At 46.5% G+C, this 71,648-nt stretch overlaps 5 protein-coding genes across 5 annotated transcripts; 4 read left to right on the top strand and 1 right to left on the bottom strand.

Annotated features, from left to right (window-relative positions):
* Positions 1-16,058: 16,058 nt before the first annotated feature.
* LOC102448270 (olfactory receptor 52D1-like) lies at positions 16,059-17,003 on the bottom strand. Its single transcript, XM_006130957.3, has one exon. It carries the CDS (start codon positions 17,001-17,003, stop codon positions 16,059-16,061), a length of 945 nt encoding a protein of 314 aa, XP_006131019.3.
* Positions 17,004-31,087: 14,084 nt separating this feature from the next.
* LOC142829567 (olfactory receptor 52N4-like) lies at positions 31,088-32,026 on the top strand. The gene has a single exon (XM_075929811.1). The coding sequence runs from the start codon at positions 31,088-31,090 to the stop codon at positions 32,024-32,026; it is 939 nt and encodes a 312-aa protein (XP_075785926.1).
* Positions 32,027-42,101: 10,075 nt separating this feature from the next.
* LOC102447771 (olfactory receptor 52D1-like) lies at positions 42,102-42,992 on the top strand. Its single transcript, XM_006130955.2, has one exon. The coding sequence runs from the start codon at positions 42,102-42,104 to the stop codon at positions 42,990-42,992; it is 891 nt and encodes a 296-aa protein (XP_006131017.2).
* A 9,379-nt stretch (positions 42,993-52,371) lies between these two features.
* On the top strand, positions 52,372-53,310 carry LOC112547081 (olfactory receptor 52D1-like). Its single transcript, XM_025188600.2, has one exon. The coding sequence runs from the start codon at positions 52,372-52,374 to the stop codon at positions 53,308-53,310; it is 939 nt and encodes a 312-aa protein (XP_025044385.2).
* Positions 53,311-61,645: 8,335 nt separating this feature from the next.
* LOC102447523 (olfactory receptor 52D1-like) lies at positions 61,646-62,584 on the top strand. The gene has a single exon (XM_006130954.2). It carries the CDS (start codon positions 61,646-61,648, stop codon positions 62,582-62,584), a length of 939 nt encoding a protein of 312 aa, XP_006131016.2.
* Positions 62,585-71,648: the final 9,064 nt, after the last annotated feature.

Below are 71,648 nucleotides of genomic sequence, written 5' to 3'. Positions count from 1 at the left end.
GTCTCTCCTGCTACCTGGGGAAAAAACTACTTTGACCCAAAACAAAGGAAGAGAGAGAGAGAAAAAAAAAGCCTCACTCAGTTTGTAATTCCTTATGTGCACCTCATTGGCTGAATGCCCAAAGCTCATAGACTCATAGACTCATAGACTTTAAGGTCAGAAGAGACCATTATGATCATCTAGTCTGACCCCCTGCACAGTGCAGGCCACAAAATCTCACCCACCCCTCCTATAATAATCCTCTCACCTATATCTCAGATATTGAAGCCTTCAAATACTTTGAAGACCCCAAGATGCAGAGAATCCTCTAGCTGTGATCTGTACCCCATGCTACAGAGGAAGGCGAAAAACCTCCAGGGCCTCTGCCAATCTACCATGGAGGAAAATTCCTTCCCGACCCCAAATATGGTGATCAGCTAAACCCTGAGCATGTGGGCAAGACTCACCAGCCAGACACCCAGAAAGTTCTCTATAATAACTCCTATCATCCCTCCATTGACCTATTTCCCACTGATAATGAATGGTCAATTAGTTACCAAGATCATGTTATCTCATCAAACCATCCCCTTCATAAACCCAGCTAGTTTAATCTTGAAACCAGATAGATCTTTTGCCCCCACTACTTCCCTTGGAAGGCCGTTCCAGAACTTCACTCCTCTAATGGTTAGAAACCTTCGTCTAATCTCAAGTCTAAACTTCCTACTAGCCAGCTTATATCCATTTGTTCTTGTGTCCACATTGGTATTAAACTGAAATAATTCCTCTCCCTCCCTGGTATTTATCCCTCTAATATATTTAAAAAGTGCAATCATGTCCCCCCTCAGCCTTCTTTTGGTTAAAGTAAACAAGCCAAGCTCCTTAAGTCTCCTTTCATAAGACAGGTTTTCCATTCCTCGGATCATCCTAGTGGCCCTTCTTTGTACCTGTTCCAGTTTGAATTCATCCTTCTTAAACATGGGAGACCAGAACTGCACACAGTATTCCAAATGGGGTCTCACCAATGCCTTGTATAATGGCACTAACACCTCCTTATCCCTACTGGAAATACCTCGCCTAATACATCCCAAGATCATATTAGCCTTTTTCACGGCCATGTCACAATGGCGGCTCATAGTCATTCTATAATCAACCAGGACTCCGAGGTCCTTCTCCTCCTCCGTTACTTCCAACTGATGTGTCCCCAGCTTATAACTAAAATTCTTGTTATTAATCCCTAAATGCATAACCTTACACTTCTCACTATTAAATTTCATCCTATTGCTATCACTCCAATTTACAAGATCATCCAGATCTTCCTGTATGATATCCCGATCCTTTTCTGAATTGGCAATAGCTCCCAACTTTGTGTCATCTGCAAATTTTATTAGGACACTTCCACTTTTGGTGCCAAGATCAGCAACAAAAAGATTAAATAAAATTGGCCCCAAAACTGATCCCTGAGGAACTCCGCTAGTAACCTTCCTCCAACCTGACAGTTCACCTTTCAGTATGACCCGCTGTAGCCTCCCCTTTAACCAGTTGCTTATCCACCTCTCAACTTTCATATTAATCCCTATCTTTTCCAATTTAACCAATAATTCCCCATGTGGTACTGTATCAAATGCCTTACTAAAGTCGAGGTAGATTAGATCCACTGCTTTTCCTTTATCTAAAAAATCTGTTACTTTCTCAAAAAAGGAGATCAGGTTGGTTTGGCACGATCTACCTTTTGTAAAACCATGTTGTAATTTGTCCCAATTGCCATTAGCCTCAATGTCTCTAACTACTTTCTCCTTCAAAATTTTTTCCAGGATCTTACATACTACAGATGTCAAACTAACAGGCCTATAGTTACCCGGGTCGCTTTTTTTCCCTTTCTTAAAAATCGGAACTATATTAGCAATTCTCCAGTCAAATGGTACAACCCCTGAGTTTAGAGATTTATTAAAAATTTTTGCTAATGGACTTGCAAGTTCATGTGCCAGTTCCTTTAATATTCTTGGATGAAGACCATCTGCGCCCCCCGATTTACTCCCATTAAGCTGCTCAAGTTTGGCTTTCACCTCGGATATGGTAATATCTACCTCCTTATCCTCAGTCTCATTTGTTAACTTACCATTATCCCTAAGATCTTCATTAGCCTCATTAAAGACTGAAGCAAAGTATTTGTTCAAATATTGGGCCATTCCTAGATTATCCTTAACCTCCACTCCATCCTTAGTAATTAGTGGTCCTACTTCTTCTTTTTTTGTTTTTTTCCTATTTATATGGCTATAAAACCTTTTACTATTGGTTTTAATTCCCTTTGCAAGGTCCAACTCTACCTGACTTTTAGCCTGTCTCACTTTATCCCTACATGCTCTAACCTCAATAAGGTAGCTTTCTTTACTGATCCCTCCCATTTTCCACTCCTTATATGCTTTCTGCTTTTTCTTAATCACCTCTCTGAGATGCTTGCTCATCCAGCTTGGTCTAACACACCTGCCTATAATTTTTTTCCCTTTTCTAGGGATACAGGCTTCTGACAGCTTCTGCAACTTTAACTTAAAATAATTCCAGGCCTCCTACACTTTAAGATCCATAATTTCTTTAGTCCAATCAACTTCCCTAACAAATTTCCTTAATTTACTAAAGTTAGCCCTTTTGAAATCAAAAACCCTAGTCTCAGATTTATTTTTCTTTATCCTTCCATTTAATTTAAACTGAATTAGCTCATGATCACTCGAGCCAAGGTTGTCTCCTACAACCATTTCATCTATGAGGTCCTCGCTACTCACCAAAACCAAATCTAAAATAGCACCCCCCCTTGTTGGTTCAGCAACTACTTGATGAAGGAATTCATCAGCTATCACATCTAGGAAAATCTGAGCCCTATTACTATTACTATTACTAGCACTTGTTCTCCAGTCAATATCTGGAAAGTTGAAATCTCCCATGATTACACAGTTTCCATGAGTATTTACTTCATTAAAAACATTAAAGAGGTCTATATCCATATCCAAATTGGATCCTGGTGGTCTATAACACACCCCAAGCACTATCCCAGGGGAGGATCTGATAGTTTTCTTCCCCAATGTGATTTTTGCCCAAACGGACTCTGTCTTCTCCATTCCATCACTTTTTATTTCTTTACAATCTACCTCATCTTTGATATACAATGCAACTCCACCACCTTTACCCTTATTTCTGTCTTTCCTAAACAGCACATACCCTTCAATACCTGTACTCCAGTCATGCCTAGTATTCCACCATGTTTCTGTTATTCCTATAATATCTGGTTTCACTTCCTGGACCAATAGCTCTAGTTCCTCCTTTTTGTTACCTAGGCTCCTCGCATTGGTGTACAAACATCTTAATTTTTGCTGTTTGGCCTCATTCACATTCTTTACCCAATTTGGCACAGATGTTATACCTCCAATATGACCTATTAGACTCCAGAGTTGCTTAACCCTTTCCTCACTCTCCAGGTAAGTCAGACTCTTCTTTGCAGCTCCTATTCATGCCATTACCAATCTAGAAAGGGGACTGAGAAATGAGATGTCAACAGAGATAACCAGACTGTTTAGATCAGATTAAAGTCCAAATAAGATCTCACGGGGAGCTAAGTAAGCTAGGCGAATGGGCAATATGATGGCAGTTGAATTTGATTTCAATAACTGCCACATTTCTGTCTATTGGAGAAAAAAGGTTGTATTCTTTAAACACCTACAAGTTTCTAAATTAACTTCCCGGATTCAGGGCAGGGACCTGGGCATCTGATCACACTGCTCTGTAAAATGCTGCTCACAGTGCAAACAGGAACAGAATCTGAGCAGTGTTGGGCCCCAGGAGGAATGAGATGGGGAAAAAAACAATGCCATGAGATGAGTCAGTACATGTTCCACTCTCCTCTGGACTCTTCTGTGCAGCACTGGGCATGTTTCTCACGGAACTAGAGGGCTGCAGGCAGTGGGGTGTAGTGGGTAGGGACACCAGCTAATGGGAGTCTCCAGATAAAGGGGAGAAAGTGTATCCCCCATTTCACTCCACATTACTTGCCCTCACCTCACCCCAAACCTGGGGCCCACTCACTCTCCCTGTCCTCGCCCATCCTATGTTACCTTGTGACGGTTTTCCTGCTAACCCTTTTCATGCCTGAATATCAATGAAGTTTGCAGTTGACACAAATGATGCATCTACACAGCACCCTTAGCTCCAAATAACTGATGCAATTTGATCTATGCACATTTTGAGTAGCTTATCTCGAGTTAATTTCAAAACAGCGCTATTACAAATTGACCCTTAATCTTCATGGAACAATGTTGACAGGGATATCAGAATATTGCACCCGTTATATTTCGAAATAACGGGCGTACTGTCAAGATGCAGAATACGCTCTTTTGGGATACCAGAAGTATGTGTCATAGCACCACAGCATAGACGTACCCCAAGAGAATAATAATGCTTTAATCTAGGGGTGAGGAAGCTTTTTTTGGGTCATTGGCTGCTGACCCACAGAAAAATTATTCAGGGGCCACATACAAGTGAGAAGCAAAAAAGGAATATCCAATCCCCCTCACTGAGGAGAAAGACATTTCCCTCACACACCAAAGCCTAGGAGGGCCTGGGCTAGCATATTTTGTCTGCCCCAGCCCCATGGTGGGGTGGCAGGCTCCCAATGCTGTGGTGGAGCCCTGAGCCTACGGGGCTGGATCCAGGCAATCCAGAGGTTGCCCACCCTACTTTAAGCCCATGTAATCACTGCGATCAGGAATATGCAATCCTCACCACCGATGACTAACGCAGAAGCCTAGCAAATGCTGCCTCATCATTCTCGGTTTAACAGCAGTGTCATAGAATCAGAGAGCAGGAAGAGATCTCATGAGGTCATCAAGTCCAGCCCCCTGCCCAAAGCAGGACCAATCCCAACTAAATCAACCCAGCCAGGGCTTTGTCAAGCCGAGACTTAAACACCTGTAGGGTTGGAGATTTCACCACCTCCCCTAGGGAACCCATCCCAGTGCTTCCCCACCCTCCTAGTGAAATATTTTTTCCTAATATCCAACCTGGATCTCCCCCACTGCTCCTTGTTCTACCATCTGTCACCAGTGAGAACAGCCTTTCTCCATCTTCTTTGGAACCTTCCATCAGGAAGTTGAAGGCTGCTCTCAAATCCCCCCTCACTCTTCTCTTCTGCAGACTAAATAGACCCAAATCCCTCTGCCTCTCCTCATAAGTCCTGTGTTCTCCACAATGTCCATGTCAGTGTGTCCATCCCCTACGTTCCCCCACAGTCTCTAGCATTGCCAGCTTCTCCATGTACACTCTTCTTTCTGCCCCAAACCTCCCGGTGCTCTCTTCTTGTCCATGAAGATCTCCCACCCTGACCACTTCCAGCCCTGCCACATAGTGTTGCCCCTCACCCAGCACCAAAACCGGGAGCTAGACCATACTGTGGGAACTCATAGAAATATCTCCTCAGACTCAGTTAAACCCAGTGGCTGGCTTCACCCAGGAAAAGGGGGAGATCAGTCTGAATTTGGGGGGAAGGGAACCCACCCTCTAAGGCCAATGGATGACTCCAGCTGAAGTCACTGCAGGCTCATGTTTTGTTTAAATCAGACCATGTATTTAGGTCCCTGCATGTGAATTTAGGGTATTCTGTAGGCACCCAAAATTTCACCCCCAGTGTCTGTGGCATTCTTAGGCTGAGTATAAAAGTTGGGGATTCCAAAATACATGGGCCCTAGCGTTGGGAAGCCAGTATCAATCTGGAGTGACACACCGGAGGCCGAATGGGAGAGCAGATGGAGGTTAGTGTGTGAACAATTCTTCTTGTGACCCCTCTGGGAACACGGCTACTCAATGCAGGGGCTTTGGTCAAGGGCGGATGAGAGTGCCGCGGGGCCCAGGGCAGCGCCGCAGGGCCCCGGGCAGCAAAATTTCACAGGGCCCCCCCCTTTGACATAGCGCATGCGCCGTGGTGCTAAGGCGCATGCGCAGGGCCTCGGGAAGTGCGGGGCCCGGGGCAGCCGCCCCACTCGCCCTGCCCTAAATCTGCCGCTGGCTTTGGTTACTCTATCTAATAGTTCAGTGAAGTTCCCAAATTAGAAACTTCATTGAACAAGATGATAAACCACAATGCATGAAAAAGGAAGCTACTGAGACACAGAGAAGGACAAACTAAGAAACGAGGATCTGGTTTTAATGACAAAAATTTGTCTACGCTATTTCCAATACATTTGTAGATCCAGTTTTAACTGATAGGGCCTTGTGCTTCTAAAAATACTAAATAGTTCAAGTCACTGTTCTGGTGAATTCCTGCCCAGATGATCTTAGACTTTAACCCTGGAACCTGTCCTTAGCCTTAGCACTAAGCATTAATGCAGAAAGCAGCAACTTACCACAACCTTGCTCAGCAGTGAGAGGAAGTCTCCTTCCTGCAGCAGTAAGGCAGAGATAAAAGATTCAGCGTGTGACTCTCAAAAGTCTGACAGTCGGCAAGCTGAACAGTCACCTTTATGATTCTCTGATCTGTCCCTGCTGGCTCTCAGGTTAGCCGGGATTCACAGACAGTTCCCACAGCTCTGTGAGCGGTGGGATGAGCAGAAATTAGACCCTGGAGAGACACAGCTTGAGAACCTCCCCGGGAAATGAATTCATTTGATAATAATTGGGTCTCACATTGTGAGAGCAAATTGGATGACAGTTTTCAATTACCTAAAAAGGTGTTAAAAGTAGGAGAGAGAAACTTGTTCTCCTTCACGTATACTGATAGGACAAGAAGCAACGTGCTTCAATTGAAGCAATGGATTTTTAGGTTGGACTTGAGTAAAAACTTCCTGTCAGGTGGTTTAGCATTGGAGTGAATTGCCTAGTAAGGTTGTGGAATTGCTATTATTTGAAATGTCTAAGGGCAGGACAGACAAATATCTGTCAGGGATGATTGTGCTTGTTCCTGTTGTGAGGGCACAGGACTGGACTGGTAGACCTCTTGAGGACCCTTCCAATTCTAAGGGACCTCAATTCCAGTTCAGTTCTATGATCCTAGGGATCTTAAAATGTTCATTCAGCCTGGCTTTCTTTGCTGCGTGTACTGTCCTGCCATCTCCACTATGTGTGGCGATGCTTCCACAAGATTCAAGTTCAGTTGACCCTAGCGGTATATCACTGCACATGGTCCAGGCCATTGTAGTATCAAGTCCATTGGCTTCCGAAAAGTCACTCGGATGTGGATGCATGCAAGATGAAGGGCATAGAAATGGCTTCCTTCTCCCAGGATTCTGGCACCAAAATTATTTGCCAATGTCTCATAGACTCATAGACTCATAGACTTTAAGGTCAGAAGGGACCATTATGATCATCTAGTCTGACCCCCTGCACAGTGCAGGCCACAGAATCTCGCCCACCCCTCTTAGAATAATCCTCTCACCTATGTCTCAGATATTGAAGCCTTCCAATATTTTGAAGGCCCCAACATGCAGAGAGTCCTTCAGCTGTGATCTGTGCCCAATGCTACAGAGGAAGGCGAAAAACCTCCAGGGCCTCTGCCAATCTACCCTGGAGGAAAATTCCTTCCTGACCCCAAATATGGCGATCAGCTAAACCCTGAGCATGTGGGCAAGACTCACCAGCCAGACACCCAGAAAGTTCCCTATAGCAACTCCTATCATCCCTCCATTGACCTATTTCCAACTGGAAATGAATGGTCAATTAGTTACCAAGATCATGTTATTTCATCCAACCATCCCCTTATCATAGAATCAGAACTGGAAGAGACCTCAGAAGGTAGTCAAGTCCAGCCCTCCGCTCTAGGCAGGACCAATCCCATCTAAATCAACCCGGCCAGGGCTTTGTCAAGCCGAGACTTAAACACCTCTAGGGATGGAGACTCCACTACTTCCCTAGGTAACCCATTCCAATGCTTCACTACCCTCCTAGTAAAATAGTTTTTCCTAATATCCAATCTGGACCTCTCCCACCACAACTTGAGACCATTGCTCCTTGTTCTGCCATCTGTCACTACTGAGAACAGCCTCTCTCCATCCTCTTTGGAACCTCCCTTCAGGAAGTTGAAGGCTGCTATCAAGTTCCCCCTCACTCTTCGCTTCTGCAGACTAAACAGACCCAAGTCCCTCAGCCTCTCCTCGTAGGTCATATGCTCCAGACCCCTAATCATTTTGGTTGCCCTCCGCTGGACCCTCTCCAATGCGTCCGCATCCTTTTTGTAGTGGGGGGCCCAGAACTGGACACAGTACTCCAGATGTGGCCTCACCAAAGCCAAATAAAGGGGAATAATGCCATCTCTGGATCTGCTGGCAATGCTCCTCTTAATGCATCCTAATATGCCATTAGCCTTCTTGGCTACAAGGGCACACTGTTGACTCATATCTAGCTTCTCATCCACTGTAACCCCCAGGTCCTTTTCTGCAGAACTACTACTTAACTGGTTGGTCCCCAGCCTGTAACTATGCTTGGGATTCTTCCGTCCAAAGTGCAGGACTCTACACTTGTCTTTGTTGAATCTCATGAGATTTCTAGTGGCCCAATCCTCCAATTTGTCTAAGTCACTCTGGACCCTATCTCTGCCCTTAAGCGTATCTACCTCTCCCCCTAGCTTAGTGTCATCTGCAAACTTGCTGAGGGTGCAATCTATCCCCTCATCCAGGTCATTAATAAAGATATTGAACAAAACCGGTCCTAGAACCGAACCTTGGGGCACTCCACTAGAAACCGACCGCCATCCTGACATTGAACCGTTGATCACTACCCGCTGGGCCCGGCCTTCTAGCCATCTTTCTATCCATCTTACCGTCCATTTATCCAATCCGCATTCCCTTAACTTGCTGGCAAGAATATTGTGGGAGACCGTATCAAAAGCCTTGCTAAAGTCAAGGTATATAACATCCACTGACTTTCCCATGTCCACTGAGCCAGTTACCTCATCATAGAAGCTAATCAGATTGGTCAAGCACGACTTGCCCTTTGTGAATCCTGCTGACTATTCCTGATCACTTTCCTCTCATTCAAGTGTCTCAAAATGGATTCCTTTAGGAATCCCTTCCATGATTTTTCCAGGAACCGAGGTAAGACTGACCGGCCTATAGTTCCCTGGATCGTCCTTCTTCCCTTTTTTGAAGATGGGCACTACATTTGCCTTTTTCCAATCATCCGGGATTTCGCCCGATCTCCACGACTTTTCAAAGATAATGGCCAAAGGCTCCTCAATGACATTTGCCAACTCCTTCAGTATCCTTGGGTGCATTAAGTCTGGACCCATGGATTTGTGTACGTTTAGTTTTTCTAAATAGTTCCTAACCTGTTCTTTACCCACCAAGGGCTGTCCATCTTCTTCCCATCTTGCGTCGCTTAGCACAGAAGTCCAGGAGCCGACCTTGTCCGTGAATACAGAGGCAAAGAAAGCATTGAGTACTTCAGCTTTCCCCACATCCTCTGTCACTAGGTTACCTCCTTCATGTCCCTAAAGTGCAGATCTATTTGGAAGCTCAAACTGTTCCACAGCATCAGGTTGTCCTATCCTGTACCACAACTAGTCTGATGGGATTTCTACACTCTCTATGTGATTCCATCACCACTCCCAGGACCTGCATGACCTGGAATTCACTCACGCGGCATCTCTCATTGTACAAGGGAACAGCCAGGGAGTTTCCCTAATCTGTTTCCATAGGGCCATTTCAGCAAGGTTTTGTTTTAGGTAGCTGTGTCCTGCTGAGGTGATAACATAGTAGTAAAGGAATCCAACCACTGGTTCATCTGGGTCTTTTCTTCAGCCTACAGTCCCTCCTGTGTGTTTGCATTACAGGTGCCTAGGCAGCTAATTTGGGCAGCACAGGGTGTGTGTGTAATGGGTTGTCACCCCCATGGTGCAGACTAGGCCCCATGGGAATTGCTGGGCCCCTCCAACCAAGCTAAGCTGGCTCTTTTCAGCACCATTGGGTTTTTGAGTCAAACTCTCTCAAAGTCCTGTTATTACCCATCACAAGAGCAGGCACACATACCAAAGGCCTTGCCCAAGCGACCTGAGTGTAACCAGGAAACGTCAAAAAAATTGCCTGCTCCCAGGGCTGCCCCGCCCCACTTGGAGTCTAAGGGCATGTCTACACTACAGAGTTAGTTCGAACTAACGGACGTTAGTTCGAACTAACTTTCATAGGCGCTACACTAGCGCTCCGCTACTTCGAACTTAATTCGAACTAGCGGAGCGCTTAGTTCGAACTAGGTAATCCTCATTTTACGAGGATTAAGCCTAGTTCGAACTAGCTAGTTGGAATTAAGGGGTGTATAGCCCCTTAATTCGAACTAGTGGGAGGCTAGCCCTCCCCAGGTTTCCCTGGTGGCCACTCTGGCCAACATCAGGGAAACTCTATTGGCCCCCTCCTGGCCCCGGACCTCTTAAAGGGGCACGGGCTGGCTACGGTGCCCGTGCCAGGTGCAAGCCTGCCAGCACCCAGCCAGCAGACCCTGCACCTGGCACGGCTCGAGCCACCCACCCGATGCCCCCCAGCCCACCCCCTCTTCCCGGGACCAGGCTGGCGGCTCCCGGGAGCTTGCCCGGGACCGCAAGAGGCGGGCACCCTCCTGGGGTAGTGTGGACATCGTGGACCTCGTCCACGACCTCCGCACTAGGCACAGGAAAGTGGCCGGCTAGGGCAGGAGAGCTGCCAGCCTGGCCACCCAGGAGCAGGTGTGCATGAAAATCAAGGGGGTCCACTGAGACCCCCGTCCCTGAGCCCTGAGCTTACAATGGCCGTCCTGGGTCAGACCAAAGGTCCATCTAGCCCAGTAGCCTGTCTGCCGACAGTGGCCAACCCTAGGGACCTTGGAGGGGATGGACCGAAGACAGTGACCAAACCATTTGTCTCATGCCATCCCTCTCCAGCCTTCCACAAACCTTGAGCAGGGACACCACTACTACCCCCTGGCTAATAGCACTTCATGGACCCAACCTCCATGACTTGATCTCACGTCCCTTTAAACTCTGTTCCAGTTCTAGCCTTCACAGCCTCCTGCAGCAAGGAGTTCCACAGGTTGACTCTTTGCTTTGTGAAGAACAACTTTCTGTTACTAGTTTGAAGCCTGCTACCCATTCCTTTCCTTTGGTGTCCTCTAGTCCTTCTTTATGGGAACCAATGAAGAACTTTTTTTGTATGCACCCTCTCCACCCAACTCCTGCTTTTAGAGACCTCTATCCTGTCCCCCCTCTGTCTCCTCTTTTCTAAGCTGAAAAGTCCCAGTCTCTTTAGCCTCTCTTCATATGGGACCTGTTCCCAACCCCTGATCATTGTAGTTGCCCTCCCCTCTCCCAGCCTCTCTCTTCCCCTCTCCCACCTCCTTTTCCCAGTCTCCCCCAGTTTTCTTCAATAAAGACAGATTCCATTTTTGAACACAATTGTCCTTTATTTTGTACATCAAGAAAAGGGGCTAGGGAAGGGTAAGTGGAAGGAGGTGAGGGAGGAATGGGGCAAGAGCCCCCGATGGGGAGGACTGGGCTGGCTCTGCGGGCTTCTGGGGGTGGAAGCTCTCCTGCAGCCCCCCAGTTGCCCCCTCTCCCCAGATGGCAGCCTGCGGCAAGTGCAGCCGGTCTGATGGCCGAGTGCTGTGATGTGCCCAGTGTGGGCACTCCGGGCACTCCAAGCGAGGACTGGTTTGCAAGCGGGGCACCCCTGAGAACTGTCTGTCCGGCGTGGGGGTCGGGTCCCTTTAAGCGCAGCCCTCGGCTAGCCTGAGACAGCATCTCCACACTCTAAGGCCTCCTCTGATGCCCTGCCGGCACTGCTTCCAGACATCCTTAAGCCCGGTTCAGGGTCCACTTAATGTGGACATGCTCGTTCGAATTAGCAAAACGCTAATTCAAACTAGTTTTTAGTTCTAGACGCGTTAGTTCACATTAGCTTAGTTCGAATTAACTAATTCGAACTAAGTTAGTTCGAATTAGCGCTGTAGTGTAGACATACCCTAAACTAAGGATGTTAAATATCGATTAATTCACTTGTGAAGTCATCGATGGAATTTCCATTGACTACTCGACTAGTCAATTGGCACTTCCGCGTTCCTCCTTTGAAATGTACAAGAGGCCCAGTGAGGGCTCTTGTGCATTTCAAAGTTGGAACTTCGTGTGCAGCCCAAGGTTTTGTCCATTTCAAAGTGGAAGCACTTGCATGGAGCCCTGAGTCAGTGGGACTTCTCGCTGTCCCCGGGCTGCACGCGACGTGCCTGCTTTGAAATGTACAAGATTCCCCAGTGGGGGCTCTTATTTATTTCAAAGTGTAAGCGCCCACATGGAGCCGGGAGTCAGTGGGAGACTCAGAGTTTGGGCTCCATGTGGCGTTGCTGCTTTGAAATGCCATGCGGAACCCAGGGTGTGCTGGGGACCGACCCCGTGCTCTGTGTGACATTTCCCCAGAACCTGGGATCAGCTGGGGATTCCCCAGCTGATCCTGGGCTCTGTGCAGCATTTCAAAGAGGCAGCACCACATGGAGTCCAGGATCAGCTGGGGACTCTCCAGCTGACTCCAGGTTCTGTGGAATGCTGCACAGAGTCCAGGGTCAACTAGGGAGTCTCCAGCTGACCCTGGGCTCCATGTGGTGCTTCCCCTTTGAAGTGACACTGCAGTGTTTCAAAGTGGCAGCGCCGCATGGAGCCTGTACTCCATGTGCTGCTGCCACTTTGAAGTACTCTCTCTTCCCCCCACTTTGCTGTTCCTATCTGATAGAGGCAGCAAGGGGGGAGGGAAGCGACTAGTTGACTCGACTATTCGATAAGCATTTGCTCATCGGATAGTTGACTAGTTCTTAACATTCTTAGTCTAAACCCAAAATGATATTGTCTTGCACTGATCATGAATCTGTGAAATGTGAGTCTGTTAACAGAGGTCACCCTCCTCTCGATGAGGGAAGCCTACAGCATCAGCCTGTGTTATCCAAGTTCAGGTTTTTCCCAAGAGACTTCAGTCAAAGACAAATCAACTGAGATAAAGCAAAAAAGGAGCTTAAATAAAAATGGTGGATTTCAAATTATCTAGAACAGCAAGCCAATCAAAGCAGATTACCCTATTCAATAAGCAGAACCACAGGCTGAACCTAAAATTATCTGTAGATTGGACATGAATTAGTAGATTCTCAGTCTGGATGGTGACTCAAGCAGTACATGAGGTTCCCACCCAGAGGCTACAAATCCCCTTAGTCTGGGACCCATTGTCAGCTAACGGTCAGGGCAGTGTATGTGTGTGTGTGTGTTTCCGAGAAAAGGTTTAACATCCATTTCTTTACTGCTAGGACTGGGGTCCCGTCGCAGAGGGTAGCTAGTAGGCCAACAGACGCCCCTGTTTATAGGAAGAGCTTATTACACCTCAGATTTTAGCTGCTAGAACACAGGGGTTCCTTCGCAGCGGGCAGCCTAGGGAAGGCTGAGAAGTGCCCCAGTGGACCTGTCACTTGGGAGTGACACAGATCCAAATGCCCAAGCTCTTTCTATACCTGTCCCTTATGACCGGCTGAAGTTCTTTTAAATTGTGCTTGGTTCTGTTAGAGCAACTGAAGGAGTCAGGATAAAATCTTAAACAGTTACAGGTTTATTAAAAGACTTATAAAAGCATATGGTTACAATGGCTATTGCTCTCTTTATTAACTGTTAGCAAATACAGATTTTAAAAATGGTTACAAAGAAAATAAAGATAGAAAATAGAAATAATAGTACCAAGTGACAGCTTAATCTTTAAAGAGCTCTAAGTCTATGTGTACACTTCAGACAAAGGACCACATCCAGGTACAATTTTTACCCTTTTCTGTGCCTCCAGCATGTCAGGCCAGGGCCGGTATCTCAATTCCTAGGAAAGACGAATATGAGGTGGGCATCCCCTCTGGAACCTCGGGAGATCAAACACCTAACCTGACCAGCAGATAGATGGTAGATTGACACTCAGAGTAAATGTGCTGCTAGACCCATCTTTATACCCCTGGGGGTCCGTATCCTCTTTCTTATCTTAAGATGCCAAATTGTACTGGTCTGTTTTGTGGCGCCAGTTCTTACAAGCAAGTTTCAAGTTAATTTACACTTGCAAGAGAGATAACTAAATTGTGCATACTAGACTTTTTTTACTGGGCGAGAGATTCCTCCCCCCGCGGATGGCTGTGTGTTCGTATCAATATGGGTTAAGTCAAGGGCACTCCTTGGCAGCCTCTTGGTCAGCAATTAGCATATCTCTGTTTACAGCCATTCACGGTCACACAGCCTGGGCCTTCTGCTCTGTGAGCCCTGTATGCTCCAGGCAAGCAAAAATAGATGTGACAGAGAGGTTCCTGTCTGGCTACACCCACACATTCCCAATTTCAGTCTTTGTTCCTCAAGTATTTCCAGGAGCTCTCCTGTGTGGTGGGAAAAGGCACTAGAGAGCATCATACCCCACCTTAGACATGGCAGGATTGCTTTGCTCCAAAAACAGTTCCCAGTCCAGTTTGTGGAAAAATACAGATACCCAAAATGGAGTTCAGTGTCATGTGGTCTGGTCACATGACCCTGCTGCATCATAGCAGCCATTATCCATAGGAGGCCTGGAGCATTCTCAAGAAGGCCAAAAAGCTGGGAGATAAGTTTCTCCTAAGGCTGGGAGGGACACCGTAGGTTAGTGAGCAGGCCTCATGACTGGCCCTTGTTCATCTCAGTGGGCCACAAGATTATCATAACCAGGACAGTCTCCTGAGATAGGGAAGTTTTTCCAACAGCGCTTCTGTACCTAGAGTTTGTGGGGTGTGCCAAATGAATCATAGAAGTGGTTGATTGGATTCCAGGGGAGTGCTTGGCTATCACAAGGTTTACACGAAATGAAAGAACTGAGCAATCTGCTGAGCATAAAGTGAAGTTAGATACTTGGTAAGAAACAATGTCTTGGGGTGTTATCACCTGGAAGAGGAATTTCATAAACTCATTTGATGAGTTGGCTCAATCCTGGGTGCTAGGACTATGCTTAGTAGTGAGTAAACCTGCGTAGGTCTCTTATTTCCATAGAACTTGCTTCAGAGCATGGTTTTGCACCATCCCTGCCAATCTTGGTTAATAGGATTGAAACCGTTTGGGGGATTGCGGTTTTAATTTCTGTTTCACTAGCTTCCTCATTCTTAAAAAGTCTCAGGGAGGTCACTGTGTTAGCCTGTAACTTTAAAAAAATGGGTAGTCCTGTAGCACCTTAGAGACTATTAAAAATATCATGATTAAAAATATCAGAGGGGTAGCCGTGTTAGTCTGAATCTGCAAAAGCGGCGAGGAGTCCTGTGGCACCTTATAGTCTAACCGAAGTGTTGGAGCATAAGCTTTCGTGGGCAAAGACCCACTTCGTCAGATGCATGTAGTGGAAATTTCCAGAGGCAGGTATAAATATGCAGGCCAGGATCAGGTTGGAGATGATGAGGTGGATCCAATCAGGAAGGATGAGGCCCACTTCTAGTAGCCGAACTAGATCAACTCAAAATATATTTGAAATAACAGGCTTGCTATTCCGATGTCCCGGTAAACCTCTTTCCACGAGGATTAAGGGAGTTGGCAGAATAGTGGTCTATTTCAAAATTTGGTGCTGTGTAGACAGCGCCAAATTTTGAAATAAACTATCTCAAAATAAGCTACTCAATTTGCAGAACTCGAATTGCGTAGCTTATTTTGAGTTACATGACACGCATAGACATACCCTGACAGAGAACATTTAATCTTCACTGGCTTTATCAGAAGAAGTCTTCTGCGGCTGGCCATACATACCTGCAGTGACCACAACAGTGCACCAACAGTGCAGTTTGTTGGTGGAACTCTTTACGAACTTTGTGTCATTTTATCTAAACTCACCAGATCACTATACATATGATAACTCACCTGTATGAGGGTGCACTGATGGGTGGCAGTCAAAGAGATCAGCTGATACTCAAAAGGGGGAATTTGGAGGTGGATGGTGATGGAATGATAAGCTACTACGTGTTAGTAGCTTTTCCGGCTCTGAACTGCCACAATGCTGAGCTCAGACTGAGAGCCCTTGTTTAACAAGGTGATATCCCTTCCCCTCTCGACATGCAGGATTAAAGTTAGTGTCTGCATGCAATCACCTTCTACCGGTATATTTCCCAACTTTGTCACGAAACTCTTTGTTTTTGACCCCATAAACGATGGGGTTAAGCAAGGGAGGGAAGAGGAAATAGAGGTTGGCCAAAATTATGTGAACATGAGGAGCGATACTGAACCGATGTATTATACTGGAGATATAGGCCGGAGGATAAGACGTCAGCATCACAGAGACATGGGCTGTGCAGGTTTTGAGGGCTTTCTGGTGGGCTTTTCTGGAAGACATGAGAACGGCCCTGATAATCAAACTGTAAGAGAGAGCAATGAATATTAGATCAGACCCACTGACTATGAATGTCATCAGCAAGCCATACAGGCTGTTGACTGTGATGTCCCCACATGACAACTTTGCTACAGACATGTGGTCACAGTACGTGTTGCGGATAATGCGGTTGGCACAGAATGGCAGCCTCCACAGGAGCAAGGGAAGAGGCACATTAAAGAGAACAGCTCTCATCACAACCAGTAGGCCTAGCTTAGCTATCCGTGCATTGCTGAGGATGGTGGCGTATCTCAGAGGGTTACATATGGCAACGTAACGATCGAAGGACATTGCTACAAGGACGGCTGTGTGCATCATACAACCCGCATGAAAGAAAAACATCTGGGCGAGGCAGCCACCCATTGTGATGCCTTTCCAATTGAACCACAATATGCACAATGTCTTTGGAACGACGGAGGTAGTTGTTCCGATTTCTGTGAGTGTCAGCATGCAGAGCAGCAGGTACATTGGCTTGTGTAGGGTCTGCTCTTTGCCTACAACAAAGAGAAGAGCAAAGTTTCCCAACAAGCCAATAATATACATCATGAATATGGGGATGGAAATCCAGATGTGAGCAGCTTCCAGGCCAGGGATTCCAATTAGGATGAATGTTAATGGTTCAGAGGTGGTGAGGTTGAAAGCTGCCATGACATTTGAATGCATCAATCCTGCTCAGAAATCTCAGTTGCCTGTGAAGGGTGCGAAGCACAAAGATGGGGTTACACATGTTATAATAAATAGTATGGTCACTATATTATAGTAATTACCAATCTAGAAACGGGGGTAAGCAGTGAGGTGGCACCAGATTGCATAAGTTATAGTCAAATCCAGAGAAGTCCTCACAGGGACTTTTCATTAATAACTTTTATCAATGTTAAAGCCCTAATGAACCAAAAAAAATTTTTTTACCACTGCCACTCTTTTACCATTATCATTGTTATCTTTTTTTTATTTTAGAATTTTTGTGTGTTTGTGTATTAGCTCTGGGTTTTTTTTTACAGAAGCATCTATGTAAATTTTGTTTGTGTGGGTGCAGAATGAGGAATGTGTGTTAGAAGATAAGTGTGAAGGCCGTCGCTGGACCAGATGTTCTAAGGAGGAGATATAGACTGACATAAACCCTCTGGAAAATTGCTGTATACCCCTAGGGAGACACGGATGAAGGACAGATTGATGTCCCTAAAAGATAAGGCAAGCACCTATCAATTGGGACAAGAGAGCTGTGATACGAGAAGAACAACTAAAGAAAACAAGCACCCATTGAACGGTGATGGATTACAGCACGACAGTGCAAAACACTACTGATCCCAATGAAGGAAAATGGCTATAAAAAAGGGGCTGTGTGCCACAGTTTTGGGATCCTGTCCTGTCAAGACTGGAGCATCGGTCCAGACTAATAGAGCTCTTCCTCAAAAAATAAGGTTTACGCAGCTTTTCAATGGGGGCGGGGGGCAGTTTCTCAGAAAAAGCCGTGTTTAAACTACTTTCACTTTCAAAAGCTCTGCTTTCGAAAATGCAATCGGAAGAAGATATTCCAATTCCTGTGGAATTTGCATATCCTCTTTTGACCATTCCGTGTAGTCTATATGAGCCCGGTGTGTAAGTCTATGTAGGCATACGCTAGCCGCTTTACTCTTGCTTTTTTAATAAATGTGGCGTATCACTTTTTCCCCTAGAAAGATCCCAGGTGCTTCTTATAAGCATAACACAAGGGTTACGCAACTTATAATCAATAGTACGGTAACTATTTCATAATAATTACCTAACTGGAGAGGGAGGCAACCAGTTACGTCTGTGAGGTTGAGATTTCAGCAACCCTCCTCTCAGTCCTCAGTTCATCCCTAATTGTGGATTTAGGTAAAACTGAAAAAGGAGCAAGATTTCTGTTAAGATGCTCAGACCATCTGAATGAGACTTCCAGGCACTATGGTGTTCTCAAACCATCTCGGAAAGTGTGTGTGTGGGGGGGGGGGGGGGATTTTCAAAACGTATGAGCCAACACACTCAAGGCAGAATATGAGAGCAGTCTGTAGCAAGTGTGTGACCAGTCCTTGTTGTGAACTCTCTGAGAAAACAGACACTCAATAATTGGCATAGCAAATTGTGTAGCTTATTTAGAAGTTATTTTGAAATAAAGTGCTCTTCTTAGAATCATAGAACACTAGGATTGGAAGGGACCTCGAGAGGTCATCGAGTCCAGACCCCTGCCCTCATGGCAGGAACAATACTATCTAGACCATCCCTGATAGACATTTATCTAACCTACTCTTAAATATCTCCCATGCTGGAGATTCCACAACCTCCTTGGGCAATTTATACCAGTGTTTCACTACCCTGACAGATGGGAACTTTTTCATAATATCCAACCCAAACCTCCCTTGCTGCACTTTAAGCCCCTTGCTTCTTGTTCTATCCTCAGAGGCCAAGATGAACAAGTTTTCTCCCTCCTCCTTATGACACCTTTTTAGATACCTAAAAGCGGCTATCATGTCCCCCCTCAACCTTCTCTTTTCTAAACTAAACAAACCCAGTTCTTTCAGCCTTCCTTCATAGGTCATGTTCTCTAGACCTTTCATCATTCTTGTTGCCCTTCTTTGGACTCTCTCCAGTATCTCCACATCCTTCTCGAAATGCGGTGCCCAGAACTGGACACAATACTCCAACTGAGGCCTAACCAGCGCAGTCGAGCGGAAGAATGACTTCTCATGACTTGCTCACAACACACCTGTTAATGCATCCCAGAATCATGTTTGCTTTTTTTGCAACAGCATCCCACTGCTGACTCATATTCAGCTTGTGGTCCACTATGACCCCTAGATCCCTTTCTGCCGTACTCCTTCCTAGGTAGTCGCTTCCCATTCTCTGTGTGTGAAACTGATTGTTCTTTCCTAAATGGAACATTTTGCATCCTGTTTACCTGAGACCATTTCTCCAATTTGTCCAGATCATTTTGTATTATGACCCTATCCTCCAGATTAGTCGTAACCCCTCCCAGCTTGGAATCATCTGCAAACTTAATAAGCGTACTTTCTATGCCAATATCTAAATTGTTGGTGAAGATATTGAACAGAGCCGGTCCCAAAAAGAGACCCTTTTGGAACCCCACTTGTTATACCTTTCCAGCAGGACTGAGAACCATTAATAACTACTTTATGAGTACAGTTATTCAGCCAGTTATGCACACACCTTATAGTAGACCCATCTAAGTTGTATTTGCCTAGTTTATTGATAAGAATAGCATGCGAGACTGTATCAAATGTCTTACTAAAATCTAGGTATATTTTCTGACAAGTCTCTTAGCACTCACGGAAGGGGGGGGGGATAGCTCAGTGGTTTGAGCATCGGCTTGCTAAACCCAGGATTTTGAGTTCAGTACTTGAGGGGGCCACCTAGGGATCAGGGGCAAATCTGTCAGGGGTGGTACTTGGTCTTGCTGCGATGGCAGAGGATTGGACTCAACTCAATGACATCCCAAGGTCCCTTCCAGTTCTGTGAGATAGATAGGGGGGCTTCAGGGATGCCAAAATAGCACACCTGTTATTTCCAAATATATTTGGAAATAACAGGCACATTTAAAATGCAGGACTATGTAGCACTTTAAAGACTAACAAGATGGTTTATTAGATGATGAGCTTTCGTGGGCCAGACCCACTTCCTCAGTTTTGCTCTTCTGGGATACTTTTTGTATCCCGGAATAGCACCACTCACTAGAAATAGTCTAATGGTGCAGTAAAATCCCTGAATTCAAAACCATCACCGAATGACCATGCTGTACAAAAAAGGAAACTACTGGGACAGAGAGAAGGACACAGGAAGAAACAAGGAATTGATTTGAATGACAAAACGTTGTCTACTCTATTTCCAATACATTTGTCATTCCAGTTTTACCTGCTAAATCTCTGGGTCTCTCTCGCAATACTAAGCAGCTCACACCACTGTGCTGGTGAATTCCTGCCCTGATGGTTCTAGATTTGAACCCTGGAGCCCTTCCTCAGCCCTGAGCACTAACGTTAACATAGAAAGAGACAACTCACCACAATCCTGCTTAGCAGAGAGGAAATCTCCTTCCTGCAGCAGTGAGGCAGAGAGAAGAGACTCAGCGTGTGAATCTCACAGGTGTGACACTCAGCGAGGTGAACAGTCACCTTTATGATTCCCCTGTTCAGTCCCTGCAGGCTCCCAGTTGGGCCGGGATTCACAGAGAAATCCCGGGGCTCTGTGAGCGGTGGGATGAGCAGAAATTAATCCCTGGAGATCCACAGCTTCAGAGCCTCCCCTGGAAGTGAAGACATTTGATGATAATAGGTGCTCAGCTTGTCTGACAAACTGAATCTTACGAATGGCCAGCCATGTGTTCCTTGTGGTACACCCTGCCCTGCCATCGGCACTGTGGATGGGGAAGCTGCCACACGATATGAGACCACAAATCAGTTCAGTGGTTCATATCAGTGTCCTGCTGCATACAGCCCATGCAGTTGCAGTATCAAGTTCTTTGGCCTTCAAAAACTCACTATCTCCTGATGGAGGTCAAATGACATGCTCCCGAGTTCACTGATGGGTGTAGAAATACCTTTGTTCTCCCAAGATTCTGGCATCAAAGTGTTTTCCAGTGTCCCTTTGTCATGTTAAAAATAGATGGATGTCTGGCAGCTCAAACCCTGCTGCAGAAAAATGTCATACTATCTTGCTCCAGCACTAGGACCATGGGACATCTCCAATTACTTTGTGATTCCTTCTCCTCTCCCAGGCCTCACACACCCTGGAGTTCATCTCACACGGCAGCCCACAGTTCACAAGTGTAAGCAGGGTCTGAAACACTGCTTCCAAAGCAGCCTGCTGAAAGGGGAGAGAAATCCGAGGTGTGGTTATTCTCCTTCCGTTGTTTAGCTCTGCAAAATAACCAACTGTTGATATGTAAAAATAGCTCATGCCGGAATAGGGAAGGAATCGGCGTATGGTTATGTAAATCCAGTTCAGCCAGTGTGATGAACCCGATGGATGGTCAATTGTTGGAATGGAATGTGGTGTATTTGTGACTAATTTGGCTATTGTGAGGGGTCACAAACCATGTTAACCCTAAATTTGGGAATTGTAAAATATGACACCAGACCTCCAGGCATGAGCTGTAAGACTGGTTCAACCTGTCATGACCCCCTTCCCCTCCCCCCCGTTCTAAGGATAGACTTAAACAGACTCCATAAGGAGTCTCTCTGATATTTTGGAATATTATTGCAGTGGGGGCTAGAATCTGTTGGCCAGCCCAGGTGGTGGCCAAGGGCTGAAATCACAGAGAAACTGACAAAGAGCTGAAAACACTAGGGTTTCCTCAGAGCCAGACCCATTGTGGAAGCAGCAGCTGGCAGGAGCAAGCAGCCAGCAGGTGGCTGGTAGGAATAGTGGCAGGCGGCCAGCAGGGCAGTTGGCAGGAGCAGTGGCAAGTGGCTAACAGAGTGTGTGAGATGCTTCCTATCCCCACCCCTCCAAGGGTGCGAGGTGAGCTCTGAATCACCTCGGAGCTTTTATCAGCCCTAACCAAGGGCAGCAACTGTGAGTGGGGTACGGAGAAAGGTCGGGCATGTGAATGGGACACTTACATTGCTGGACCTGTGGGCCTGAGAGGACCTGTGGGCCTCAAATGGACATTGTTCAATCCTCAAATGGACATTGCTCAATCCATTTAAATTGCTACGTTCACTCGTGGATCGATTATGAACTCTGTGGTGTTTTCCTAAGTTAATGCCATGTGACTTCTCTCCCTCTTTCATTAATTTTTTTTTTTCTACGCTCAGACTCTTTGTATGCAAGTGGGGAAGCTTTGCCTCTTGAAGGTACCCAGGGGTATGTGGATTTCTCAGGCTACTGGGTGGAGGCTCGAACTGGTTCTCTAAGGGATGGATGAAAAGGAACCCCTAGATATTGAACTCAGCCCTCGCTGCTGCTGCTGCTGCTGCTGCTGCTACCTGGCAGAAGGGTTACACAAGGGAACAGACTGGGAGTTTCCCTCATTTGTTGCCTGGAGGCCCTTTCAGTAGGGTTGTGTTTTCGGTAGCTGGGCCTGTTGGGGTGATTACACAGTAGTAAAAGAATCAAAGAGCTGATACAGGTGGGTCGCCACTTCAGGCTACAGTCCCTCCTGTGTGTTTGCATTATGCCTCATTTGAGCAGGAGCAGGTCTGAGTGTGAGGCCTTGTCACCCCTGGGTGCAGTCTGGACCCTTTGGGAACTGCTGAGCCTTCTAACCTACAAGGAGCTGACCCTTAATCAACATCATTTTGATGGTGAGTCAGCATCTCCAGGCCCAGTTATCACCCAGCACAATTGGTGGCACCACCCACACCCACGGCCCTACCTACGCTGCACAAGTGCAAACAACAGACATCGGTCCATTTGCCCGCTCCCGCCTCCCTAGCGAAGTGTAAACCCAATATACTGTCTTGAACTGCTCAGAGATCTATACAAAGAAGACTACAAAGAGTCACCAAATTAAACCATAAAACTGAGAGAGCAGGCAACAAAATGACAAATAAAAGTTGAGTCTAAATTAGCCGTGTTCACTGAAGAAAGAGATCGTTATAGATAATTCTCTGAAAACATCTTCTTGGTGTTGAAAGCCGCCATGAAACTGTGAACGCATCAGCCTGGCTGAGAAATGCCTGTGCAGCAACAGGAGAAAACACTGATAATGTCAAGAACCGTTAGGAAAAGGGTAATTAATGAGACAGAAAATATCATATTGCATGTATATAAATCGATGGTATTTACACATCTTGAGCAATGGAAAGTAATGTACATTAGAAAACATAATCTCAACGAATATATAAAAGGATGGGGTCTAAATTATCATAGAATCCTAGGGCTGGAAGAGACCTCAGGAGTCATCAAGTCCAGCCCTCCCTGCCCAAAGCAGGACCAACCCCAACTAAACCATCCCAGGAAGGGTTTTATTAAGCCGAGACTTAAAAACCTCTATGGATGGAGATCACACCACCTCCCTTTGTAACCCATCCCAGTGCTTCTCCGCCCTCCTAGGGAAATAGTTTTTCCTAATATCCAACCTAGACCTCCCCCACTGTAGCTTGAGACCATTGCTCCTTGTTCTGCTACCTGTCACTACGGAGAACAGCCTCTCTCCATCCTCTTTGGAACCTCCCTTCCGGAAGTTGAAGGCAGCTATCAAATCCCCCCTCCCTCTGATCTTCTGCAGACTAAATTAGCCTTGTTCAATGAAAAATGAGATCTTGGCATTATTGTGGATAGTATTCTGAAAACATCTTCTTACTGTGCAGCAACAGAGAAAAAACGGATAATGTTGTCACGCAAGAAGACACGAGTGTAGACATAGCCCCATTGTTTAGCTCTGCAAGATAATTAACTGTTAACTGTTGATATGTAAATACAGCTCGTCAGGAGGGGGAAGGAATCTGAGGTGTGGTTATGTAAATCCAATTGAGCCAGGGCTGATGGAGGATTGGTGTTGGAATGGAATGTGGTGTATTGTAACTAATTCGGGGCTGTTGTGGGGTGTCAGAAATCATGCTACCCCAAAATGTGGGAACTGTAAATATGACACCAATGCTTGCAAGAGAGACACCATCACAGTAATAGGTCTCAAGGGAACAAGCCTCCCCCCTGCCAGAGTTGAGTGGACTGAGTTGGGGGAGGAGGGGAAGGGCTTGTGGGCGGAGTCAGCCTGCTTCATGCCTGCCTGGTGTGAGCTGTAAGACTGGCTCAACCTGTCGCTTTCCCCCTGGTTTAAAGGACAGACCAAAAGCAGACTCAGTGAGGAGTCTTTTTGCTAGTCCAGAGGAAGCTGGAATCTTTTGCCAGCCTAGTTGGTGACTAAAGAGTTGAAATCACTAACAGCTGAAATCATTGGTTTGGCCGGGAGCCAGATCCATTGCAGCCAGTAGAGCAGCTGGTGGGAACGACCGGCAGGCGGCCAGTAGGAGAGGTGGCAGATGGCCAGCGGAGCAGCTGGTGGGAGTGACCAGCAGGCGGCCGGTAGGAGCGGCAGCAGGTGGCCAGCGGAGCAGCTGGCGGGAGTGACCAGCAGGTGGCCAGTAGGAGCGGCAGCAGGTGGCCAGCGGAGCAGCTGGCGGGAGTGACCAGCAGGTGGCCAGTAGGAGCGGCGGCAGGTGGCCAGCAGAGCAGCTGGCGGGAGTGACCAGCAGGCGGTCAGTAGCAGCAGCAGTAGGCGGCCAGTGGAGCGGCTGGAGGGAGCGACCAGCAGGTGGCCAGGAGGAGCGGCGGCAGGAGGCCAGCAGAGCGACTGGTGGGAACGATTGGCAAGCAGCCGGTAGGAGCAGCATGAAGGTGGCATAGCCTCAGGCTCAAGGAGTAGAGTCATCCAAACAATGTGTCTGGGTCTGCAATGATTGAACAGAGCTGTAAGTGAGGTGTTTGACGTGGGGTACGGAGAAAGTTTGGGTGAGTGAATGGAACCCTTACCTTCTTGGACTGGTGAGCCTGAGAGGCAAAAGACATTGCTCAATCCTTTTGAGCTGGGACAGTTACTTGTGGGGGAGGGGGCTATGAATTCTGTGCTATTTTCCCATGATAATGCCATGTGACTTCTCTCTCTCTTTCATTAAACGTTTCTTTTTGACACTCAGACTCTGTGCTTGCAAATGGGGAAGCATTGCATCTCAGAGGCACTCAGGGGTGTGTGAGAGATGGACCGGTTCTGTGAGAGATGGACCCCTAGATATTGAACCCAGCCCTGGTTGCTGTCAGGCCTACCTGGCAGAAAGGTTACATATATTTAAATTGGAAACGGTACAAAGGAGGGGAACAAACATGATAAGGGGCACAGAAGATCTTCTGAATGTGAAGAAATTAATAGGGCTGGGACTTTACCGCTTTGGAAAGATACAATCAAGGGGGTAAAATAGAGGTCTATGAAACCATCCCTGCTGTGGTGAAGGCAAATTTGAGAATGTCCATTACTCTTTCTGATAACACAAAACTTGAATGAAACGCATTGGCAGCAGGAATACAAAAAGGAAAACGAAGAGTTTCTGTTACATAACACATGGTGGACCCGAGATACTTCTTGCTGAGAATGCTGTGACTATGGCTGCCATCTCTCCTCCATTATCTTCCTTAATTCTCTTTTCAATCTTGTTAGCCAAGATGGGCAGGGATGCTCTGAAGTCAGTTCCATAATAAGCCCCCACTTGTAACCACCAGGTGGCTTTGAATCTGGGACCTTTGGTGCTGAGTATAGGAGCCAGGACTTTTCACACAAATGGAATTTGTGGTACAACTGCATGGGCTCTATGCAGCAAGACACTGCTACAATCCACGGAACTGATTTTTGGTCCCATATTGTGTGGCAGCCTTCTCACCTGTAGTGCTGATGGCAGGGCAGTGGCCACAGAACAGACAGCCAGGCTGAGCATTGGGGAGGTCCAGTTAGCACAGACAAGCTGAGCCCCTATTAGCATCCAATTACTGTACTCCCAGGAGAGGCTCTCAGGCCATAGGTCTCCAGGGTCTAATTTCTGCTCATCCCACCCCTCACAGAGCTGAGGGAATTGTCTGGGAATCTCGGCCCACCTGGGAGCCCGCAGGGACTGAAGAAGGGATTCATAAATAGGACGGTTCCGCACAGCAAGTGTCAGACCTGTGAGATTCACTCTTATCTCTGCCTTAATGTCACAGGATGGAAATTGGCTCTCGCTGCTCAGCTGAATTCCGGTGAGTTGCCTATTTCTGCATTAACTCTTAGACCTAAGCTCTGAGGAAGCGTTTCAGGGTTCAAGTCTAGAGCCATCTGGACAAGAATTCGCCAGCATGGTGACTTAAAGTGCTTATTATTGTCAGAAACACCCAGGGATTTACCTGGCAAAATCCGATAGACACATTTATTTGTCTTTAGATCATTTTGTCTGGAAATGGGTGACAGGAGAGGGATCACATCAGGATCACCTGTTCTGTTCCCTCCCTCTGGGGGTATCTGGTATTGGCTGCTGTCGACAGACCAGATACTGGGCTAAATGGATCATTGGTCTGACCCAGGATGGCTGCTCTTGTGCTATTTCCTTTTTACTTATTGTGTCCTTCCCTTTGTCTCAGTAGCTTTCTTTTTTGTGCGCTACTTTTTTGAGGGGAGGGGGTGAAAGTTCCGAAGATTCCAAATTCAGAGATTTCACTGCACTGTTAAGGCACATCTACACAGGAGGCTAAACTCAAAATAAACTACACAACTTGAGCTACACTAACTGCATGGCTAATGTCGAAGTAGCTTATTTCGACTTTTGGCGCTGTCTATCCAGCAGTTTTTTTTTTAATAGAGCACTCTTTCCCCAAATTCCCTTATTGCTCATATAATGAGGGTTACAGGAACTGGAATAAGAAGCCCATTATTTCAAATTTAGTTTGAAATAACAGGTTTGCTGCATAGACACACCCTACCTTATTTCAGAATAACTGTCTACACAGCAGTATTGTTTGAGAATAATGTCAGAGTCTCAGAAAGCCCTTGGATTGAATATCTCTGTTACCAGAAGGTTCACCACAAGAACTGGTCACACAGTGACCATCTGCTCTCATCTTTTCCCTTTAGGGTGGCTCCAAGTTTACGCTGGCTTCCCTAAGAGACAGTTTGGGGTCCAGGTGTTTTAATATCCCCATCTTTCATACCTTGTCTGAGAGTGTCACAGAAACTAGGGGGTTTCCTTTAGATTTTTTGAGCACTGTCAGTGTTGGGATTTTCACCTGCCCCCTCACTGGACAAGGACAGCCGCTATGAGATATATCAGCAGGACCCTCTCTGACATCCCTGGGTGCCACCCATCAGCTGTACATGGTGGTTCAAACCAAACATCCCTGCCCTTGTGATGTCATCTGACCCCATCGTGGACCTGGGCAATAGGTTTCTCTTATCTCTGAGGAGTGTCAGTATCAGGATGTTTTCAAGTTTCCTGTTACTGTTTCTCCCTCCTCACTGAGCTACCCTGTCCCTGGTCTTCCTCTTGCTTCTAATGTATTTATAAAACATCTTCTTGTTTCCCTTTATTCCCGTAGCTAGTTTGACTCATTTTGTGCCTTTGTCTTTCTAATCTTACCCCTGCAGTCCTGTGCTGTTTGCCTATATTCATCCTCTGTCATTTGTCCTACTTTCCATTTTTTATATGACTCCTTTTTTTTATTTTTAGATCATGCAAGAACTCATGGTTAAGCTAAGGCGGTCTTTTGCCATATTTTCTATCTTTCCTACAAACAGAATAGCTTGCTTTTGGGCCCTTAACAATGTCCCTTTGAAAAACTGTCAATTCTCCTCAGTTGTTTTTCCCCTGCTTCATTTGCAATTGCGCTGTGTCTAATTTGCATCCCTTTTACGGAAAAGGGGTGCAATATAGACACAGCCAAAGGGAACACGATGGCATCTTTCAGGTATCTAAAAGGGTGTTATAAGGAGAAGGGAGACATATTTTTCTTAATTTCCGATGACAGGACAAGAAGCAATGGACTTAAATTGCAGCAAGAGAGGTTTAGGTTGGACATTAGGAATACTTGCTACTGTCAGAGTGGTGAAAAACTGGGATAAATTGCCTAGGCAGGTTGTGGAATTTCCATCATTAGAGATATTTAAGAGAAATTTAGATAGAAATCTGCCATAGATGATGTAGACCAGGGGTGTCCAAACTTTTTTCAACGCGGGCCAGATTTGATGAAGTGAACATGCGTGAGGGCCGACCATTTTGCCTGACATTCTTTGAACCATTAAAATTAAATGCAAATTAACTATTTTATGCAAAGTTTATTGCAAACGGCATACTTTTCATTTCGTCACATGGATGACAAATCTAAACAGGTGTTAAATCACTCTGCCTTTCATCTCTGAAGGCCAGATGAAAAAAAAAATCCAGGAAGCTGAAATATATGTCAGGAACATTGTAAAGTACATTACATATTATTGGTAATAAAGGTTGTCTGTCAACTTTTAAGTTAAAAAAATATGAACAGGAACATAACACCAAGTATACATGTTGTGTCCAAATATATTTATAACTGATTTAGACCAACTGACATTAACTGAGATTTTACAATGTATTCATCTCAATACATATGGATTCGTTGGGGGCCATAAAAGATAGATATTGCCAAATTACCTGGGGGGCCGTATTAAACCGGAACATGGGCCGCAATTGGCCCGCGGGCCGGACTTTGGACATGCCTGATCTAGACAGTGCTTGGTCCTGCTGTGAGGGCAGGGGACTTGATGACCTCTCATGGTCCTTCCCAGTTTCCGTATGCTATGATTCGATGGTTGGATGCTTCCTTTCATGGTGTGTGTCCCAGGTGCAACAGAAGATATCAGAATCCCTGCAATAGATGGATGGGGAGTAACTCAACTCTCATGTAGGTGTCACCCTACTGCCTAACACAGAGATTGGTTTTCTCTCTGAATGTTGCTGGTGTATGGGCTCTCCAGGATATTTATTTAGCTGTAACCATCTGAACAGAACAGTCTCACTGTCCTTGTAAATGTTCAATCCCTTCCTGATTCTTGCTTTGCTGATGGCTTCAACTCTTTGCCGATGGCCTTTTCTGTCCCCCTGCAATGCTTCTCACTACATGAATCCCTCCAGTTCTGCATTCTTCCTGTCCTACAGCGAGGAGTCCAAAGGAGGGAGGAGGAGGGTGTGGCATTGCCTTTTCTATAGGATTCCTCATCCTGCTGCTCCTGCCGCTCAACACTGCTCAGTTTCTCTCCATGCTTTAGCGGAGGGCAGGGTATCCCAGAGGTGAGCCATGATGCCTGGGGTGAGGTCACAGACAACCCCGGAGGGAACGGGAGGGGCCTTCCCGGAGTGCTGTCACAGCCACTGAGACTCACCTTTCAGCTCTCTAGGGCTCCACACAGCCCAATTCTGCTTGGCCAGCTCTGCTGGTTTCCCCCAGCCTAGACCCCGAGCTGAGGTCCCTGCCCCCTGTAAGAAGCAGCACAGACACTGAAACTCTTCAGATCCAATGAGAGTGCACTTTAGGGCCCAGGCTCTTGGGATACCACTGCCCAAATGAGATCCCCCCTCCCCCCACAATGAATTATTTGTGTAAGCTGCCTTCAGCAATGAAAGGGAGAACATTCACACTGGTTGCTCCCCCAGGAAATAATTGTTTACACTGGGCTTGATAGTAAGTAAAATGGATTTTATTAAGGACAGCCAATAGGATTTAAGTGGTTATAAGTGAGAATCAACAGAGCAAAGTAGATTATAAATTAAAAGTTGCAGAATATGCTAATTCTAACTCTTTAACGACGTATTACAAACTCACCTTAAAACTGTTTCTGTTCCAGCTACAACTTCAAACCAGAGAAAACTCCACTTTCCCTGGGGTATCTGGTTCACTCCCCTAGGTGGGCTGACAAAAGACTCCCACTTTCCTATTGTTTATAAAGATTCCTTTGTTGCCTGAGAGGTAACCTGGCCTGTTCTCACCAACCACTGTTAAGATTTAAGGACAAAAGGCTATTTGCATAAGATTGCCCAGACACTGAAGACTACCTTGATGACTTCCAGTCACACGTTTAAAACCCATGAAGTATTCCCTACTCCAGATGTCCAATTTTCCACCCAAGAGTGATACACACACCAAAATAAGATAAACAGATCCAGCGGATTAAGACATGAAGGTTGATCGGTTGCATGAAGTAATTTGCTCAAAGCACCTATGAGTTATGTATATTTATGTCCATGAGTCCATTTCATAAAGCATGGGGCCATCACACTTGGCTCTCTGCCCTGAGTCCACAGAGTTACATTAGAAACTTGTTAGGTGTTTGAAGAGCTCAAACTTTTCTCTTCAATAGACAAACATAACCCATGAGCAATCATGGTGCTCATTTGCCAGGCTTGGATGGCTCCCAGTGAGAACTTCTCTGGACTTCATTAATGGAGATTGCCCATCTTTTAGAACTAAAAGGGGCATAAAGTCCAGCCCCCTACCTTCACAGCAAGACCAATTACCATACCTAAAAATTTTTTGTCTTAAATCACACCTGCAAGGCTTAAACTTATAACCCTGGATTTAGCAGGCCAATGCTCAAACCACTGAGCTATCGCTGCCTCCTTCACCTAGTTCTCCCAATGACTTTGCCATGACCTCAACAATCTGGTTGCATCTTTACATGATGCCACCTCACTGATCAGTCCGGGTATGTCTACACTACCATCCTAATTAGAAATAGGAGGGTAATGTAGGCATACCGCAATTGCAAATGAAGCCCGGGATTTTAATTTCCCGGGCTTCATTTGCATAAGCGGGGCTCCGCCATTTTTAAATCCCCGCTCGTTCGAACCCTGTGCCGCGCGGCTACACGCGGCACGAACTAGGTAGTTCGAACTAGGCTTCCTAGTTCGAACTACCGTTACTCCTCATTCCACAAGGAGTAACGGTAGTTCGAACTAGGAAGCCTAGTTCGAACTACCTAGTTCGTGCCGCGTGTAGCCGCGTGGCACAGGGTTTGAACGAGCGGGGATTTAAAAATGGCGGAGCCCCGCTTATGCAAATGAAGCCTGGGAAATTCAAATCCCAGGCTTCATTTGCAATTGCGGTATGCCTACATTACCCTCCTATTTTGAATTAGGAGGGTAGTGTAGACATACCCTTCCATTTTAGGATGCTGATCATTATAAAATATTCACCCTGGTATTTTTTATGCTAGTGAAATATAATACATGCTTTGCTTCTTTTCCTGCACAGGCATTTCTGAGCCAGGCTGGTGCATTCACAATTTGATGGCAGCTTTCAACCTCACCCGCACCGAACCTTTAACATTCATGCTACTGGGCATTCCTGGCCTGGAAGCTGCTCACGTCTGGATTTCCATCCCAATATTCCTGTCCTACATGATGGGTCTGTTGGGAAACTGCACTCTTCTCTTTGTGGTAGGCAAAGAGCAGACCCTGCACAAGCCAATGTACCTGCTCCTCTCCATGCTGGCGCTCGTAGAAATTGGAGTGACTACCTGTGTGGTTCCGAAGGCCATGTGGATATTTTGGTTCAATTTGAGAGACATTATAAAGGGGGGCTGTTTCACCCAGATGTTCTTCTTTCATGTGGCTACTGCAATGCACTCGGCCATCCTTGTGACAATGGCCTTCGATCGCTATGTGGCCATATGTAACCCTCTGAGATACACCACTATCCTCAGCAGCGCACGAATAGCTAAGCTGGGGCTAGCGGGTTTGACAAGAGCTGTTCTCTGTGTTCTGCCTGTGCCCCTGCTCCTGAACACACTTCCGTTCTGTGACAACCGTATTATCCGTAGTACTTACTGCGAGCACATGGCTGTGGCAAAGATCTCCTGTGGGGACATCACAGTCATTAAGATTTACGGCTTGTTGATAACGTTTCTCGTCTATGGATTTGACCTCATGCTCATTGCTCTGTCCTACAGTCTGATCATCAGGGCCGTCTTCATACTTTCCTCCAGAGAAGCCCACCAGAAAGCCCTCAATACCTGCACAGCCCATGTCTCTGTGATGCTCATGTCTTACTTTCCTGGATTCGTTTCCAGTGTGACACACCAATTCGGCCAGGGCATCGCTCCGTATGTTCACGTCATCTTGGCCAACATCTATTTCCTCATTCCCCCCATGTTCAACCCTATTGTATATGGGGTAAAAAACAAAGAACTTCGTGACAAAATGGGCAAATTTACCTGTAGAAGGTGATTGCATGGGGCCACTGACTTTAAACATGTGTGCCAAGAGGGGGAAGGACTATGAACTCATTAAACAAGGGTGGCTTGTTCCAGATCAGCTGAGCTCAGAATTATGGTAGTTGAGAACCTGAGGAGTTCCTCACACCTAACATCACTCCATCACAAAGCAGTTGTAGGTTCCCTTTCTTTATCACCTGTGCTCTTTCACCACCACTCATCAGTCCCCTCCCTTCCCACATCTTGTCACTAGGCCTTTCCATGATTAATGGACTACCAGAAGATATTTTGTCTTGCTGATATAAAGTGGGTTTTCATTAGACCCTGTGGCTGCATCTGGATTGGCATGATTTTGTGCAAATTCTTTTAACGGAAAAGTTTTTCCGTTAAAAGCATTTGCGCAAAAGCGCGTCTACATTGGCATGGATGCTTTAGCGCAAAAGCATCCGTGGCCAATCTAGACGTGCTTTTGCGCAAAAAAGCCCCGATTGCCATTTTCGCCAGTGGGGCTTTTTTGTGCAAACAATTCTGGGTTGACTACACTGGCCCTTGTGTGCAAAAGTATTTGCGCAAGAGGGCTTTTGCTCGAGTGGGAGCGTCATTGTATTTGCACAAGAAGCACTAATTTTCTACATTACAAAGTCAGTGCTCTTGCGCAAATTCAAGCGGCCAGTATAGACAGCTGGCAAGTTTTCGCGCAAAAGCAGTTGCTTTTGCGCAAAAACTTACGAGTCTAGACGCAGCCATATGTGTGAACAGTGTGTTGGTCTGTCAGGGTATGTCTATGTTACAAAGTTAATTCGAACTAAGCTAATTCGAACTAACACATCTAGACCTAAAATTTAATTCGAATTAGTGTTTTGCTAATTCGAAATAGCATGTCCACATTGAGTGGACCCTGAACCGAAGTTAAGGCCAGCAGGGCATCAGGTTAGGACTTAGAGCAGTGGTCCCCAACGTGGTGCCCGCGGGCGCCATTGCGCCCGCCAGGCCACTTCTGTGCACCTGCCAAGTGATCGGCACTGGCCACACCCCAAGGCACGTGGCGCATGGGCAGAGCCAGCCCCTGGGTGCATTGGCAGTGCCAGCCCCAGGTGCGCAGCACATGATCAGTGCCAGCCCCGGGTGCGTGGCGTATGGGTGGCCCGACCCTGGGCGTGTAGCACAGTTGCAGTGCCAGCTCCGGGAGTGCGGCGCTTGGGTGGCACCAGCTCTGGGGACGCAGCATATGGGTGGCCTTACCCTCAGGCGCTTGCACAGACCCGCCCCTTGCCCCGCCCCCGGGTGCCCAGCGTGTGAGCAGCCCCGCCCCTGGGCACCTGGCAGCCCCAAAAGTTTGAGGACCATTGATTTAGAGTGTGGAGCTGCTGCCTCAGGCTAGCCGAGGGCTGTGCCCCACCCCGGACAGACAGTTCTCAGGGTTCCCCGTTTGCTTGTCTATCTCGATGAAGGACAACAATGCAGTCCTGTCTTGGAGTGCCCTGAGTGCCCACACTCGGTACATCACAGCACTCGGCCATCAGCTCGGCTGCACTTGCCGCAGGCTGCCCTCCAGGCGGGGGGGCAATCGGGGAGCTGTCAGGATCCAGGAGGCCCTGCAGGAGAACTTCCACCCCAAGGAGCCCGCAGAGCCACCCCAGTCCTCCCCATCAGGGGCTTGTACCCCATTCCTCCCTCACCTCCTTCCACTTTACCTCCCTAGCCCCCCTTCCTGATGTAAAAAATAAAGGACACGTGTGTTCAAAAATAGAAACTCTCTTTATTTCACAAAACTGGGGGGGGATTAACCTCTGGGGAGACTGGGAAAAAGAGGTGAGAGAGGGGAAGAGAGAGGGTGGGAGAGGGGAGGGGGAAGCCAGGGGAAGAAGGAGGAGGGGAAGTGTAAAACTATGGTACGCCATATCTTCAGTACAGTGTACAGACGTGGTCTCCTCACCTCAAAAAAGATATTTTGGCCTTGGAAATGGTTCAGAAAAGGTCAACTAAAATGATTAGGTTTTTGGAACAGGTCCCATATGACGAGAAGCTAAGGAGACTGGGATTTTTCTGTTTAGAAAAGAGGAGACTGAGGGAGGATATGATAGAGGTCTATAAAATCATGAGTGGTGTGGAGAGGGTGAATAAAGAAAAGTTCTTCATTAGGTCCCATAATATAAGGACTAGAGGACACCAAATGAAATTAATGGGCAGCAGGTTTAAAACTAATAAGCGAAAGTTCTTCTTCACACAGCATATAGTCAACTTGTGGAACTCCTTGCCACAGGAGGCTGTGAAGGCTAGAACTATAACAGAGTTTAAAGAGAAGTTAGATAAAGTCATGGAGCTTGGGTCCATGGAGTGCTATTAGCCAGGGGGTCGGAATGGTGTCCCTGGCCTCTGTTTGTCAGAGGCTGGAGAAGGATTGAACGAGACAAATGGCTTGGTCATTGTCTTCAGTCCATCCCCTCTGGGGTAGCTGGTGTTGGCCACTGTCAGCAGACAGGATACTGGGCTAGATGGACCTTTGGTCTGACCCAGTATGGCCGTTCTTATGTTCTTACGTTCTAAGCTCAGGGCTCAGGGTCGGAAGTCTCACTGGACCACCTTGATTTTCATGCAAACCTGCTTCTGGGTCCGCATGTGGCTTTTGGTGGCCAGGCTGGCAGCTATCCTGTGGCTAGTGCGGAGATCGTGGACGTTGAAGGCCTCCCCCCAAACCTCGATGACGCTATGAAAGTTAATTCGAACTAACGGCTTCGAGCAAACATGATTCTGGGATGCATTAAAGGATGTGTTGTGAGACATGAGAACTCATTCTTCCGCTCTACTCTGCGCTGGTTAGGCCTCAGTTGGAGTATTGTGTCCAGTTGTGGGCACTGCATTTCAGGAAAGATGTGGAGAAGTTGGAGCGGGTCCAGAGAAGAGCAACAAGAATGATTAAAGGTCTAGAGAACATGACCTGTAAGGGAAGGCGGAAGGAATAGGTTTTGTTTAGTTTGGAAAAAAGAAGATTGAGGGTGGGCATGATAGCTGTTTTCAGGTATCTAAAAGGGTGTTATAAGGAGGAGGGAGAAAACTTGTTAATCTTGGTCTCTGAGGATAGAACAAGAAGCAATGGGCTTAAACTGCAGCAAAGGGAGGTTTAGGTTGGACATGAGGAAAAAGTTACTAAGTATCAGGGTAGTCAAACACTGGAATAAATTGCCCAGGGAGGTTGTGGAATCTCCATCACTGGAGATATTTAAGAGTAGGTTGGATAAATGTCTATCAGGGATGATCTAGACAGTATTTGGTCCCGCCATGGGGGCAGGGGACTGGACTCGATGACCTCTCAAGGTCCCTTCCAGTCCTAGTATTCTATGATTCTGTGATTCTATAGCAGCAAACAGCTGCACACGGCCCATGCAGTTGTAGCACAAATTCCATTGGCCTCCGAAAAGTCATGGTCTGCCTGTGCAGGTCAAATGACATAATCCTTTTCACCAAGCCCTGTTATTCCAATGATACCTAACAAGGCATATCTTGTCATAATTGAATGAATTTGTCTTTATTAAACTTCATCTATGATCAACTGTTCCATATTGTGTGGTAGCATCCCCACCCTTAGTGCTGATGGCAGGGCAGTGGCCACAGAACAGACAGCCAGGCTGAGCATTGGGAAGGTCCAGTTTGTCCTGAGAAGCTGAGGCCCAGTTAGCATCAAATTACTTCACTCCCGAGGAAGGCTCTCAACCTGTACGTCTCTAAGGTTTAATTTCTGCTCATCCCACCACTCACAGAACTAAGGGAATTGTCTGTGAATCCCGGCCCACCTGGTAGTCCACAGGGACTGAACAGAGGAATGATAAAGGGGACTGTTCAGGTCCGCGAGAGTCAGACAGGTGAGATTCACACACTGAATCTTTTAACTCTGCCTTAATATTGCAGGAAGGAGATTTGCTCTCTCTGCTCAGCTGAATTCTGGTGAGTTGCCTCTTTCTGCATTAACTCTTAGTCCTAAGCTTTGAGGAAATGTCTCAGGGTTCAAGTCTAGTGTCATCTGGTCAAGAATTTACCAGGAGGGTGATTTGAAATACTTACTATTGTCAGAAACACCCAGGGATTTACCTGGCAAAATTGGATCGACTTATTAATTCGTCATTAATTCATTTCCTTTTTATTTACTGTGTCCTTCCCTTTGTCTGAGTAGCTTCCTTTTTTGCACAGTATTTTGTTGTTGTTGTTTGGTGAAGTTTTCAAATTCAGGGATTTCACTGCACTGTCAGGGCACTTCTACACAAATTTTGTAGCTTAATTTGAAATAGCTTATTTCGACTTTTGACACTGTCTACCGAGCAGGTATATCTAAATAGAGCTCCCTTTCTCCATGTTTCCTTACCCCTTGTATAATGAGGGCTACAGGAGTTAGAGTAAGAAGCCCATTATTTCAAATTTTGAAATAACAGACTTGCTGTGTAGACATGCACTGAATTATTTCAGAATAATTACGCTGTTGGGTAGACATAGCCTCAGAAAATGCAACCAAAGCTGCTGGAATGAGTATCTCTGTTACCAGAGGGTTCGCAATGCTTTCACATTCTTCCTTTAATGCAGGGCTACACAACACATGGCCTGTGGTCCACATGCCCATTTGTTTGCAGCCTGCGGTGCAGTTTGGGTTTCCGAATGACTCAACACGCAGTCCACAGATAGGAGACAAGACAATATAATGGTCTTCTATTGATATGCATTCTGGTAGTTAAATTCCTGGACTGTCATTGCTCATTAAGGGTGTGTCTAGACTACATGCCTCCATCGACGGAGGCATGTAGATTAGACAGATCGGCAGAGGGAAATGAAGCCGCAATTAAAATAATCACGGCTTCATTTAAATTTAAATGGCTGCCCCGCTCTGCCGATCAGCTGTTTGTCGGCAGATCGGGGCAGTCTGGACGCGCCGCGCCGACAAAGAAGCCTTTCTTGATCGGCACAGGTAAACCACAGCAACAGATAAGAGCAAGAGACTGCTACAGCATGGGTAGGTGGCTTTTATCTCAGAGGTCCCAGGTTCAAAACCGCCTAGTGGCTATTACAAGTGGAAATCAGGTAAATATTGCATTTTATTAATATCCGCAGAACTGAGTTACATGGGGTCTGTGTGGTGTGTAGTCTTGCCTTAATCTTTGTATTCATGCCCATCAGTTTAAAAGAAGCTAGTTGCCTATATTGGCATATAGATTTACTTGTACATGCAACCACATTTAAATTGCAGCCATCAACATGTGCTGTGAATATCATTTGGCCCTCCCAAAGTTGAGTAACCCTGCTCTAGTGTAGAATAGTGGTAGAAATGTAGCCGTGTTAGTCTGGTGCAAGATCACCTATTAAACCATCTTGTTAGTCTTTCAAGTGCTACACAGTCCTGTTTTTTGTTCCTGCTCTAGTTTGTAGCTCAAGTTTATGCTGGCTTCCCAAAGAGCCAATTTGGGGTCCAGGTGTTTTAATATCCCCAACTTTCATACCTGGTCTGAGAATGCCACAGAAACTAGAGGGATTCCTTTAAATTTTTTTAGCTCATTCGGTGTTGGGATTCTCGCCTGCCCCCTCAGCTGGACAAGGACAGCCCCCATGAGACTCCTGATGTATCAGCAGGATCTCCTCTGACATCCCTGGGTGCCACCCATAAACTGTACATGGTGGTTCAACTCAAACATCACTACCCTTCTGATGTCATCCTGAATCTGGGCAGCAAGTTCCTCTTATCTCCATCCCACGCTCCAATCATTCCAACAGCACCTTGGTTTCTAGTGTCCTCACCTCTCTCTCTAGTTTTCTTAGCATGGAGGAGGGATCATAGAATTACAGAACATTGGAACTGGAAGAAACCTTGAGTGGTCATCAAGTCCAGTCCATGCCCTCGTGGCAGGACCAAGCAAATTCTAGATCATCCCTGACAGGTGTCTGTCTAACCTGCTCTTAAATATCTCCAGGATGGAGATCCCACAACCACCCTAGGCAACTTGTTCTAGTTTTCACGAGTGATTGCATCTCACCAGTGAGAAATTTCACACCCGTGTCCTGGCTTCATGTCACCAATGTAGCTTCTGTTGTTACACCCCTACGCATCGTGTGGGGCTCCGAGGATGGCTACTCAGGGGTAACTCACAAGCTGAGTGGTTGGTGTGTTATATAATGAGGGTATGTCTACACTACAGCGTTAATTCAAACTAACTTAATTCGAATTAGTTAATTCGGACTAAGCTAATTCGAACTAGTGCACCTAGTCCTAAAAACTAGTTCGAATTAGCATTTTGCTAATTTGAACTAGCATGTCCACATTGAGTGGACCCTGAACCGAGGTTAAGGATGGCCGGAAGCAGTGCCGGCAGGGCATCAGATGAGGACTTAGAGCGTGGAGCTGCTGTCTCAGGCTAGCCGAGGGCTGTGCTTAAAGGGACCCGACCCCCACCCTGGACAGACAGTTCTCAGAGGTTCCCCGCTTGCAAAGCAGTCCTGGCTTGGAGTGCCCTGAGTGCCCACACTGGGCACATCACAGCACTCGGCCATCAGCCCGGCTGCGCTTGCCGCAGGCTACCATCCAGGAGGGTCAATCGGGGGACTGCAGGAGAGTTGCAGGAGGGTCAATCAGGGGCTGCTGGCTTGTGCAAGAGCCATTGGCAGCTGCTTGACACAGTGGGCTCCTGCCACACAGCTGTTACACCAAAGTTGTTCAGGCACCATATGCTAGCCTGCTCTGTTAGTCATCCATGGCAAAGATTGGACCTTCATTCTACAGAGCAGGGATCGCTTTGGCTGAAAACATCAGTATTCCCTTTGTGTGATCTGCAAACCCCATTGGCTTGCCATATCAAAATGGATAGCAGTCCAGTTGTGGACACGTGTCTCTGCTTATACTTGCAGTTTAAGACCTCTAATTGATGTCTCAGGCAAAGCTGGGTGCTTGCAAGGAAGGCTTTCATCAAAAGAAACAAGGTAAATAACAGAGGGACAGGCCACTACTCTTAAATACCAAGACCCTTGTGCCTTTCCTGAACATTGTGTTGTGCTCAAAGTCATAGTCTAACAGGAATATGTTGGTTTCCATGGTGGAAACATGGTTGATTTGCAAAGTAAGAACTGCACTGTGAATCAGACATATGGGACATTTAGCCAGTGATCTACATGCCTTGGGGTAATAATGGATCACAAGTTAAATATGACTCTAAAGTGTGACAATGTTGCCAAAAAAAGCAAACATCATGCTGGGAGGCATTAACAAATGTGTGGTAAGCAACACAGGAGAAATAATTCTTCTCATCTACTCTGCCCAAATTAGGTCTCAACGAGAGCATCGTATCTAGTTCTGGGCACCACATTTCAGGAAAGATGTGGACAAATTGGAGAAGATCAAGGGAACAGCAACAAAAATGATGAAAGTTCTAGAAAGCCTGATCTATGAAGGAAGACTCAAAGAACTGGTTTGGTTTAATTTGGAAAAGAGAAGACTGAATGGGAACACGATGGCAACTTTCAGGTATCTAAAAGGGTGTTATAAGGAGAAGGGAGACAAATATTTTCCTTAATCTCCTATGACAGGACAAGAAGCAATGGGCTTAAATTGCAGCAAGGGAGGGTTAGGTGGGACATTAGGAAAGCTTTCTGATTGTCAGGGTGGTGAAACCCTGGAATAAATTGCCTACGGAGGTTATGGAATCTCCATCATTGGAGATGTTTAAGAACACGTTAGATACAAATCTGTCATGAATGATCTTGACTTTGCTTGTTCCTGCCAGAAGGGCAGGGGACAGCACTTGATGGCCTCTTGAGGTCCTTTCCAGTTCTTGTATGCTATAATTCGAAGGTTGGATACTCTATTTCGTGGTGAGTGTCCCAGATGCAACAGAATATGTCAGAATCCCTGCAATAGATGGATGTGGAGTAACTTGACCATTCTGCAGCTGTCACCCCACTGCGTAACGAATGTTGCTGGTGTATGGGCTTTCCAAGGTTATTTAGCTGTAACCATCTGAATGGAACAGACTCCCTATACATATAAATGTCCAGTCCCTTCCTGATTCTTGCTTTGCTGAAGGCCTCAAATCCATCTTGACCAGTCAGTCTGTTGGAGCCTTTTCTCAGACCCCCCCTTTTTATCCTCTCCTTTGGATCATCCCCTTTGCCTGATGCTAGAGGTGACAACGGGGAGGGACAGAAAGAGGGATGGACACGGGTCCAGTAGCTGGAGCTAGGTGGGAAGAGGCTGATACAAAATCTTCTTCCTTCCAGACATGCTGCCTCCATTGCTCAGTGCAACCAATGTCCTCTCCTGCCCTCAGCAACCTCTAGCCATGCAGGGGCTGCTCTCTCTCTCTGGTAGCTAATGTGCTGCACTGGGCAGCATCCCAGGGTGACAGCGTGGCTGGTGGGGCAGTGCATTAGTGGATCTGCATGCCTTGGGGCTTGGAGCCAGCACAGCGGGAAGACTCCCGCATGGGGAGAAGATGGGGATTGGGTGGGATTCCCAGACTCAGGCTGGGGCTGGTCATGTCAATTGGGGGAGTCACATGGAGGTTTTCTGTCCCTCCCAATATTCCTCATTGCATTCTTCCATGGAAGATGGACACCCAGTCCCACAGCGAGGAGGCTCCAGGAAGGGAAGGATGCCATGGCATTGCCTTTTCTGTACAATTCCCATCCTGCTCCTCTTGCCGCTCAGCGTTGCTTAGTTTTTCTCCATGCTTTCGCCAGGTATCCCAGACGTGAGAGATGATGCCTGGTGTAATGGGGTGGGGTCACAGTTGACCCCTCAGGGGACCTCCTGGGATGCTGACACCACCACTGCCACTCACTTCATGCTCTCTAGGGCCCCTCACCACCTAGTTCTGCTGGACCAGCTCCGCCGGTCTCCCCATGCCAAGGCCCCAAGCTGAGATCCCTACCCCCACCATTTCAGGTCCAAGAAGAGTACAGTTTAGAGCCCAGCCTCCTGGGATACCACTCCCCCAACGGGATCAAAACTCCCAATGAACTATTTGTGTAAGCCCCCTTCAGCAATGAAAGGGAGAATGTTCACATTGGTTGCTCCCCCAGGTAATAACTGTTTACACTGGGCTTGATAGTAAGTTAAAGTGATTTTATTAAGGAGTTTATAAATGAGAACCAACAGAGGAAAGTAGATTATAAATTAAAAGTTGCAGAATATTCTAATTCTAATTCTGAATCCTCAGTAAAAGCTTATTACAAACACACCCTAAAACTGTTTCTGTTTCAACTGCACCTTCAAGCCAGGGAAAACTCCACTTCCCCTGGGGTCTCTGGTCCACTCCAAGGGTGGGCCAGCCAAAGACAAAAGAATCCCACTTTCCTACTGTTTTCCTATTGTTTTATTGCATGGGAAGTCATCAGGCTGGTCCCTGCCAACCACTGCTAAGACTTAAGAATGAAAGGCTATTTGCATATGATTGCCCACACACTGAGGCCTTCCTTGATGACTTTCATTCATACATTTTAAACTCATTATGGCTGTGTCTACATTGGCACCCCTTTCCGGAAAAGGGTTGCTAATGTAGACTTCGGAATTGCAAATTCCGCGGGGGATTTAAATATCCCCCGCGGCATTTGCATTTACGTGGCTGCCGCTTTTTTCCGGCTTGGGGATAAGCCGGAGAAAATCGCCAGTCTGGATGCGATTCTCTGGAAAATAAGCCCTTTCCCGGAGGATTTCTTATTCCTACTGAGTCCACAGAGTTAAATTAGAAACTTGTTAGGTGTTTGAAAAGTTCAACCTTTTCTCTCCAATTGGCAGACAAATTGTAGTTATTTCATGGGTCATTATGCTGCCCATTTGCCAGCCTCGGTGAGCTCCCTGGGAGAACTTCTCTGGACTTTCCCATGTCCACAACAATCTGGATGCATCTTTACATGATGCTACCTCACTGCTCACTCCCCTTTTTAGACTGTTAATCATTTAAAAACCTTTAAAGTGGTATTTTTTTAATTGTAATCTATTATAATAAATACTTTGCTTCTCTTTCTGCACAGGCATCTCTGAGCCACGCTGAGGTGTTCACAATTTCATGGCGGCTTTCAACCTCACCCCCACCCCCACTGAACCGTTAACTTTCATACTAATGGGCATCCCTGGCCTGGAAGCGGCTCACATCTGGATTTCCATCCCCATATTCCTGTCCTACATGATTGGTCTGTTGGGAAACTGCACACTTCTCGTTGTGGTAGGCAAAGAGCAGACCCTGCACAAGCCGATGTACCTGCTGATCTGCATGCTGGCGCTCGTAGAAATTGGAGTGACTACCTGTGTTGTTCCAAAGGCCATGTGGGTATTTTGGTTCAATTTGAGAGACATTATAAAGGGGGGCTGCTTCTCTCAGACATTCTTCTTTCACGCAGCTGCTGTGATACACTCGGCCATACTCGTGACAATGGCTTTCGATCGCTATGTTGCCATATGTAACCCTCTGAGATACACCACCATCCTCAGCAATACACGGATAGCTAAGTTCGGGCTAGTGGGTTTGACAAGAGCTGTTCTCTTCATTCTGCCTATGCCCTTGCTCCTGAACAGACTGCCATTCTGTGACAACCGAATTATCCCTAGTACTTACTGTGACCACATGTCTGTGGCAAAGATCTCCTGTGGGGACATCACAGTCAATAGGATGTATGGCCTTGTGATAACATTTCTCGTCTTTGGATTTGACCTAATGCTCATTGCTCTGTCCTACAGTCTGATCATCAGGGCTGTCTTCATACTTTCCTCCAGAGAAGCCCACCAGAAAGCCCTCAATACCTGCACAGCCCATGTCTCTGTGATGCTCATGTCTTACCTTCCTGGCTTCGTCTCCGCTGTGACACATCGATTCGGTGAGGGTATCGCTCCATATGTTCACGTCATCTTGGCCAACCTCTACTTTCTCATCCCCCCCATGCTCAACCCTATTGTATATGGGGTCAAAAACAAAGAACTTCGTGACAAAATGGGAAAATACACCTGTAGAAAGTGATTGCGTGGGACCACTGACTTTAAACATGTGTGCCAAGAAGGGGAAGGGCTATGAACTCATTAAAAAAGGGTGGCTTGTTCCAGATCAGCTGAGCTCAGAATTATGGTTGTTGAGAGCCTGAGGAGTTCCTCTCACCTAACATCACTCCATTACCAAGCAGTTGTAGGTTCCCTTTCTCTTTCACCTGTGCTCTTTCACCACCACCCATCAGTCCCCTTCCTTCTCATATCTTGTCACTAGGCCTTTCCATAATTTCTGGATCACCAGAACATATTGTGGCTTGCTGATGTAATGTGCGTTTCCATAAGACCCTGTGTGAACAGTGTGTTTAAGCAGTTTGGCTGTCAGAGAGCTTCACCAGCTCCAGTTGGTCAAAGATAGAGGTGAAATGACATAGATTCATAGAATCATAGAACTGGAAGAGACCTCAGAAGGTCATCAAGTCCAGCCCCCTATCACAACTAAAAGCAACCCAGACAGGGCTTTGTCAAGCTGAGTCTTAAAAACCTCTAGGGATGAAGACTCCACTACTTCCCTGGGTAACCCATTCCAGTGCTTCACCACCTTCCTAGGGAAATAGTTTTTCCTAATATCCAACCTGTACTTCTCCCACCGCAACTTGAGACCATTGCTCCTTGTTCTACCATCTGTCACTACTGTGAACAGCCTCTCTCCATCCTCTTTGGAACCTCCCTTCAGGAAGTTGAAGGCTGCTATGAAATCCTCCCTCACACTTCACTTCTGCAAACTAAATAGACCCAAATCCCTCATCCTCTCCCCATAGGTCATATGAGGAGAGGCTGTCATATGTTCAGGCCTCTAATGATTTTGGTCGCCCTCCACTGGACCCTCTCCAATAAGTCCACATCCTTTTTTAGTGGAGCGGGGGGCAGTACTGGACACTGTACTCCAGATGTGGCCTCACCAGAACTGAATAAAGGAGAATAATCACATCTCTGTGTCTGCTAGCAATGCTTCTCTTAATGCAACCTAATATGCCATTCTTGGCTACAAGGGCTCACTGTTGACTCATATCCAGCTTCTCATCCACTGTAACCCCCAGGTCCTTTTCTGCAGGACTGGTACTAAGCCAGTTGGTCCCCAGCCTGTAACAGTGCCTGGGATTCTTCTGTCGCAGGTGCAGGACTCTGCACTTGTCCTTACTGAATCTCATCAGATTTCTTGTGGCCCAATCCTCCAATTTGTCTAAGTGACTCTGGACCCTATCTCTGCCCTCCAGCATATCTACCTCTCCCCCTAGCTTAGTGTCTTCCGCAAACCCGCTGAGGATGCAATCCATCCCCTCATCCAGGTCATTAATAAAGATGATGAACAAAACCGGTCCTAGAACCGAACCTTGGGGCACTCTGCTAGAAACCAGCTGTGATCCCGACATTGAGCCATTGATCATTACCCGCCGGGCCTGATCTTTTAACCAGATTTCTATCCATCTTACTGTCCATTTTTCAATCCACATTCCCTTAACTTGCTGGTAATAATATTTTGGGAAACCATATCGAAAGCTTTGCTACAGTCAAGGCATATCACATCCACTGACTGTCCCATATCCATAGAGCCAGTTACCTCAACATAGAAGCTAATGAGATTGGTCAGGCACGATTTGCCCTTCATGAATCCATGCTGACTATTCCTGATCACTTTCCTCTCTTCCAAGTGCCTCAAAATGGATTCCTTAAGGATCCCCTCCATGATTTTTCCAAGGACTGAGGTAAGACTGACCAGCCTACAGTTCCGCGGACTGTCCTTCTTCCCTTTTTTAAATATGGGCACTACATTTGCCTTTTTCCAATCATCCGAGATCTCTCCCGATCTCCACGACCTTTCAGAGATAATGGCCAAAGGTCCTGCAATGACATTTGCCATTCCCTCAGTACCCTCAGACATGATCCTTAATTAACTGAAGGTGAAAGGCATAGAAACACCTTTATTGTGTGATTCCTTCTCTACTCCCAGGCTGTACACGACTGGAGTTCACTCACATGCCAGCCCAAATTTTACAAGGGAACAGACTGGGAGTTTCTCTAATCTGTTGCCCTGAGCCCTTTCAGTCGGATGGTATTTTTGTTAACTGTGCCCTACTGGGGTGATAACACAGTGGTAAAAGAATCAAACAGCTGATACAGGTGGTTCTCCTCTTCAGGCTACAGTTGCTCCTGTGTTTGCATTACACCTCATTTGAGCATGGGTGGGACTGAGCGTGAGGTCTTGTCACCCCTGGGTGCAGTCTGGACCATTTGGGAATTGCTGGGCCTTCTAACCTACAAGTTGGCTTGGCCGTTAATCAACATCATTTTGCTGTTGAATCAGCATCTCCAGGCCCCGTTATCAAGCAGCACAACAATTGGTGGAGCCACATATACCCAGGGCCTTACCTAAGCTACACAAGTGCAAACAACAGACATCAGTACATTTGCCAGCTCCCAACTCCCTAGCAAAGAGTAAACCCAACATGATACTGCCTAACACTGCTCAAGGTTTTATGCAAAGACGACTGCAGAGTAACACAATGACACCACAAACTGAAGAGACCAGGCATCAAAATGACAAATAAAATTCTATCTTGAGCAATGCAAAGCAATGTACATTAGAAAATATCATCTCAACTAATATATCAAAGGTTGGATCTAAATTAGACCTATACATTGAAGAAAGAGATCTTTATGGATAGTTCTCTGAAAACATCTTGTCACTGTGCAGCAACAAAGGAAAAACTGATAATTTCGAGAACCGTTAGGAAAAGGGTAACTAATGAGAGAGAAAAGTTCATATTGCCTGTATGAAAATACATGATATTCACACATCTTCAATAGTGCATGCAGATCTGAACATAAGAACATAAAAATGGCCATACTGGGTCAGACCAAAGAGCCATCCAGCCCAGTATCCTGTTTGCTGACAGTGACCAGCAACAGGTGCCTCAGAGAGGGTGGACTGAAGACAATGATCAAGTGATTTGTTGCCTGCCATTCCTCTCCAGCCTCAGATACACAGAGGCCAGGGACACCAGTTCTATCCCCTGGTTAATAGCCTTTTATGGAAATAACCTCCATGAAATTATCTAGCTTCTCTTTAAACTCTATTATAGTCCTAGTCTTCACAGCCTCCTCTGGCAAGGAGTTCCACAGGTTGACTACACGCTTTGTGAAGAAGAACTTTCTTGTATTAGTTTTAAACCTGCTACCCATTAACTTCATTTGGTGTCCTCTAGTTCTTCTATTATGGGAACAAATAAATAACTTTTCTTTATCTGCCCTTTCCACACACCTCATGATTTTATAAACCTCTATCATTTCCCCCTCAGTCTGGCCCCACATTTTAATAACTATACATTTAAATTGGAAATGGTACAAAGGAGGGGAACTGAAATGATGAGGTGTATGGAAGAGCTTCCAAATGAGGAGAAATTAATGGGAACGTCTACACTACCCCGCTAGTTCGAACTAGCGGGGTAATGTAGGCATACCGCAATTGCAAATGAAGCCCGGGATTTGAATTTCCCGGGCTTCATTTGCATAAGCGGGGTGCCGCCATTTTTAAATCCCCGCTCGTTCAAACCCCGTGCCGCGCGGCTACACGCGGCACGGACTAGGTAGTTCGGATTAGGCTTCCTAGTCCGAACTACCGTTACTCCTCGTGGAATGAGGAGTAACGGTAGTTCGAACTAGGAAGCCTAGTTCGAACTACCTAGTTCGTGCCGCGTGTAGCCGCGCGGCATGGTGTTCGAACGAGCGGGGATTTAAAAATGGCGGCGCCCCGCTTATGCAAATGAAGCCCGGGAAATTCAAATCCCAGGCTTCATTTGCAATTGCGGTATGCCTACATTACCCCGCTAGTTTGAACTAGCGGGGTAGTGTAGACATACCCAATAAGACTGGGACTTTACTGCTTTGGAAATAACGATTAAGGGGGAAGAAATAGAGATCTATAAAACCATTGCTGCTGTGGAGAAGGCAAATATGAGAATGATCATTAAACTTTCTGATAATATGAGAACATGAGAACATAAGATCAGCCATACTGGGTCAGACCAAAGGTCCATCCAGCCCAGTATTCTGTCTTCTGACAGTGGCCGATACCAGATACCCCAGAGGGATGGATTAAAACAGGTAATCCTCACGTGATCCCTCCCCTGTCCCCCACTTCCAGAGAAAACACAAGAACTTGAATGAAATGCATTGAGGGCAGGAGTAAAAAAAGGAAACAGAAGCTTTTCCATTGCATAACACATAGTGAACCTGAAATACTTCTGGCTGAGAACATTGTGAATACTAAGACTAACACTGCCATCTTTTCTCCATGATCTTCCTGAGTTCTCTTTCAATCTTGTTTGCCAAGATGGGCAGGGATGCTGCAAAACCATGCTCTGAAATCAGTTCTATATAAAAGACATCCATTTAATCTGGTACCTGGCATGGAAAAGAACAGAAGAAAATGGTATTGTCCACAGATTAAATGAATGGAGATTGCCTATCTCCTAAAACTGGAAGGGACCTTAGAAGGTTATCAAGTCCAGTCCCCTGCCTTCACAGGAGGACCAAATGCCATCCCTGATATATTTTTGCTTCAGATCCCTAGAGTGGTCACTGCAAGAATTGCACTCACAATTCTGGATTTAGCAAACCAACACTCAAACCACTGAGCTATCCCTCTACCCAGCACCTGTTATAAATTTCTGTTTCCTCACCAGAGGTGAGGTAGACCCAGCTCTTGGGACTGTGTCTCCGAACATCTTGGCTAATGGTCCTGGATAAACCTCTCCCCTAGGAATTAATTTAGATCTATTAGAGCCCCATTGCATTCGGGCTTTTATAAAATGCCCTGGCGGTTGGTTTCACAGGTTGATGGAGTGGTGTGCAGCACTTCCTCTTGTTTCTTTCAGACTATAGACCTCTTGATTTCCTTGTAAGGTCTCTGGTTCTTCGGCTATGTGAAGGAATAAACAGGACTTCTGTATTCCATTGTTTGAAACCATTCATGTGGTTCTTTCCCTTCTCTGTACTAGTTCCATTTCTGATCTCTCTCATTTCATATGAGGCAACGAGTCCTACACCCACTATCCATGTCGTGTGATTTAAATAGTGGTATTACTATATTTTCTGTCTTTTTCTCTTTCTCTTTCTTAATGTGATCATACTTTATAAGGAACTCTATACAGGCAGTCCCCGACTTACGCGGATCCGACTTATGTCGGATCCGCACTTATGAATGGGGCTTTCTCGCCCCGGAGCTCGCAGGAAGCGGGACCGCCCAGAGCACAGCGGTCCAGCCACCTTGACCTCCGGGGCGAGAAAAGCTGCTCCGGGTGCCCCTGGTCTGCTGGGGACCGTCTCCAGCAGACCAGGGACACCTGGAGCAAAGCCGGGGAGGCAGAGGGGTCCCGCGCCTCTGAGGCTTTGCTCTGGAAAAGCCTCAGAGGCGCAGGACTCCGCTGCCGCTGCGGCTTTGCTTCCGGTGTCCCTGGTCTCCTGGGGACTGTCTCCAGCAGACCAGGGAAACCCGGAGCAAAGCCGCAGCGGCGGTGGGGTCCCGCGCCTCTGAGGCTTTGCCAGAGCAAAGCGTCAGAGGCGCGGCACCCCGCCGCCGCTGCGGCTTTGCTCCCCGTGTCTCTGGTCTGCTGGGGGGGAGGGGGGCGCAGCTAATGCACCTCCCCCCAGCAGACCAGGCTTTTGTTGTGGACCCTGGGGTAGAGCAGCTGGGGTGCTGCCGGGTTGGTCCTACAGGAACCTACCTGGCAGCCCAGCTGTTCTGTCCCAGGCTCGAGATTCAGCCGCTGCTGAAACTGATCAGTGGCTGATTCCAGGATGCCGGGGGCAGAGCAGTTCTGCCTCCTGCTTCCTGTAGTCAGCCCCTGGTCAGTTTCATCAGCAGCGGCTGAATCTGGAGCCAGTTCCTACTTACATACAAATTCAACTTAAGAACAAACCTATAGTCCCTATCTTGTACGTAACCCGGGGACTGCCTGTAATACATTGAAATAGTGAGCCTGAAATGATGGGCTTGCTTTGAAGATGTGGGATAGCTATTTCAGGAGACTCTGATGTCCCAAAATACCAGCGCACTGTTGACGTATCGTAAGAGTTTATGAAGATGATTTCCTGATAGGCTATCAAGAGTGAAATGATGATAGTAAATTACTTCACTCCTGGGGGAGGCTCTCAAGCTGTAGAGCTCCAGGGACTAATTTCTGCTCACCCCACCCCTCACAGAGCTGAGGGAATTGTCTGTGAATCCAGACCGACCTACCTAGTAGCCAGCAGGGACTGAAGAGGGGAATCATAAATGTAACCGTTCAGCTTGCCGAGAGTCAGACAGGTGAGATTCACACATTAAGTCTTTTATCTCTGCCTTAAGGTTGCAGGAAGGAGATTTGCTCTCTCTGCTCAGCTGAATTCTGGTGAGTTGCCGCTTTCTGCATTAACTCTTAGTCCTAAGCTCTGAGGAAGGATGTCAGGGTGCAAGTCTAGAGTCATCTGGGCAAGAATTCACCAGGAGGGTGACTTGAAGTGCTTACTATTGTCAGAAATACCCAGGGATTTATCCGGCAAAATTGGATCTACACATTTATTTGTCATTAAATCATTTCCTTTTTACTTACTCTGTCCTTCCCTTTGTCTCAGTAGCTTCCTTTTTTGCGCAGTATTTTTTTTTTTTTGGTTTGGCGAAGTTTTTGAGTTCAGGAATTTCACAGCACTGTTAGAGCCTGTCTACACAGCAGGGCTAAACTCAAAATAAGCTACACAGCTTGAGGTACACAAATTGTGTTGCTTCAGTGGAAATCGCTTATTTCAACTTTTGGTGCTGTCTACCCACGAGTTATTTTGAAATGGAGCACTCTTTCCCCGACTTCCCTTAATCCTTGTGCAATGAGGATTACAGGAGTTGGGGTAAGAAGCCCGTGATTTCAAGTTTATTTTGAAATAAAGGTATTGCTGCATACACACGCACTACATTATTTCAGAATAACTGACGCTATTCCGAAATAATGCTGCTGTGTAGACATAACCTCAGAAAGTGCAGCCAAAGCCACTGCGTCAAGTATCTCTTTTACCAAAGGTTTCACCATGAAAATTGGTCAGACCGTGGGCACAATCTGCTCTCACATTCTTCCTTTAGTGCAGGGCTACTCAATACATGGCTGATTTGTTTGCATCCCGCGGTGCAGTTTGGACTTACTTTGGTCTCAACATGCATTCCACCGGTGGGAGCCAAAACAAAAAAGCAGTCAACAGAAAGGTCTTCTGTTGATCTGCGTATTAGTAGTTACATTCCTGGACTGTCATTGCTCATTAAAAGTGCTGTCATATTGATGGAAATCAGGGGAATGTTGCATTTTATTAATTTCAGCAGAACTGACTTAAATGTGTTGTGTTGTCTTGCCTTCATCTTTGTATCCATGCCTGTCAGTGTGAAAGAAGCTATTTGCATATAGATTTGCATGGGTATGCAACCACATTTAAGTTGTGGCCCTCGGCATGTGCTGTGGGTATCATTCTGGCCCCGGGGCTTCCAAAGTTGAGAAGCCCTGATCTAGACGGTGCTTGGTCCTGTCATGAGGGCAGGGGACTGTACTTGATGGCCTTTTTGAGGTCCTTTCCAGTTCTCGTATCCTATGAGGCGAGGCTTAAAGGCTCTCTTTCATGATGAGTGTCCCAGGTGCAACAGAAGATGTCAGAGTCCCTGCAATAGATGGATGTGGAGTAACTCGCCCATTCTGCGTGTGTCACCCTACTGCCTAACACACAGGCTATGTCTAGACTGCAGGCTTCTTTCGAAAGATGCTCTTTCGAAAGCATCTTTCGAAAGAGCCTCTTTCGAAAGATCGCGTCTAGACAGCAGGCGGATCTTTCGATAGAGGAAATCCGCTTTTTCGAAAGAGAGCACCCAGCAAGTCTGGATGCTCTCTTTTGAAGACGGCCTCTTTACATTGAAGAACGCCTTCCTTCGAAAGAGGAACTTTCTAAGGAAGGCGTTCTTCCTCGTGAAATGAGGTTTACCGCCATCGAAAGAAAAGCCGCGTTCTTTCGAAATAATTTCGAAAGAACACGGCTTGAGTCTGGATGCAGGGGAAGTTCTTTCGAAAAAAGGGTACTTTTTTCTAAAGAACCCCTGAGTGTGGACACGGCCACAGAGATTGGCTTTCCCCTAGAATATTGCTGGTGTAAGGGCTTTCTGAGGTGTTTATTTAGCTGTAACCATCTTAACGGAACAGTCTCACTGTCCATGTAAATGTTCAATCCCTTCCTGATTCTAGCTTTGTTGACGCCTCAAATCCATCTCAACCAGTCAGTATGTAAGAGCCTTTTATAAGACCCCCTCATATTCATTTCCTTTGGATCACCCCCTTTGCCTTTGCCTGACGCCAGAGGTGACAATGGGGAGGGGTGCAAAGGAAAAAGGACACGGGTCTAGGAGCTGGAGCTAGGTGGGAAGAGGTTGGTCCCTTCTTCCAGCCATGATCCCGGTATTGCTCCGTGTGGCTGATGTCCTCTCCTGCCTTAGGCAGCCTCCAGCCATGCTGCTGGGAGCCTGGGATGCTGCCTGGCGCTATGCAGGGGCTGCTCTCTCTCCCCGGTATCTAAGTGCTGCACTGGCAGCATCCCAGACAGACAGCGTGGCTGGTGGTGCATTTGTGGATCTGCATGCCATGGGGCCCGGAGACGGGACAGTAGGAAGACCCCCGCATGGCAACCTTAGATGGAGAGAAGATGGAGATTGTGTGAGATTCCCAGAGTGAGAGTGGGACATGTCAATTCGGGGAATCACATGCTAGTTCTCTGTCCCTCCGCAATGCTCCCCCCTCCATGAATCCCTCCAGTTCTGCATTCTTCCGTGGGAGGGGGACCACAGAGAGGAGTCCACGGGAGGGGGGAACACGGACTGACTGAGGTCATGGCATTGCTTTTTCTGTAGGATTCCCCAACCTACTCCTCTTGCCACTCAGGTTCTGTCCATGCTTTCATTGAGGGCAGGGTATCTCAGAGGTGAGCCGTGATGCCCTGGTCCCTGCCCTGACTCCAGAGAGCTAAATTAGAAACTTGTTAGGTGTTTGAAGAGCTCAAGCTTTTCTCTCCAACCAGTAAACACATTGCAGTTACAGACATCACATTCATGGGCCACCAGGCTGCCCATTCGCCAGGCTTGGTTAGAACCCAGTGAAAACGTGTCTGGATTTTACCATGACCTAAACAATCTAGCTGCATCTTTAGATGATGCCACCTCACTGCTCACTCCCCGTTTTAGACTGGTAATAATTATAAATATTTACCGTGGTATTTTTAATGGCAATGTTCTATAATAAATTCTTTGCTTCTCTTTCTGCACAGGCATTTCTGAGCCACGCTGAGGCATTCACAATTTCATGGCGGCTTTCAACCTCACCCCCACTGAACCATTCACATTCATGCTAATGGGCATCCCTGGCCTGGAAGCTGCTCACGTCTGGATTTCCATCCCAATATTCCTATCCTACATGATTGGCCTCTTGGGAAACTGCACGCTTCTCGTTGTGGTAGGCAAAGAGCAGACCCTGCACAAGCCAATGTACCTGCTGCTCTGCATGCTGGCGCTTGTAGAAATGGGAGCATCTACCTGTGTTGTTCCAAAAGCCATGTGGGTATTTTGGTTCAATTTGAGAGACATTGTAAAGGGGGGCTGCTTCTCCCAGACGTTCTTCTTTCACACGGCTTCTGTGATGCACTCGGCCGTTCTCGTGGCAATGGCCTTCGATCGCTATGTTGCCATATGTAACCCTCTCAGATACACCACCATCCTCAGCAATACATGGATAGCTAAGCTCGGGCTAGTGGGTTTGACAAGAGCTGTTCTCTTCATTCTGCCCATGCCCTTGCTCCTGAACAGACTGCCATTCTGTGGCAACCGAATTATCCCCAGTACTTATTGTGACCACATGTCTGTGGCAAAGATCTCCTGTGGGGACATCACAGTCAATAGGATGTATGGCCTGGTGATAACATTTCTCGTCTATGGGTTTGACCTAATGCTCATTGCTCTGTCCTACAGTCTGATCATCAGGGCCGTCTTCATACTTTCCTCCAGAGAAGCCCACCAGAAAGCCCTCAATACCTGCACAGCCCATGTCTCTGTGATGCTCATGTCTTACCTTCCTGGCTTCGTCTCCGCTGTGACACATCGATTCGGTGAGGGTATCGCTCTGCACGTTCACGTCGTCTTGGCCAACCTCTACTTCCTCGTTCCCCCCATGCTCAACCCTATTGTATATGGGGTCAAAAACAAAGAACTCCGTGACAAAGTGGGCAAATACAGCGGTAGAAGGTGATTGTATTGGACCACTGACTTTAAACATGTGTACCGAGAGGGGGAAGGGCTAGGAACTCGTTAAATAAGGGTTGCTTGTTCCAAATGGGCTGACCTCAGAATGATGGTCGTTGAGAGCCTGAGGAGTTCCTCACACCTAACAACACTCCATCACCAAGCAGTTGTAGATTCCCTTTCTCTATCACCTGTGCTCTTTCAGTCTCCTCACTTCCCACACTTTGTCCCTAGGCCTTTCCATGATTTCTGAATCACCGGAACGTAGTGTGGGTTGCTGATGTAAAGTGCATTTCCATAAGACTCTGTGTGAACAATGTGTTTGAGCAGTGTGCCTGTCAGAGAGCTTCACCAGCTCCAGTTGGTCAAAATGGAGGTCAAATGGCATGATCCTTAATTAACTGAAGGTGAAAGGCATAGAAATAACTTTGTGCTCCCAGGATTCTGGCATCAAAAGAGTTTACATTTGTCATACTCAAAGTGGAGGAATATCTGTCAGCTCAAACTCTTCCACAGAAAAAGGTCGTATTATCCTGAACTCGCACTAAGACCATGGGATTTCTCCAATTATTGTGTGATTCCTTCTCCACTCCCAGGCCGTACACTTCCTAGAGTTCACTCACACGGCAGCCTACATTCTATTTTGGACCTCCCTTCAGGAAGTTGAAGGCTGCTGTCATATCTCTGCTCACTCTTCTCTTCTGCAGACTAAATAGATCCAACTCCCTCAGCCTCTCCTCGTAGGTCATATGCTCCAGGCCCCTAATGATTTTGGTCGCCCTCCACTGGACCCTCTCCAATGTGTCCACATCCTTTTTGTAGTGGGGGGGAGGGCAGAACTGGACACAATACTCCAGATGTGGCCTCACCAGAGCCGAATAAAGGGGAATAATCACATCTCTGGATCTGCTGGCAATGCTCCTCTTAATGCAACCTAATATGCCATTAGCCTTCTTGACTACAAGGACACACTGTTGACTCATATCCAGCTTCTCATCCACTGTAACCCCCAGGTCCTTCTCTGGAGAACTGCTACTTAGCCAGTCGGTCCCCAGCCTGTAGCAATGTTTGGGATTCTTCCGTCCCAAGTGCATGACTCTGCACTTGTCCTTGTTGATCCTCATCAGATTTCTTGTGGCCCAATCCTCCAATTTGTCTAAGTTATTCTGGACTCTATTCCTGCCCTCCAGCGTATCTACCTCTCCCCCTAGCTTAGTGTCATCCACTAACTTGCTGCAGATGCTATCTATCCCCTTATCCAGTTCATTAAAAAGAGGTTGAATAAAACCAGTCCTAGAACTGAACCTTGGGGCACTCTGCTAGAAACCGACGGCCATCCTGACATCGAACCGTTGATCACTTCCCGCTGGGCCCAATCTTCTATTGAGCTTTCTATCCATCTTACCATCCATTTGTCCAATCCACATTCCCTTAAATTGCTAGTAAGAATATTGTGGGAGACCGTATCAAAAGCCTTGCTAAAGTCAAGATAAATGTCATCCACTGACTTTCCCATGTCCACAGAGCCAGCTACCTCATCATACAAGGTAATCAGGTTGGTCAGGCACAACTTGCCCTTTGTGAATCCATGCTGACTATTCCTGATCACTTTCCTCTGTGACATACCACCATACTGCACCAACACTCGGACTTTGGCACTCTCCTATTACTGTGAGATTCTTTCACTGCTCCCAGTCCCAACATGCCCTGGAATTCATCTTGCCCAGCATTCCACGGCATTTGAGCAGGGGCAGGTCTCACTGTGAGGTGTTTTCCCCCCTGGGTACATTTTTGGGAACTGCGCAGCCTTCTAGCCAACAAAGTTGGGCTGGCTGTTAATCAACATCCTTTTGCCAGTGAGTCAGCATTTCCAGCCCCCATTACCACCCAGCACAACTGGTCACCCCACACACACCAAAGGCCTTCCTAAGCTACACAAGTGCAAAAAACAGACATGAGTACATTTGCCTGCTCCTGCCTTCCTAGAGAAGTGTAAACCCAACATGACACTGTCTTACACTTCTCAGGGCCCTGTGCGAAGAAGACTGCAAAGAGTCACAAAATTACATCACAAAACGGAGCAAGACTGAGAGACCAGGCAACAAAATGAGAAATAAAATTCTATCCTGAGCAATGTAACTTGATGTATATAAGACAACATAATCTCAACTAATGTATAAATGTTGGGTCTAAGTTAGCCAGTACAAAGAAGGGGAACAGAAATGATGAGGGATATGGAAGAGCTTCCGAATGAGGAGAAATGAATAAGGCTGGGACTTTACTGCTTTGGAACGGTACAATCAAGGGGGATAAAATAGAGGCCTATAAAACCATCCCTGTTGCAGAGAAGGCAAATGTTAGCATACTCATTACTTTTTCTGATAACATAAGAACTTGAATGAAATGCATTGGCAGCAGGAGTAAAAAAAGGAAAAGGAAACATTTCCATTCCATATCACATAGCAAACCTGAGATACTTCTTGCTGAGAATGTTGTGGATGCTAAGACTATCACTGCCATCTCTTCATTTATTAATGGAGATCAGGTCATTGAGTCCAGTCCCCTGCCTTCACAGCAGGACCATGTACCATCCCAGACAAATTTTTGCCCCAAATGGCCTCCATAAGAATTGAACTCACAACCCTAGGTTTAGCAGGCCAATGCTCAAACCACAGAGCTATCACTGCTGCCTAAGCTGCTCATCTCTCCTCTGTGATCTTCTTTATTTCTTATTCAATTTTGTTAGCCAAGATGGGCAGGGGATGATGCAAGACCATGCTCTGAAGTCAGGTCCATGTAAAAGACATCCATCTAATCTGGTACCTGGCATGGGAAGAACAGAACAGCAGTATTGTCGACAGATTCATAACCTGTTGTAAATCTGTTTCCTAGCCAGATGCTAAGTAGACCCAGAATTTGGGGCTTTACCTCTGAACATTTTGGCTAACAGTGTTTGATACACCTCACCTCCATGAATTAATCTAGATCTTTTAGAGCCCCATTGCATTCAGGTTTTCGTAAAATGCCCCGGAAACAGGTTTCACGGGTTGATGGAGTTGTGTGCAGTACTTCCTGTGCTTTCTTTCACACTGGAGGCCTCTTGATTTTCTTGGGAAGTCTCTGGTTCTTCAGTTTTGTGAAGAAATAAACAAGACTTCTGTATTCTATTGTCTGAAACTGTTTGTGTGATTGTTTCCATTCTCTGTACCAGTTCCATTTCTGATATCTCTCTTTTCATAAGAGGCAACCAGACCTACACCCACTATCCTCGTTGTGTGATTTAAATAGTGGCATTTCTATATTTTCTGTCATCTTATCTATGCCTTTCTTAATGTGATCATACTTTCTAAGGCACTTTACTTCATCTTCATAAAGTCTTAGGGTACTCATACACTGCAATGCTATTTTGGCATACCAGTGTCTCCCAAAATAGCTATCCCACATCTTCAAAGCAAGCCCGTTATTTTGGGCTTGCTATTCCAATGTCCCTGTAAACCTCATTCCATGAGGAGTAAGGGACGTTTTGTAATAGTGCCTTATTTCGAAAAGTGGTGCTCTGTCGACAGCGCTAAATGACAAAATAAGCTATTTCGAAATATCATCAAATTACGATACACAACTTGCATAGTTCAAATTGTGTAACTTATTTCCAGTGACGGTGCAGTGTAGACGCACCCTTTAGTGGCACTGTTTGCCATATTCTTCATATTGGCATGATCATGAAATCGTTATAACATAAATTATTCAGTTTGCACAAGATATGCCTTGTTAAGTGTTATTGGAACAACAGGGCATGTTGAAAAGGATCTTGTCATTTGACCTGCACAGCAAGACCATGACTTTTCAGAGGCCAATGGAATTCATGGTACAACTGTATGGGCCGCATCCAGCAATACACTGCTACAATCAACTGAACTGATTTTAGGTCCCGAATGATATGGAAACTTCCCCACCCGTAGTGCTGATGGAAGGGCAGTGCCCACAAAAAAAGAAAGCCAGGCTGAACATTGGTAAGGTCTAATTTACCTTCAAAGTCTAAGCTCCTGTTAGCATCAATTTTTTTCACTCCAGGGGGAAGTTTTGAAGCTGTAGGTCTCCAGGGTCTAATTTCTGCTCATCCCACCACTCACAGAGCTAAGGGAATTGTAGCCAGACCTACCTGGTAGCCAGGAGGGACTGAACAGGGGAATCATAAAGGTGATTGTTCAGCTCGCCAAATGTCAGATGTGAGATTCACATGCTGAGTCTTTTATCTCTGCCTTGAGGTTGCAAGAAGGAAATTTGCCCTCTCTCCTCAGCTGAATTCTGGCGAGTTGCCGCTTTCTGCATTAACTCTTAGACCTAAGCTTTGAGGAAGGATTTCAGGGTGCAAGTCTAGAGTCATCTGGGCCGGAGGGTGACTTGAAGTGCTTACTATTGTCAGAAACACCCAGGGATTTACCTGGCAAAATTGGATCTACACATTTATTTGTCATTAAATCATTTCCTTCTTACTTACTGTGTCCTTCCCTTTGTCTCAGTAGCTTCCTTTTTTGCGCAGTATTTTTTTTTTTTTTTGGTTTGGCGAAGTTTTCAAATTCAGGGATTTCACAGCACTGTTAGGTCCTGTCTACACAGCAGGGCTAAACTCAAAATCAGCTGCACAGCTTGAGCTACACAAATTTGCGTCGCTTCAGTGGAAATATCTTATTTCGACTTTTGGCGCTGTCTGACCACCAGTTATTTTGAAATGGAGCACTCTTTCCCCGAGTTCCCTTACTCCTTGTGCAATGAGGATTACAGGAGTTGGGGTAAGAAGCCCGTGATTTCAAGTTTATTTTGAAATAAAGGTATTGCTGCATACACACGCACTACATTATTTCAGAATAACTGACGCTATTCTGAAATAATGCTGCTGTGTAGACATAACCTCAGAAAGTGCAGCCAAAGCCACTGCATCAAGTATCTCTGTTACCTGAGGCTTCCCATGAAAATTGGTCAGGCAGTGGGCACAATCTGCTCTCACATTCTTCCTTTAGTGCAGGGCTACTCAATACACTGCTCGTGAGCCACTTCTGGCCTGTGATCTGTTTGTTTGTTGCCCACGGTGCAGTTTGGGCCTATGCTGGCTCAACACGCAGCCCATGGGTGGGAGCCAAAACAAAAAAGTAGTCAATAGAATGGTCTTCTGTTGATACGTGTTTTAGTAGTTATATTCCTGGACTCTCATTGCTCATTAAAAGTGCCCTCATAGGAGTAGAAATCGGGTGAATATTGCATTTTAATAATATCAGCACAATTGATTTAAATGGGGCCTGCATGGCCTTAATCTTTATATTCATACTGTAGCCTATCAAGTTACTTTCCTATCATGTTAATTATATGTTTGTGTTAATTTAGATTAATTCGGTAATAGTTAAAAACTCTAATGCTAGAAATCTTCTACAAGGTGCGCTCAGCATTCCCTTAGGCCCTTTGTGTTAGGTTGACTGATGTCTAGGTTCAGGTATAATAGACTAGGCCTTATGTCTGCCCAAGTCTGTGAAGGCCACTGATACTAAGACAGCGACACTCAAGTCCTTGGGGGAGGGCTTTTCCATTAGCCCACCTGGGTACAGCACAGCCCAGCCCTAGGCTGCCTGGTGAGTCGGGTTCCCCTGCGGTGCAGTGGCTCCTGCTTTAGAGTATAACAAGATGGTCCAGCCTCTGAATGCACTTTCCAGTGAGTGCCATGTCTGCATTACAATCAACTAAAGGACAGGCTTGCACTTGAATGAGAGAACAGACATAAGCTCACAGTCCAGGTCAAGTAATATGGGATTATATTTTATTTTTTCTCCATGCTGCAACAGGCCGTTTGCAAGTTCAGCAGGAGCTGAGGTTTGCAGACTTCCCTTGTTGGGACCCCGTCTTGCCCAGATACTGGTCATAACGTATTAATGCTTTCCCAGGCCTGAAAAAGGGGAACTTAGGTCTGGACCTCTCACCCACACAGGATGGCGGGAACAATGCCCTCAGACTCAGCAGAAGTATTATTAAATATAAGTCCCAAATAATTGGTTCAGGCTGAATTGAACATCAGGACATAGGTTGCGATAGATAACCACAAAGGCCCATGGCCAATTGATGTCTATGATAATAAGTTAAGAGCAATGATATATTGACTAATAGGAAAAGAACATTTCAGCATTAGAAACACCCCCTATTGAATATGCATAAAACATGTTATTGTCAGCGTCACTTGGTATAAAAGTGGAACCCCAGCCCACGGTTAATAGGGAGGTGAGGATGGAGTCCTTGGAAGGGCCAGAATGATGGCGCCTGGTGATGATGGGGAAGGTGAAGGTAATGAGGAAGATGATGGGCTAACACCTAAGATTGTTCTAGAAGGAATGATGTCAGTATTTGGTAAGGAAATATGAATGTACATTCCCTGCCTTATGAAATGGAAGAGTTTGAGACTGTACTAACCTTACTAATAAACTGTAAATATTGAAAATATGCAAGAGTTTCTATATTGTGAGTGTTGCAACCATGCACAACAGGGTTCCCAATCATAGTATAATTGAATACTAAGCCTGTTCCTGGGACAGAGAACCTGTTAATCCTAAAGGTGGGTAATTAAAATTTAATATAAGCTTAGGTCAGGCTACAAAACCTGTCAGTGTGAAAGAGTTTTTGAGCACAGGAAGAGAACAGTGTTGTCCTTGTTGGGATTCTAATCTGCCCTGTCAGCCAGACAAGATAAGTGGACTTGGGCTAGTAGTGGACCACAAGCTAAATATGACTCTAAAATGTGACAATGTTGCCAAAAAAAAAAGCAAAAGTCATGCTGAGAGGCATTAACAAGTGTGTGGTAAGCAACAAGTCAGAAATAATTCTTCTCATCTACTGTGCCCTGATTAGGCATCAACTAGAAGATCAGGTCTAGTTCTGGGCACCACATTTCAGGAAAAATTGGACAGACAGGAGAAGTTCAAGGGCAGAGCAATAAAAATGATGAAAGGTCTAGAAAATCTGACAGATGAGGGAAGACTGAAAGAACTGGGCTTGTTTAGTTCGGAAAAGGGAAGACAGAGGGGATATGTCTACACTACCCCTCTAGTTCGAACTAGGGGGGGTAATGTAGTCATACGGAGTTGCAAAAGAAGCCCGGGATTTGAATTTCCAGGGCTTCATTTGCATAAAGCCGGCTGGCGCCATTTTTAAATGCCAGCTAGTTCGGATCCCGTGCCGCGCGGCTACACACGGCACGGACTAGCTAGTTCGGATTAGGCTTCCTAATCCGAACTAGCTGTACACCTCGTTCCATGAGGGGGGCATGACAGCAGCTTTCAAGTATCTAAAAGGGTGTTATATGGTGAAGGAAGACAAATATTTTCTTTAACCTCTGATGAATGTACAGGAAGCAATGGGCTTAAACTGCAGTAAGGGAGGTTTAGGTTGGACATTAGGAAAAACTTCCTAACTGTCAGGGTGGTTAAATACTGGAAAAAATTTCCTAGAGTGGTTGTGGAATCTCCATCATTAGAGACATTTAAGAGTAGATTAGATAAAAATCTGTCATGAATGATCTAGATGGTGCTTAGTCCTGCCACGAGGGCTGGGTTCTAGAGTTGATGACCTCTTGAGTTCCATTCCAGTTCTTGTATCCTGTGATTCAATGGTTAAAGAATCCCCTATTACATGGGGAGTTGCCTGGCCCATCCCTACCAGCCACTGCTAAGACTTAAGGACAAAAGGCTATTGGCATATAATAGTCCAAACACTGAAGCCTCCCTTGATAACTTTCATTCACACATTTAAAACCTATGAAGTATTCCCTACTCCAGATGTCCAATTACACACAAAAGAATGACACATATACCAAAATAAGATAAAAAGATCCAGTGGATTAAGGCATGAGGATTGATGGGTTGCATGAAGTAATTTAATCCAAGCACTTTTGAATTATGTACATTTATGTCCATGAGTCCATTTCATGAAACATGGGGGGTCTGCCGTACCTAGGTCCCTGCCTTGAGTCCATAGACTTAAATTAGAAACTTGTTAGGTGTTGGAAGAGCTCAAACTTTTCTCTCCAATCGGCAGACAAATTGCAATTACTGACAAAATTCATGGGCCATCATGCTGACCATTCACTAGGCTTGGTTAGCTCCCCATGAGAACTTCTCTGGAATTTGCCATGACCTAAACAATCTGGTGGCATCTTTAGATGATGCCACCTCACTGCTCAATCCCCTTTTTAAGCTGGTAATAATTATAAGATATGTGATATTTGTGATGGTAGTGTACCATAATAAATTCTTTGCTTCTCTTCCTGCACAGGCTTTTTTGAGCCAGGCTGATGCATTCAAAATTTCATGGCGGCTTTCAACCTCACCCCCGCAGAACCTTTAACATTCATGCTAATGGGCATCCCTGGCCTGGAAGCTTCTCACGTCTGGATTTCCATCCCAATATTTCTGTCCTACGTGATTGGTCTGCTGGGAAACTGCACTCTTCTCATTGTGGTAAGCAAAGAACAGACCCTGCACAAGCCGATGTACCTGCTGCTCTGCATGCTGGCGCTTGTAGAAATGGGAGCATCTACCTGTGTTGTTCCAAAAGCCATGTGGGTATTTTGGTTCAATTTGAGAGACATCATAAAGGGGGGCTGCTTCACCCAGATGTTCTTCTTTCATGCAGCTACTGTGATTCACTCGGCCATCCTCGTAACAATGGCCTTCGATCGCTACGTGGCCATATGTAACCCTCTGAGATACACCACCATCCTCAGTAATGCACAGATAGCTAAGATGGGGCTAGTGGGTTTGACAAGAGCTGTTCTCTGCATTCTGCCCCTGCCCCTGCTCCTGAACAGGCTGCCGTTCTGTGACAACCGAATTATCCACAATACTTACTGTGACCACATGTCTGTGGCAAAGATCTCCTGTGGGGATATCACAGTCAATAGGATGTATGGCCTGGTGATAACATTTCTCATCTACGGGTTTGACCTAATGCTCATCGCTCTGTCCTACAGTCTGATCATCAGGACTGTCTTCATACTTTCCTCCAGAGAAGTCCACCAGAAAGCCCTCAATACCTGCACGGCCCACCTCTCCGTGATGTTCATGTCTTACCTTCCTGGCCTTGTCTCCAGTGTGACATACCGATTTGACCAGGGCATCACTCCGCACATTCACATCATCTTGGCCAACCTCTATTTCCTCATCCCCCCCATGCTCAACCCTATTGTATATGGGGTCAAAAATAAAGAACTTCGTGACAAAGTGGCCAAATACACTGGTAGAAGGTGATTGCATGGGACCTCTGACTTTTAATCTGTGTACCTAGAGGAGGCAGGAATATGATCTCGTTAAACAAGGGTGTTTTATCCCAGTTGGGCTGAGCTCAGCATCATGGTAGTTCAGAGTTAGGGAAGCTCTTCACACCAAACATCACTCCCTCACCAAGCTTTTGTAAGTTCCCTTTTTTCTATCACTTTAGCTTTTTCAGCACCACCCATAGGTCCCCTCCCTTCTCACACCTTGTCACTCTGCCTTTCCTGATTTCTGGGCCACTGGAACATACTGTAACTTTCGATGTAAGGTGGGTTTCAATTAGACCCTGTGTGAATAGCAGTTTGGCGGTCAGAGAGCTTCACCAGCTCCAGTTTGTCGAATACAAAGAAAGGAAACACAATGCTGACCTTCTGTATCATATACACACAGCGATCCAGTGAGTTGATGTAGAATGACACAAAATCTGCCAAGAGTTTCCCCAACAAAAGCCTGTTTGTACTGGTCTGCATATTTGTATGACCAGTAGTAAAAACCTTGTTTTTGTGATGAAGCCAGTGAATCTTTTAGGGTTCACTAAAAGAGGCAAGAGCCTCTTCCACAAAAATAGCGGCTCATTAGATACACAAATGAGGCTCGGTGATATTCAACGCTTAGCCTCATTTGCATATTACTCGTGCAAGAAGATGTGAGTGTAGACATAGCCAAGGTGTGTGGATAAAACATACGTCCTACGTGCGAGGTCACACTGTGATGATGAAAATGGCGTTCTCTGTACATTAGGAATCAATGTAGCCTCATCTGCTGATGGGGCACGCTACAGTTTAAGAAATGCTGAGCTAAGCTCCTTTTGATTAACTCTCCAATCAAGGCACTTTCAACGCCCAGCTCCTATGCGTCTCAGAGGTATTGGAAATTTCTACCTTGAGTGGGAAACTTACTGGTGCAACAGGTGACCGTGGACTTTGTTCTGCCATCTGCCACCCCTGAAAACAGCCTCTCTCCAGCCTCTTTGGAACCCCCCTTCAGGGAGTTGCAGGCTGCCATCAAATCCCCCTGCACTCTTCTCGTCTGCAGACTAAATAAGCCCAAATCCTTCAGCCTTTCCTCCTAGGTCATGTGCTCCTGTCCCCTCATCATTTTGATTGCCCTCCGCTGGACCCTCGCCAATGTGCCCACATCCTTACTATAGTGGGGGGCCCAGAACTGGATGCAATACTCCAGAGTACGGGCCCAAGACAGAAATGTTTTGCCTCCTGCCCTAACAGAGGATCTTGCACTCAGAACCGACTCTCTGCCCCCGAGTTCCACCTAGACAGCGTAACTGTCCTCTAATCTGCCTGGACTGCTTGCCATAGGCTTCAGGTTTCCTGAATAATTCTTTAATTGCAGGCAACCCTCAGTGACATGGGGAGGCAGAGTGGCCTCCCACTGTCTCAGAGGGAGAGAGACCACTGCAAATCCATTACTAGAAATCTTAAAGGGGGTGCGGGTGTTGATGGATGTTTGGCTGTTTGTGTTCCCTCGGGAGTCTATTACAGCTCTGTGCCATTAGTTGTCACAGCAGACCACACGAGAACCACCCAATGACCACAAGATCCATTAAGATAAGAGGGCACTTGGCTAGGTTTCTTGGCAACAGAAAAAACACCTGTTTCTTGGCAACAGAAAAAAACACTTGTTTCTTCAACACATCTGTCCTGTCTGCAGCAGTAACAACTTTCTTTTCACTCTCTAGGAATTGGTCTAAATCTTTTCTAATATTTTATTTGCTCTTAATGTACATAATAACCTCCACTTCTGATCCATAGTGCTACCAAACATGGATTTTCCCCTTTTGTCTTCAAAGTCTACTATCAACTTTCATAACATTCATAGCAGATCTATTCCCCTTTTTCTCATTATCCATTGCTTTTTCCTCTTGTAATAGTTACCTTCACTTTGCCACTGAACCAGGTTTTTAGCCAAAATTATCCACTGTAGATAATCCCTGTGGAATCTTGATTTTTTTAAGCAACCCAATGGCCGCTTCTTTAAGAAGAGTTCTCATTTGTATTTTTCTTCTGAAAATTTTCTTCCAATCAGTTTTGCTGATAAATTTTCTCAGCATTGGGGAAGAAATTCTTTTGAAGCACTAAGTATCTATAGATATTAAAGGCTGGGGACTATTATCTGATTGTCCACTTGAATGTAAACAGTTTGATTATTTATTTTTTCTCACCTCTATCATATGTCACCTTCTTTTTCTATTCTCTGAACAGACCCAGACTATTCAATCTGTTTGTATATATCAGCCTGCATTTCCCATTCTGGTAGATGTCTGGGAAATAGCCTTTATAATATTATATCCTTGGTAAACACTGGGGGGGTGGTCTACACTACGTGGAAAGTTGACGCTGCTGTAGTTAATCTGGAGCTTGATTTCATGGATGTAGCATACACTTTGTCATGGCTCCTTCCCCACTCTGGCACGATAAATGCAGAAGTGGGGGGCCAGCAATTACCCCAAAACCTTGTCTACCAGGCTTTGGTCTAAAACTTCCCCCCAAAATCTTAAAAACTTAGATTTTGGGAATAAAACTTCTGCTGCCACCGCCCAAATTAACAAAGAAACCAGAGGAGAGACCATTTAGGGAAATCTCACCCCTAAAGTAAAAGCACCAGGACACAAGTAACCAGTACCATGTTAATAATAAGAAAGGAGAAAACTTTTATTATCACCACAATCTTCCTGTTGTAAGCATAATGGCTAGATGGAAAAGTAACCAATAATATACTCATGGAGAAGCTCCATGGACCTAAAAGTTACTTACATAAAAAAAGCCAAAACAGCTTTTAAAAAGTGCACGGACAGCAGATCCCATGCCCAAACCATAAAACAATAAAACCTAATGGATTTATCTAAATTTTACCATACTTACAGAAAGTGAAGAAAATGTCTTTTCTTGGAGAGGGAGACATTGTCTCTGGGCAGTTTTCTCCAGCTTTTGAGGGGGACAGAGATTAAGGAGAGGGAAAAACCCAAAAATTCCTTTGTCCCAGTTTGAAATTCCTACTGACATTCCACCTGGCTAGGTAAGGGACATAGTTAACCCTTTAGTCCCCAGGCTGCTGGCTAACACTCATTATCATGATACACCTGCTAGGTCAAACTCAAAGGGCACTCCCACCAGTGCCAGTAATGCTGCTCCTGCATGGACGGGAATTTAAGATGTTGAATCCAGCTAAGTGAATTATATATTTTATGTAAATTGTGTATCTTACTTCCACCATCCCATGTAGTGTAGACCAAGCCTAGATGATCAAAACTGAGAGGGTATGTCTACACTAGCCCACTAGTTTAAACTAGGGAGGCTAATGTAGGCATTCAAACTTGCAAATGAAGCCCAGGATTTAAATATCCCGAGCTTTATTTGCATGTTCCCGTCCGGCCGCCATTTTTAAATGCCACTAGTCCGGACTAACTGCCCGCGGCTACACGCAGCAGTCAAACGGTAATTCGAACTAAGTCCTTAGTTCGAATGACCTTTTACACCTCATTCCACGAAGTGTAACAGTTAACTCGAACTAAGGACTTAGTTCGAATTAACGTTTGACTGCCACGTGTAACCGCGGGCAGTTAGTCCGGACTAGTGGCATTTAAAAGTGGCAGCCAGACGGGAACATGCAAGTAAAGCCAGGGATATTTATATCCCGGGCTTCATTTGCAAGTTTGAATGCCCACATTAGCCTCCCTAGTTTGAACTAGCGGGCTAGTATAGACATACCCAGAGTATATCTAGAGCAGCTAGAAGCGATCCATGACATCCAGGTCTTTTCCCTTACTTGTGTTCTAGTTGGGATGTTTCTTCCAAGACATATCCTGGCAAAGTCCTGGGTTTGGGTTGGTTTGTTTGTTTGAATCTCTTTGCATTCATATTTTGTACAACCATGTGAAAGAGAAACTCCCCATAACGTGAACTCCCTAGTCTGATTTAATTGCATTAACCAACAGTCATAGATAGTATCAAGGCCCATGTCCCTTGCTGGTGCCTTGAAATAGCACCTCTCCAAATATCAAGACATGTGAACAGTCATGTCCTGCAATGAAGGCAGGTGATATTGCTGAAGATTTCACTACTTTTGAGAGGTTGTGTGTGATTCTTAAATTTCTTGATGACCAGAAAGTGCCCATTTTATTTTCGAAGTTGATGGGTAAAGCTCTGGATATAGCCAATAAAATGTCAAACTAGCAAATTTTAGATTACTGTAAATCCGTGTTTCTTAAACTGTGTGCTGCAAGGCAGTCAGAGGTGTGTAGCAGAGAACAACAGAGAGGAGGGGGACTCCACCACATACAGAAGAAAATGTGGATTGGGCATTAGGAGTTCCAAGTAGAGGAGATGTAGGATATTGTTGTGTGTAGGCCTAAGGTTGCAGGCCTAACCCCACACAACCTAAAGGATGATGCACACAGCACACATCCATGGCCACCTCTGGGACACTGTAGCTTCCCCTGGGGAAGGTACAACAGGCCACCCCAAGCACATGCGGCCCCCCTCCTGGACCACCCTCGGCACCTCTTGGTGCAGCCTGCCCCAACCCGGCACGAGGGGCAGAGGCGCCCCCACACCTGTGGGGGTGGGAGAGGCTTCCATGAACCATCATGAGGCCCTCCCACTTCAGGGTCCCCTCCTCCTCCCAGTTCAGGGTCCCTTCCTCCCCCCTCCCCACAGTGTACTCCCTTCCCCATGTAAATAAAAAAGTACCTTATGTATAGCAAGTGTATTGTATTTATTGGCAGGTGACGGAAGGGTGGCAGGAAGGGCTGGTGAGGGGAGCGGGAAGTGGGGGGGCACAGGGGCATCCCTGCAGTCAGAGGTGTAGGAGCGGCCTATTGTGGGGCCTGGTCCAGCATCACCCGGAGGGCTTCTCGGACCCGAACCCCATGGCGGTTGGTCTGCCGGGTGGCAGCCATCCACCCCGGGAGGAAGGCCTCCCCACTCCCCTCAATAATATTGTGGAGCACGCCACATGCTGAGATGACCCCTGGGATGTGCTGCACCCCCATGTCCAGGCGGGTCAGGAGGCACCTAAACTGTGCCTTCAGATGGCCACAGGCGTACTCGACGGGATTGCGGGCCCTGTCAAGGTGGCTGTTGAAGGTGGCCTGGCTGGGGTCCAGGTGGCCAGTGTATGGCCACATCAGCCAGGCCATCAGGGGGTAGGCCGCATCCCTCAAGATGCAGACTGGCATCCTGACATCCCCAATGGTGAATTCCCGCTGGGGGAAGTAGGTGCCCACCTCCAGCCTCTGGCACAGGCCTGAGTGCCTGAAGATGCGAGCGTCGTGGGCCCGCCCAGACCACCCCACATAAATGTCCTGGAACCGGCCCTGATGGTCCACTAGTGCCTGGAGCACCATGGAGCAGTAGCCCTTCCGGTTTATGAACCGGGACACTTGCTGCTCTTGCACCCGGATGGGGATGTGGGTCCCGTCTACGGCTCCCCCACAGTTTGGGAACCCAAGGCTGGCGAAGCTGGCAATGGGGGTGTCCATGTCCCAGGGGCGGATCACTCTCTGGAGCAGCACATCATTGATGGCCTTGACGACCTGCAGAGGGGCACATGGGAGCACAGGGGATGCATGGAATGAGACACAGTGCATACATGGGCCCCTGGGGTGTGCTCACCCTCCCTTTGATGGCCCTTCCCCTCACACAGGCCAGGGCACTCTGTCCCCTGGGATATCCTCCTCCCCCACCAGCGGGGCTGTGTGCAGGAGGGACAGCATGACCCCCTGTGTGCGGGGCTTCCCCCTGCCCCTACAGCTTCCCCCCGTCCGGTCTGGCCCCTTCCTTCCCCCAGGACGAGCCCTTGGTCCACGGAGGGCCTTATCTGCTGGATGACTGCGCCGACGGTGGATCTGCCCACCCCAAACTGGTTCGCTATAGAGCGGTAGCTGTCCAGAGTGGCCAGTTTCCACAGGGAAATTGCAACCCTCTTCTCCACGGGGATGGCGGGGCGCAGGCAGGCGTCCTGCTTTCGGAGCGCAGGGGTGAGCCAGGTTCAGAGCTCATGGAATGTCCCCCTGTGCATCCGAAAGTTCTGCACCCATTGCTGGTCTCCCCATTGTCCCAGTTCCAGGCACTCCCACCAGTCCCCACTGGGGTAGTAGCTCCAGAGGCGCCTGTCCGTGGTGGGGTGCGGGGGCCCGAGCCCGGCTGCAGTCGTGATGAGGTCCTGCACCTGCTGCCCAGTCTCCAGCTCAGGCTGGAGCAATGTGGCTTCCTGGTGGAGGAGCTCCACAGCCTCTCTGATGGCCATGAGGAGTGGATGTTGCTGGCTGGGGTCCTCCTCCGGCTCCATGGCTGTGACGGTGGCAACGAGGGTGCCCAGTGGCACATACCAGGAACAGAGGTGACAGGTGCCGTTCTGGCTCTTGCTCCCTCAAAAGGGTGCAAGACCATGCAGCCACAGGGAAATGGACGTCCAGGAGTCCCTTTAAGAACGTTTCCCAGTGGGGGTCCGGCGCATGTCCACAGACGCTGGTGACCTCTAGACATGGCCGATTTGCTTCCGGAGACACGTTCTAACGCAAGACCTTCCCACCAGTGTGGACGCTATCTTGCACAAGAGCTCTTGCACTGGCGGTTCTGGCCAGTGTAGACGTTTTCTTGTGCAAGAGATCTTGCGAAAGTATACTTGCGCAATATATTCCTGCGCAAGAAGCCGCGAGTGTAGACATAGCCTAGGTGTGTGGGTTACATATATAAAAGACATCCATCTAATCTGGCATGGGAAAGAACAGAACAGTTGTAGTGTCCACAGATACATCACCTGTTGTAAATTTCTGTTTCCTAGTCAGATGCTAAGTAGACCCAGAACTTGGGGCTGTATCTCCGAACATCTTGGCTAAGAGTCTTGAATTGACCTCTCCTCCAGGAATTAATTTAGGTATAGTAGAGCCCCATTGCATTCGGGCTTTCATAAAATGCCCTCCCGATTGGTTTAACAAGTTGACAGCATTGTGCGCAGCATTTCCTGTTCTTTCTTTCATACTGGAAGCCTCTTGATTTCCTTGGGAGGTCTCTGGTTCTTCGGTTTTGTGAAGGAATCAACAGGACTTCTGTAATCCAGTGTTTGAAACCATTCATGTGGTTGTTTCCCTTCTCTGTACAGGTTCCATTTCTGATCTCTCTCATTTCATATGAGGCAACCAGACCTACACCCAGTATCCATGTTGTGTGGTTTAAATAGTGGTATTATACTTTCTGACTTTTGATCTATCCTTTTCTTGTTGTGATCATACTTTCTAAGGCACTTTACTATCATCACTTCACTCTTGATAGCCTAGGAGGAAATCATCTTCATAAACTTTTAAGGTATGTTTCCATGGCAACGCTATTTCGGGATATTGGAGTATCCCACATCTTCACAGCAAGACTGTTATTTCACATTCTCTAATTTGAAGTCCCTGTAAATTTTATCTTACAAGGAGTAAGGGACATTTTGGAATAGCGCTTTTGTTTGAAATTTGGTGCTGTGTAGACAGCGCCAAATGACAAAATAAGCTTTTTCAAAATATCATCGAATTAGGATACACAATTTGCATAGCTCAAATCACATCACTTATTTTGAGTGACGGTGCACCCTTAGTGGCACTGCACGCCATATCCTTCATATTGGCATGATCAGGGCTCGCCGAACCATGGTGAGCCCCGCTTGCCAGCCGCACTGTCCGGCAATCTGCGCATGTGCAGATCGCTCTGCACATGCGCAGATCACCCGAACCCAGCTCTTCCGGGTTACAATCCATGGGCGAGTAGATTGTATTATTTGTCGAGCCGTGGGCATGATCATGATATAGTTATGACATACGTGATACATTTTGGACAAGATATGCCTTGTTAAGTGTAATTGGAATAACAGGGCTTGGTGAGAAGGGTCATGTCATTTGACCTGCACAGGCAGACCATGACTTTCCAGAGACCAATGGAATTTGTGCTACAACTGCATGGGCTCTATGTAGCAATACACTGCTACAATCCATTGGTCCCCTATTGTGTGGCAGCCTCCCCACTCGTAGTGCTGATGGCAGGGCAGCGCCCATAGAACAGACAGCCAGGCTGAGCCTTGGGAAGCTGCAGTTTGCCCAGACAAGCTGAGCCCCTGTTAGCATTAAATTACTTCTCTCCCCGGGGAGGCTCTCAAGCTATAGGTCTCCAGGGTCTAATTTCTGCTCATCCCACCCCTCCCAGAGCTGAGGGAATTGTCTGGGAATCCCAGCCCACCTGGGAGCCCGCAGGGACTGAACAGGGGAATCATAAATATGATGGTTCGGCACAGTGGGAGTCAGACTTGTGAGATTCACACGCTGAGTCTCTTATCTCTGCCTTAATGTCGCAGGAAGGAAATTTGCTCTCTCTGCTCAGCTGAATTCCGGTGAGTTGCCTCTTTCTGCATAAACTCTTAGTCCTAAGCTCTGAGGAAAGGTTTCAGCCTTCAAGTCTAGAGTCATCTGGGCAACAATTCACCAGCACGATGTCTTGACGTGTTTATTATTGTCAGAAACACCCAGGGATTTACCTGGCAAAATTGGATCCACACATTTATTTGTCCTTACATCGTTTTGTCTGGAAATCGGAGAGGGATCACATAAGGATTACCTGTTCTGTTCTCTCCCACTGGGGGCATCTGGCATTGGCCGCTGTTGGCAGACCAGACAGTGGGCTAAATGGAGCATGGGTCTGACCTAGTCTGGCCACTCTTATGTTCTGATATTATTTCCTTTTTACTTGCTGTGTTCTTCCCTTTGGTTCAGTAGCTTTCTTTTTTGTGCACTATTTATTTATTTATTTATTCGGTGAAGACCCCAAATTCAGGGATTTCACTGCACTGTTAGGGCATATCTACACAGCAGGGCTAAACTCAAAATAAACTACACAATTTGAGCTACACTAATTGCGTAGCTTACGTCGAAGTAGCTTATTTCAACTTTTGGTGCTGTCTACCCAGCAGGTATTTTGAAATAACGCATTCTTTACCCAACGTCCCTTACTCCTCATGTACTGAGGGTTACAGGAGTTGGAGTAAGAAGCCC

Source organism: Pelodiscus sinensis, chromosome 1, assembly GCF_049634645.1.
Source record: "Pelodiscus sinensis isolate JC-2024 chromosome 1, ASM4963464v1, whole genome shotgun sequence".
NCBI lineage: Eukaryota > Metazoa > Chordata > Testudines > Trionychidae > Pelodiscus > Pelodiscus sinensis.
Note: the sequence above shows the minus strand (reverse complement) of the source record. Positions and strands in the feature narration are given on the sequence as shown.

Bases quoted from the DNA above. Each gene is read 5' to 3' on its own strand.
- LOC102448270 (XM_006130957.3), bottom strand. From the start codon at position 17,003: ATGCATTCAAATGTCATGGCAGCTTTCAACCTCACCACCTCTGAACCA.
- LOC142829567 (XM_075929811.1), top strand. From the start codon at position 31,088: ATGGCAGCTTTCAACCTCACCCGCACCGAACCTTTAACATTCATGCTA.
- LOC102447771 (XM_006130955.2), top strand. From the start codon at position 42,102: ATGGGCATCCCTGGCCTGGAAGCGGCTCACATCTGGATTTCCATCCCC.
- LOC112547081 (XM_025188600.2), top strand. From the start codon at position 52,372: ATGGCGGCTTTCAACCTCACCCCCACTGAACCATTCACATTCATGCTA.
- LOC102447523 (XM_006130954.2), top strand. From the start codon at position 61,646: ATGGCGGCTTTCAACCTCACCCCCGCAGAACCTTTAACATTCATGCTA.